General features: G+C 41.4%; 5 protein-coding genes and 1 pseudogene across 5 annotated transcripts; all 6 read right to left on the bottom strand.

Moving 5' to 3' along the window:
- Positions 1–3,122: 3,122 nt before the first annotated feature.
- Positions 3,123–4,061, bottom strand: LOC103128021 (olfactory receptor 2AE1-like). Its single transcript, XM_007538903.1, has one exon. It carries the CDS (start codon positions 4,059–4,061, stop codon positions 3,123–3,125), a length of 939 nt encoding a protein of 312 aa, XP_007538965.1.
- An 8,317-nt stretch (positions 4,062–12,378) lies between these two features.
- LOC103128022 (olfactory receptor 2AE1-like) lies at positions 12,379–13,314 on the bottom strand. Its single transcript, XM_007538905.1, has one exon. The coding sequence runs from the start codon at positions 13,312–13,314 to the stop codon at positions 12,379–12,381; it is 936 nt and encodes a 311-aa protein (XP_007538967.1).
- Positions 13,315–21,029: 7,715 nt separating this feature from the next.
- Positions 21,030–21,959, bottom strand: LOC132533000 (olfactory receptor 2AE1-like). Its single transcript, XM_060172312.1, has one exon. The coding sequence runs from the start codon at positions 21,957–21,959 to the stop codon at positions 21,030–21,032; it is 930 nt and encodes a 309-aa protein (XP_060028295.1).
- Positions 21,960–27,294: 5,335 nt separating this feature from the next.
- On the bottom strand, positions 27,295–28,230 carry LOC132533001 (olfactory receptor 2AE1-like). The gene has a single exon (XM_060172313.1). It carries the CDS (start codon positions 28,228–28,230, stop codon positions 27,295–27,297), a length of 936 nt encoding a protein of 311 aa, XP_060028296.1.
- Positions 28,231–44,064: 15,834 nt separating this feature from the next.
- LOC103128024 (olfactory receptor 2AE1-like) lies at positions 44,065–45,000 on the bottom strand. The gene has a single exon (XM_007538907.2). The coding sequence runs from the start codon at positions 44,998–45,000 to the stop codon at positions 44,065–44,067; it is 936 nt and encodes a 311-aa protein (XP_007538969.2).
- A 16,347-nt stretch (positions 45,001–61,347) lies between these two features.
- Positions 61,348–62,283, bottom strand: LOC103128025 (olfactory receptor 2AE1-like; annotated as a pseudogene).
- Positions 62,284–72,089: the final 9,806 nt, after the last annotated feature.

The raw sequence follows: 72,089 nt of genomic DNA on the forward strand, positions 1-72,089 counted from the left end.
GAGAGGAAAGACTGAGGACCAGAGCACTGTTCAGAACTGGCATAAAATGATGCTGGAGATTGAAGCTTTGGTCTTTGGGGCCTCAGGTATGTAAGTTGTTGCTTTAACAGGCAAAGTTGTCTTCCTGCCCTAAAACTTACATTCTCTTCATCATACACAACTTCTGTGCTACTGTTACCTCCTGAGCTTAGTCGACCTCATTTTATCATCTTCACTCTATTGAAATCACTACTATAGATGTCACCAATTGCCTATATATTGCTGTAAGAAATTACACATTTCCAGGTCACTCAAGTCTTTCACAGAGTTAGCTATGCTTTCCTCTAGGAGTTTGTTGTTGTTGTTGTTGTTTTGGAGGGGTTTTTTTCAAGGTATTTTCTGGTTATGGTGACCATTGCCCCAAGTCCAATAACCTGTTATCCTAGTCTTCTTTATTTGACTCTTGCCCTTCACCTCTGTTTCTTAGTGTTGTATCTACTCAAGTTTAGTCAGAACTCATCCCATTTTCATCCATTTCCCTCTATGTAATCACTTATGGCTTTAAAAAAATACTTACATTTCTATTCCTATGCTTCCTTTAATTTCAGGATTTATGTGCTATATTTTAATTCCACATTTCTACTTGTTTTCCAAATAGATGAATCAACAGTACCCCAAATGTAGTTGTCTCTTTACTGTTCTCATCACAGTAATTAGTAGCAAATATTACTTGATTTCTGGGTCCAAAACCTTGGCACCATTTGCAACACCTTTTCACAGTTCACATTCTGTTGACCTTACACTTAAAATACCTCGAAACATGGCTGCATGAGCACCACCACCACCATGATATTTTTACTCAGGCACTTTGCTTGACCCACCACACAGCAGTTGGAATGAATATTTCATTTCACAACACAGGGAATTTCTTTCCCCTTTCTAATGCCCCTGGGTGACTTACCCTTGACCACCCTGTCCATTTAACCTCATTTCATTCTACCACTTAGTTACTGTGCTGTAGTCACATCAGCACCGCTGATGTTTCTGTAATGTGCACATCTCCACTTGAGCTTGCATATGTGAGTTCTGGACATTGGAACCTTTTGACTTTGGGGGTTTTTTTCTGATCCTTTTTAAAAAATGTAAACTTGTCCTGGGTAAAGGGATTTTATAGCAGTTTGTGCATTCGATTTTTATGTCTGAAGCTTTCAAGCCTCAGGCTCAATTCGTCTAACAAAACTGAGCGATGATCTGGTAAAAACAAACAAACACAAAAGCACTTTGCCCAAACATGCTTCCCTCATGACGGCCCCATCAAAACAGTAGTTCATATCCTCTTTCCACTGCTTCTACTTAAAAATATAGGTAGATCATGACTTTTCTAACAGCCAATATATAATTTGTCTGTTTTTTTTTTATTAAATGTCTCATGAGGGCAGAAGTTTATTCACTACTGTCTCACAAGAAACAACAAAATAGATGAAAGAAATAAGTTCACAATAATTACTTGCTTCATGAACTTTTTGTTAGTGATTTAATAGTCATTTACAAGATCATAATTTCCACCACCAAAGTTCTGTTGTTCTCCAGCACTGCAAGGATAGCCACCATAGTTCTCCCAAGTCTTAGAAACTTCACGTTTATGTGTTTTAGCTCTCTATATTCCACATGTGAGTAAAACTACCTGGTAGCTACACCTTCCTATTGCATTTTCCACAAGTAACCTTGGAGCAGTGTTGGATATAGCTTCTGGTAAGGAAAATAGTAGCTATGGGTGTTCACACATCTTTTTATTGCCTAATATTTTTATGAGGGTCCTTACTTTTATATGTTTCTTTAAAGACATCATGTAAAATTTTGCTCTAACTCTATAAGTGCTTAGTGATATATACTTGCTAGAGAATGAATATTTATGTCTCCCCAAATTCATGTGTTGAAACTCAACTCTGGTGTGATGATATTTGGAGTTGAGACCTATGAGTGGTGATAAAACATGAATAAATCAGCAACTTATAATAGACTCCAGAGAGCTCTCTTACTTTTCAACTGTATGAGAAAGGAGGCTTCTAGAACCAGGAAGAGAAGGACTTGCCTAGACTCTGAATCTGGCAGCATTTGCTCTAGGATATCTCAGCCTCCTAAAAACTGAAAAATAGTGCTTGCTTTTGAAGTTAGAAAGTGGTATTTTTGTATGGCAACCTGGGTGACTAATTAAAGCATATTTCTTAGATACTACAGACAAGTTATAATACTTTAGCCACGGGGGTCGGGCGGTGGCGCAGTGGGTTAAGCGCACATGGCGCAATGCGCAGGGACCGGCGTAAGGATCCTGGTTCGAGCCCCCGGCTCCCTATCTGCAGGGAAGTCGCTTCACAGGCGGTGAAGCAGGTCTGCAAGTGTCTGTCTTTCGCTCCCCCTCTCTCTCTGTCTTCCCCTCCTCTCTCCATTTCTCTCTGTCCTATCCAACAACAAAGCAACGTCAACAATGGCAATAATAACCGCAACGAGGCTGCAACAACTAGGGCAACAAAAAGGGGGGAAAATGGCCTCCAGGAGCGGTGGATTCATGGTGCAGGCACCAAGCCCAGCAATAACCCTGGAGGGAAAAATAAAAATACTTTAGCCACTACATCTAATAATGTGTTAACCAATTTGTTTTTGTATTAGTCAAAGGGCATTGAAGATCCAAACCACTGAATTTCTTTTTTTTTTTTTGTACATTAGTTATTTAATAATGATTGACAAGATTGTGGAATAAGAGAGGTACAATTCCATACAATTCCCACCACTAGAGTTCCATATCTCATCCCCTTCATTGGAGTTTTCCTATTCTTTTTTATTTATAAAATGGAAATATTGACAAAACCATAGAATAAGAGTGGTACAGTTCCACACAATTCTCACCACCAGAACTCTATAGCCAATCCCCTCTATTGATAGCTTTCCTATTCTTTATCCCTCTGGGAGTATGGACCCAGGATCATTATGGAGTACAGAAAGTGGAAGGTCTGGCTTTTGTAATTGCTTTCCCACTGGACATGGGCATTAATAGCAAACCATTGAATTTCTTAGAATACTTTCCAGATCAACTTATGGAGCGTTCCATTATTGATATCCTCCTATATTCAGAGTAACAACTACAGTCACTGAGTCATGCTATCTCGCCCCAACACTCTCCTCACAGCCTTGGCTACATCCTTATTGCGCAGAGTATAAATCAAAGGGTTCATGGTAGGAGTAATGATGCTATAGAATAGAGATCCAACTTTGTCTTGAAATGGAGTGCTCTGGGACCGGGGCCTCATATAAGAGAAGATCAAGGCGCCAAAAAAGAGAGAAACCACAGTGAGGTGAGAGCTACAAGTGGCAAAGGCATTTCTCTTACTCCCAGCAGATTGCATCTGAATGACACTGTGGAGGATGAAGGCATAGGATGTAGAGACCAGCAGGATGGGAGCAAGGACAAGAATGATGCCACTAACATAGACTGCCTTCTCATAGACAGTGATATCTCCACACACCAAATTCAGAACAGCTGGAAACTCACAGTAGAAATGGTGGATTTTTCGAGACCCACAGAAAGGGGAGTGCATCAAGATCACTGTGTGAAGGAAGGAATTTGTGAATCCTCCCAACCATGACATCACAGCCATCATGAGTGTCACTCTTCTGTTCATGAGAATGGTGTAGCGCAGTGGGTTGCAGATGGCCACATAGCGGTCGTAGGACATCAGGGTTAAGAGAACACACTCAGCACCAGCCAGTAACATATACAAGAAGAGCTGGGTTGCACAGCCCACAAAGGAGATGGACTTCCTACCAGACAGGTAGTTGGCGGCCATCTTGGGGATAGTGGTAATGACATACATCAGATCTATGAGGGAGAGCTGGCTGAGGAGAAAGTACATGGGTGTGTGAAGCCTGGAGTCAGCACAGATGAGGAGAATGGTGAGGGAGTTGCCACTCACTGCCACAAGGAAGACCACCATGGTTAAGGAGAAGAGAAAGACATGGATGAGGGAGTCATTAAAGAGCCCTTCAAGGAGGAAGTCAGCCAGAGAGGTCTCATTCCTCTGCCACATCTCTCCTTTCTCAGTGCCTGGAGAAATAGGACATACAGATGAAAAAGCTCTCAGATACCTAAGAGGGAGAAGAAACACTTGGATCTAAAAAAGATTTCTTTTTTTTTTTTCTTTTCAGAATTAGTCCACATGATCAAAGTAATATATTTTAAGGTACATAAAATTTTCATCACAAGCTTGATCTTTTTGAAATATTTGACTGGTTTTCAATTTCAAAGCAAGAGTGTCATCAATTAAGGTAGAGATATGTATATAGGATTATCTAGGTTATTTTACTGATTCACATATATGTAAACATATATTTATACTTTATACACTTAACATATACTTTACATTATAAAAGTCTTTTAAATATTTACAAGTAAGTGTGTACATTTTACTTATTGTCAAAGTCAGAGCAGTGAACCACAAAATGATTTACAAAAATGCACACCAGTTAATACTGGAGAAATTTTTGTTCATTTGTTGTTTATTTGTTAAACCAGAGCACAGCTCAGCTCTGGTTGATGGCAGTGCTAAAGACTGAAGCTAGAGTCACAGAGCCTCAGACATGAGAATTGTTTGCATAACCATTATGCTATCTCCCCAGACCACACTGGACAGATTTGTCATGTTCCATTATAGGGACCAGTGTGGCAGTAAGCCTATCACTCTTGTGTCTGATGCCAAAACCATGATTAAGGCCCGTGATGCATTCTGTCAGGGAAGGATGGTGTATATAACATACATTACATTAAGAAAAGGCTAAAACTATGGGTATAAACTATAGCCCCATAAAATCAGACTGAAACCATTCAGTCCTGGTTGCCTCTATTTGGGGTGTGACTACTTGAAGAATCTAGTACTCTTGGTGAAATTAACCATAAACACCTGGCCCCATAGTTCAAAAACAAAAGTAGATCTAGTGGACAGGGAAAGCCAACTGCAGGTGCAGCTGTGCTGCACACCTGTGACATGAGTCAACAGACCCACATCCAGATGTGTTAGCTACAGTCTCCCTTCTCTCCTCTAAGTCTACCTGAGGTTCTCTCCTGTGACCCACCCAGTTGGAAACTTTGCAGAATAGTAATTTTAGGAATTTCATCCACCCAGCCAACTGACACAAGAAAAAGTCATGTAAGTTCATTCCACATCAGGTCAGCACAGGGATTCACTTGCCTGGCCCTGATTCATCACTTAAAGACAACAGAGCCATGCTTCTCCCTAGCATGATATAACTGTGTTACACTAACCCTCTTCTCAGATGAGGACAGGAATTACTTTTCTGGTTTTGTGTGATGTTCATTCTTCTCTAAACTGATTCAGACTCCCCACTTGTATCCTGTAAATTCAAACAAAAATTGTTCTGTATAAATATATGTCAAATGATCATTAAAAAGAAAAGAGGAAAAGCTCATTTCTGGGAGTCAGGCAGTAGCTCAACAGGTTAAGCGCAGGTGGTACAAAGCACAAGAACTGGCATAAGGATCCCGGTTCGAGCCCCCGGCTCCCCAGCTGCAGGGGAGTCGATTCACAAGCAGTAAAGCAGGTCTGCAGGTGTCTAGCTTTCTCTCCCCCTCTCTGTCTTTCCCTCCTCTCTCCATTTCTCTCTGTCCTATCCAACAACAATGACAATGATAATAACTACAACAAAGGCAACAAAAGGGAATAAATAAATAAATAAATATTTTGTAAAAAAGAAAAGAAAAGCTCATTTCTACATTTATTGAATGAATCGTCCTACCCACTGGTAACAGGTCAAAAAGTGAGAGGTGGATGTTGGTCAGCTGCTTATCAGCCATACCTGCTCATGTACAATGAACTCACCACACAGAACCATGGCAGCTCTCTGTCCTTCATGCAGTGACTCTCTGTGAGAGTTAATCTCCTTTGTCTTTATTTTAACTAAAGTGCGTACAAGTGTTTGAGTCATATAAGAAGAGTTAATGTCAACCACATATAGGGAATTTATATCTTCTTGTGGGAAAAGGGTGGTCTGTTGTATATCGTGGTGGGTGATGCTAAAATATTTTCACTGTACATGAGGAGATTGTGTCATTAGGTAGAAGGATTACTCGATGCTGTCTTTATTGAATGATGAAGTGAGATAAAGAAGGGGTAGGTGTGTCAGTATTACAATGCCACTACACTTACCCACTTGGATATATGCATGTTTCATTTAGACCTGAGAGTTTTCACATATTGGATCATGTGATCAAAATAGAAATACATTAAATCATGAGAATGATCATCAGCCCTTTATCCAATCTGTGCATGAGGGCTTTATATCATCATGAAGCCCTACAGAAAAAATATATATCTGTAATAATGGCCAGACATGTTCATCCAGTGGAGCACATGGTTCACCACGCTCATGGATTATTACCCCTGGACCACATGGGAGCCTTGTGCACAGGATTAGGGGGAAAGCCATGAATGTTGTAACAACACTATGGTGTCTCTCTTTCTCTCCTTACTCCTGTCTTCCTCTCTATCAGAAACTAAATGAAAAAAGTACACCCCATGCATGAAGCATCTATGAGCTAACAATAAAATGAATAATAACTTAAATGATCAGCAGGATATCCACTTTATGCCTCCTTGTGGTTTTCCTTCTAAATCAAGTCCAAACTCTCATCCTTTCTGAATTATCTGCTGATTTCTTTGAAGCACTAGAATTGATCCTTCAAAGTACAAAATGATCAGTAATCAGGAAATTTATTTACTGCCCTTTCCCTATTTATCTATGGGTTTCATCTTTTTTACGCTTTTTCAAAAAAAAATATTTTGGGATTAATGATTTACAGTCAATAGTAAATACAGTTGTTGGTATTTGTGTAAAATTTCTCAGTTTTCTGCAAAACACTCTATTCCCCAGTCTAGGTCCTCCTCCACCATACATATTTTTGACTCTTAACCACACATTGTTCAAATGCTACTTGTGGTTAACTGAGAGCCAACTTATGTTGGGTCCTCATGATCACTCAGACATTCAGATAGCTACACAATTAACCTTACCTAAAGACTCAAACAGTAGGGACTGGGCGATGGTGCACCCAGTTAAGTGCAAATATCACCATGTGAAAGGACCCAGGTACAAGCCCCAGCTCCCCACCTGCAGGGAGGGCTCTTCTGCAGGCGTCTATTCTTCTCTCCTCCTCTCTATCTCCCCTGTCTGTCAATTTCTCTCTGTCCTGTTAAATAAAAATAGAAAGAAAAAAATAAGGAAAAATGGCCACTGGGAGGAGTGGATTTGTAGTACAGGCACCAAGCCCCAGCAATAACCCTGGTGGGAAAAAAAAAATCAAATACTTCTCTTTTTATCCTCAGTGTTTTTGTCCTCTGAAGAGTTATAACGTTATTTTTCTATCATGTAATCCAATTCTCTTGCTCTCTTACATCAGTTTCCTAAGAATTTCAAGCACTGACTTCTACCCCTAAAATAGCATTTTATTTTTTTTATTGCTTTCTCAGAAGAATTTTCTTCTATACAGAAAAATGATAGACACTCAGTGAATAAAGAGAGAATAAGATGATGGTGCTAGAAGAGGCTCTCATTTCTGATAAACGTTTCCTGGATCACACACACCCACAATCCTTACCTGGGGTCTCCTCTGCAGAGATGTGTGGGCAGATGAAGCAAAGAGTGAAAAAGGAGGGCAGGCTGGTCCACACTGGCTCACACAGTGAAACTGATCCTCGAAGGAACCTTTCCTGTTGTGCTCACCAGACTTCAGCTTTAACCCTGGACCTCCACTTACTGGTGGGATGGCAGAGAGGATGTGACTCTGCAGCGTCACTGTTTACACTAACTGCATGTGACAGCGGCGCCAGGAACAAGCGTTGTGTGTGTGAGTGAGTCTGTGGAGACCCGCAACCAGTGCTCAGAGTTGGAACTCCATCAGCACAAAACAGGGGAGATTAAGATTAAGTCACAACTCTCTAATCTCTACTATGTAAAACTTCAATTCATGCATGTGCTTCCTTTGGATAAACATGTATCTCCATTACCTGCCATCCCAAAATGGCATTGTGATTAGAGTAAAAGGATTTTCATGAATGTTACCCAATTAAACTATTCTCAGTAACAATGTACATATCAATAAGACCAGTTTAAAAACGTTTTTAGAATATTCAGTATTTGGATTATCCAATACTTTAGGCTCTTAGCCTTCCCCTATTTAGTAAAGTAAGAAACTAGATTGTGCATTGATACTTTTAGATATGTCCCTCCCTGATTGCATGGAGGCTTTCCCAGCAGAAGGCAGGGCATAGAATGAAGAGACTTGCTCTGACAGGAACCATCATGAGAGGAGAGTAGCACCATCTGGGAGAAATGAAACAGCCGCTGTACTGGAATTCTGTGGTGTCAGCTCTTACAAGTTGAGACTCTGAGTATAGGGCATCAGGTATCCCAACCTCAGGGATATAAGTTGAGTCTCTTCTGCAAGGCAGCAACCAAGATGCCAATTAGACCTGCTGTGCACACAAAATAAGCCTTCCCCAAGGATTTTCTTGGACTCTGTTTGCAGGGGTCAGAGATGCCTGTGTTTGGAGCACAGTGGCTGTGAAGTTGACAAGGAAGTCTCTTCTCCAAGGGCCAATTAGCTATGGAAAGGAACAACTCTTAGAATCCCTGGCTACTCTCTCATCTTGGATCCCACATGTGCTACCCCATTGCACCAGACCTTTTGAGAAAACTACTGAGTCAGATCTAGTCTCTGTGCCCACACAGCCCTCTAGAGGATTCCCCCAGGTACGATGTCTTAGAAAGAAATGGAGTGAAGCTATCAACACACAAATATTCCCACCCTCACTGGTGATCATACTCCAGTCTCATACTAAATGAATGCAATTAGTGAAAATGTATGAAAGCATAAATATATTTCTGACACATAGCTAAAGGAAGAATGACTTTTCTGAATATACCTAGTTAATTCCTTCTTCATTCTCACAATCTGGTCTTCTAGTCCCTTCTTTTTTTAAATTTAAAAATATTAAAAATCAACAAGATCATAGGATAAGATGGGTATAATTCCACATAATTCCTACTACCAGAGTTCTGTATCCCATCCCATCCCTCGAAAGCTTTCCTATTCTTTACCTCTCTGAGAGCATGGACCAGGATCATTATGGGGTGCAGAAGGCTTCTGTAATTGCTTCTCCACTGAACACAGGTATTGGCGGGTGGATCCGTACTCCCAGTCTGTTTCTGTCTTTCCCTAATGGGGCAGGACTCCAGAGAGGTGGGATTCCAGGGTACATTGGTGAAGTCATCTGCCCGGGGAAGTCAGATTGGCATCATGTTAGCATCTGCTACCATGTCTGAAAAAGCATTAAGATATAAAGATGAACAAATCATTTAATAATCGGGAATTTAAATACAAGAATGCAGCAGATGAGATTTGGGGTCTCCATTTTGTATAAATCTAGTAGCTCTATTTTAGGTATATTCCAAGGGGCCCATGACTTTACTAGCTTTTGCCTGAGCCTAACAGCTAACATGCAGATGGACCCAAGGCATTGTCTGGGGACATGGTGTCAAAGTGGAGCTAGGACTAGAAAGCTGGATTAGGAAAGAGAGTAGCTCTCAGATATAGGAAAAGTATATAAATATTGTTATCTGTAAACCCCATCGATTTGAACTGGGGCCTATATTCAGCGCAGGAGCCTGTGTAACCTCTGCATCCCTGTAGGTCTGAGCTCGCATTCTGTGGTCATATCTAGGAACATTCTAGGCTGCACCCATTGCCGGACCCAACTTCCTCAAGTAGTAGAGGATTTTGGTTCAACGTCCTTCAGATAATGGGGCAGTTCCTACCATGGTTGGTCCACATTGAGGGCAAGGTACTGTCAAGACCCACAAAGGGGTCCATTATGTTGTTCCTGATGGAGATGGCCAGTGACTGTGGAGAGAGGGGTCTGTTAGAGGGCTAGACCCAGCATGTCTGTGTGCTTCTAGTCCCTTCTAAGCAGATGTGGAGCCATTCTTTATTGTTCTATCTCAGTTCAGATACTAAGTCACCTTCATGAATTATATTTATATTGTTACTTATTTTCTGAGAATATTCAATGTGTCATCACTTTTCTTTTAACTCACTGTTTTTACCTGCCATGTATCTTCAAGCAAATATAATATCTATGTAATAGACATTTAAATATTTTATTTCATCAATTTCCTTAACAAATATTTTTTACTTTATTTTTTATTGGTGGATATGTAATGGTTATGCTATGTCCTAACATTACATTGGGTATTACATGTACAGTGGTTTACAAAAAGCAGTGTCCTGGGCCAGGCGTTGACGCACCCTGGTCCCCACCTGCATGGGGAAAGCTTCATGAGTGGTGAAGCAGTGTTGCAGGTGTCCCTCTGTCTCTCTCTATCTCCCCCTCCCTCCTCAATTTCTCTCTGTCTCTATCCAATAATAAGTAAATAAATAAAACAAAAGCAGTGTCCTTATCCTATGGGGTTTACTGGTAAGTTCGTAAGTAAACAAATCTCATCTTGCGTGAAGTATGTGTATTCTTCAGTTATCTTCAGATGGAGGTTGTATAAAATAAACCTGAACTATCTTCATGAAGGAAAGGGATCACAGTGATAACTGGGCTAAAGTTACCTCCAGTGTATAACATCCTGACAGGAGTAAAGTGGTAACATATTGTTGTCTTTACTTGCAAATGGGAAACTTCATGGCAGTGGAGTGCTGCTCTTTGTCTCTTTATATCTCTCTATGTCTCTCACCTATCAAGAGGAAAGAAAAGGGGAAAAAAGTGACCCCAGAGAGGAGTGGAGTCAGGCAGACACTGCACTCCAGCAATAGCCCAGATGGGGAAAAAAAAACAAAAAAACAATGAAGGTGATGGCAAGATTCAAGCAAAGGATACTAGAGAGACGGGGCCAGTGAATGTGGGGTGATTGTCATAGTGACCAGAAAATCTCTTGAAAAAATGTTCTCCCAGGAGAATGGCATAACCAACTCTGACAGAGATTTGGGTTAACTTGAACTTCACATTATCAGTGATATTCATATTGGTGATTTCAGTAGAGTGATGATGATAAACTTCAAGGACTAAGCTCAGGAGATAAAGGTAACACAGAACTTGTATATGGTGGGGAGAATGTAAATTTCAGGGCAGGAAGACAGCTCAGCATATTAGAGCAACTATTTGCAGGCATGAGATCCCATAGGCCACAGGTGCAACCCCCTGTGCCGATTTATACCAGAGTTGAAGAGTGATCTTGCCCTCACTCACTCCATTCTTTCTCTGTCGTTCTACATTGATACTTTAGAAAATGGAGGTTTCACAAGGGCAGAGATTACTGTCTTTTGTTTCCTGAGAGACCCTAACCATGCAGTTCAGCATGTGATCATAGTTGGAACTCAATAAGCCTTTGATAGGCAGAAAAACTATGGTTAGAGTTTGAGGGCAGGGGTAAATAACATAATGATTATGCAAAGAGATTTTCATGCCTGAGGCTCCAAAGTCCCATATTCAATCCCCTGTACCACCGTAAGACAGGGCTGAACAGTGCTCTGATTAAAAAAATAATAAAATAAATAAATTTTAAAAATTAAAGAACTTGATGCATGTTTAATATTATATGTATGTACAAATATTTTATTTCTTTTCTTTCTGAAGTTTTACATGCTGTGACTGAAGGAGATTATAGTATTTTTATAGTCACTCATCCATTCAAAACATTCTTATTCAGTTACATTTATTATCCCTTCTAATTGTAAGCAGTACATTCCAACTTTAGAACCCATAAATAACCTTAGAAAGAATGATATATAGCTTCAGTTAATAGAATAATAATACCCAGTATCCATATATCTTTATATCCTTTTATATTTTCTAAGTTCCTCTGCTTTGTTGTGACTTGGTAACTGTGGGGGGTGATGATGTAGGAGCTTTGAAAGTTAACTAGGACATGACTCACTTCTTACACTGGATCAGATACCCATCTCATAACCAGGAAGTGGGCTGCACTAGATTCTGAATCTGTTACCACTCTGTTCTAGTACTTCCCAACCTCACAACCAGAGTGAAATATTGCTTGATTTTGAAGTCATCAGATAGACTATATTTTATTATGCCCCCATGAATAATGAAAATACTCTATAGTGCTCAGAAAAAAATAAACTGCGTTACAACAATGTAGACATGTTAAGCACCGTTAGCCACTATGTATAAGAATGTGCTAGCCAATTAGGTTTTTGCGTTAGGCAACGAGTTATCAACTATTAGAAGCCTTGAAATTTTTAGAAGGATACCCAAATGAGCATGACTATTGTCCCAATTTACCCTTAGAGCAAAGCAACCATATGTACAGTCATTGAGTTCTGACTTTCCCCAGCACTCTTCTTACAGCCTTGGCTACATCCTTATTCCGGAGAGTGTAGATCAGAGGATTCAAGGTGGGAGTAATGATAGTGTAGAACACAGAACCAACTTTATCCTGCAGTGGAGTGTGCTGGGATCGGGGCCTCATGTATGAGAAAATTGAGGCACCATAAAAGAGAGAAACCACAGTGAGGTGAGAGCTGCATGTGGCAAAGGCATTTCTCTTACTCCCAGCAGATCGCATCTGAATGACATTGCAGAGGATGAAGGCGTAGGATGCAGAGACCAGCAGAATGGGAAGGACAATAAAAGAGACTGTGCTGATATAAAAAGTCTTTTCATAGACAGTGACATCTCCACATACTATCTTTAAGACAGCTGGAAACTCACAGTAAAAGTGCTGGATTTTTCGAGACCCACAGAAAGGAAAGTGCATCAAGATTAAGGTGTGAGTGACAGAGTTTACAGATCCTCCCAACCATGCCATGGCAACCATCATGAGTGTCACTCTCCTGTTCATGAGAATGGTGTAGCGCAGTGGGTTGCAGATGGCCACATAGCGGTCATAGGACATCAGAGTTAAGAGAACACACTCAGCACCAGCCAGAAACACATAGAAGAAGTGCTGGGTAGCACAGCCCACAAAGGAGATGGACTTCCTACCAGACAGGTAGTTGGCAGCCATCTTGGGGATGGTGGTACACATATACATCAGATCCAGGAGAGAGAGCTGGCTGAGCAGGAAGTACATGGGTGTGTGAAGCCTAGGGTCAGCACAGATGAGGAGAATGGTGAGGGAGTTGCCACTCACCCCAACCAGGAAGACCACCATGGTCAAAGAGAACAGAAACGCATGGGTTGGAGAGTCATCAAAGATCCCTTCAAGGATAAAATCAGCCAGACAGGTTTCATTCATAAGCCACATCTCCATCCTTGGGGAACAGGAAGAAGACATTAGAAAGTAACCTAGGAATAAAAACAGTTGAATCTAAGAAGGATTATATGAATTTTCCTTCTCTAATCTTTAACATTAGCAAAACAATAGATTTTAATGAAAACCTAGTTCCTTTTCATGAACTTTATCTTATTATTTATTTAACTGATTGACAAATAATGCAAGTGTCATAGTAAGGAATGAACATCTATGTAATTCATATATGTTTATTTCTATAAACACACACAAATATATACTTGCTGTTTGCATACTCTAATGTGTAGTAAATATTAAATTTAAATTAGTTTCATTTAATTTTAAATGTAGACATTTTTACTTCTTACAAGAGTCAGAGAAATGACCCACAGTGATTATACATGAGTATACACTAGTGAATTCTATAGACATTTGCCTGGTACAGCTGGAAAAGGAAGAAAAAACAGTCTATGAAAGTCCATTATCTTTGTGACTGGTGTTAGAATTTATTTTTTTTACTGCAAGCAGGGTTATCCCTGGAGCTTGGTGGTGGTACTATGAATATACCACTCTCAGGGGCCTTTTTCCTTTTTCCTTTCAATATTGTTTGGTAGGATAGAGAGAAATTGAGATGTGAGAGGGTGGTAGAGAGAGCTAGGGAAAGGTAAGATAAGACAGCTGCAGAACTGCTTCACCATTTATGGAACGCCCCGCTACAAATGCGAATTGGGTTAATCAAAGCCAAGTCCTGTTACTTGGTAATGTGTGCACTCAACCAAATGTACCATGGCCTAGCCCTGATGCTGGAATTTGAAGTTCATGGCATAGAAAGTCAGAAAGGATGATGGAGAATGAAATGTACTTGAAATTAGAGCAACAACCATAAACAATACTCACAATTATACATGAAAACAGATGGATCCAATTTGCTCCAGAAGTGGTAGTCTGGTTCCATTGTAGAATCTGGGCTATTCCTTAATGAGATTAAACACACAACACACACACACACACACACACACACACACACACACCTTAGTCTGGGAAGCTAAAGAAGACTATGGGGAAAAGAAGGAAATGGAACCTGGCTTTGCTTCATAACATGAAGTGAGTCAGCCACGAGCAGCCAGATCGTAAGCTACAAAAATAGCTGTTTCCCTTCTCTTCCTAAATCTTCCCCAACTCTCTCCTGTGATCCATCCAGACCAGAAACCCTGTCTAATGATAATTCTGAGACTGTAGTTCATCTCATCAATTGACACACTACAATGTAGTCAAATTCATCCTTGTCACATGAGCACAGAAACTCATATCCTTAGTCATACTTAATGACAGCATGGTCATACTGCATGCCACACATCACAAACACGCATTAGCCCTTTTCCTTTTCTGGTGTTTAGGTGATGCTCTAATGTCTGTTCCTAATTTAGACTGGTGTTTAGGAGATAAACCAGGACCCCAATGTCCCCTCATCCTGTCCCCACCCTCTACATCCCCAGAGTCCCTTGTTGTGGTGCAATACACCACTCCCAGTCCAAGTTTCACTGTATGTTTCCCCTGACTGTTCTTAGCTCTGTAGTTCCACCTATAAGTGAGATCATTGTTCTTCAGTTCTAATTATAGAACACAAAGGTGGCCTAATTCATCTAGGAGGAGATTTAGTTTCGTCCCAAGATGGTATAGAGATTTGTATTCTCTTGGAGAAAGATGGTGCATTATGTGTATATCTGTTGGTTGTAATTACATAGTGTGATGTAATTCTCACATGCTTTCCATTGCACATGAGGAGCTTGTCTCATGCTTGCGGGAGGATGACTTGATGTTGCTTCTAGTGGAAGATGAAGCATGCAGTCCAAGGGCTGGTGCAGTGGATCAAGCACTGCACTCTCCTGTGTGGGGTCCAGAGTTCTCTCCCTGGCATCACACATGCCAGAGTGACGCCATAGCTATTTTCCTCTCACATTCTCTCTATCATTGATAAACACATAAATCTGTTTCAAAAACATTCTAAAAGGAAGTTGGAAGTGAGGAAATGGGAAGTGTATGTATGCTGAGTGGACAATTGCAGGCCCCCACAATTATGCCGTTGGGAGCATGTTTATGTGGGGATTAAACCTGAGTTATTAACTTTTGGGTCAGGCTGAACAAAGTGGAATAACGACTTTTACAGCAAAATGATCTATCAGTCTCTTATCCAATTCTCATATGAATAATGATGGTATTTATCATAATGATGACACTATTATAAAGTTATCAGAAAAAAAATTGGTCAATGTAACTTACTTACCTTTAGGAGCACACAATCTGCCCTGTGCAGGAAGCACCAGGCACAGCACTAGGGGAAGTTCCATAAAAGGTGGAGCAGTGCTGTGGTGTCTCCTTACCTCACATCTCTGTCTTCCCAGCCACCTCCTCTCTAGTGTGAAATTATCAAAAAAAAAAAAAAAAGAAAGAAAGAAAGAAAAAAGTATAGTGAGAGCAATGGAATGGTGTGTGCTTGAAGCATCACTAGATAGGAATAATGATAATAATAATAAGAGTATAATAATCTAAAATAATATGCTGATCATCCCTGTGCTCTCTGTAGTTTTCTCATAAAATATAGCTCAAGATCGTATCCACTCCAAATTATCTGCTGTTAAAAGTAAAATACTGGAAAATCAATCGATCCTTCAAAGTAGATATTACTGCTAATCATGAGGTCAGAGCAACTACCCTTTCTCTACTCAAGCAGGAACATACTTTATCTTTCTAATTGTGTAAATTTTTGGATCATCTGATTCATTCCTCTTCCTCTCTTACACCATATGCTAATAATTTTCAAGCTCTGACTCTAACCCTGAAATAGCTTTTTTTCTGCCTGCTTAGAAAACCTTCCTTCTGCACAGACCAAGTGGCAGCCTCTCACCTGAGGAACAACAGAATAATTGATGATGCTAGAAGGTGCCCTCATTTCTCATAAAGGTTCCTGGATCACTCACACCCACCATTTCCTTACCTGGAATCTCCTCTACAGAGACATGTGGGCAGATGAAGCAAAGAGTGAAAAGGAGGACAGGCTGGGTCCACACTGACTCACACATTGACACCGATGATTGAAACCAAAGAAGCCTTTGCTGAGTCATCCCCAGACTTCAGCTCTAACCTTGTGGGATGGCAGAGAGGATGTGTTCTTGCACAGTCACTGTTTATACTAACTGCATGTGATAGCAGAAGCAGCACTGTGTGTGTGAGTCTGTGGAGCTCTGCCACCAATGCTCAGAGTTGGAACTCCATCAGCACAAAACAGGGGGATTAAGATAACAACTTCTTAATATCTACTCAGTAAAACTTCAACTCATACATGTGCTTCCTTTGGATAAACATGTGTCTCCATCACCTGCCATCCCAAAATGACAATAATATTATAGAGTAAAAGAAATTTCTTGAGTGTTACCCAGTTAGGAGACTATTCTCAACAACAATTTACATAACACTAAAACCAGATTAAAAATAGGTGCAGGATATTTAATATTTGGATTATCCAATACTTTCTGCTCTTAGTTTTCCCCTATTTAATAAAATGAAGAATTGTATTATCCATTGGTGCTTTTAGATAAGTCCCTCCCTGACTGCATGGAGGCTTTCCCAGCAGAAAGTAGGGCTTAGACTGAGACTTGCTCTGACAGGAACCATCATGAGAGGAAAGTAGCACCATCTGTGAGAAATAAAACAGCTTCTGTACTGGAATTCTGTGGTGTCAGCTCTTACAAGTTGACACACTGAGTATTTGGCATCAGATATCCCAACCTCAAGCATATAACCTGAGACTTTTCTGTAAGGCAGTTACCAAGATGCCAATTGGACCCACTGTATACACAAAATAAGCCCCAAGGATTTTCTTGGACTCTGTTTGCGGTGGTCAAGAGAGCACAGTGGCTGTGAAGTTCACATGGAAATCTCTTCTCCAAGGGCCAATTAGCTATGAAAGGAACAACTCTTAGAATCCCTGGCAACTCTCTCATCTTGAATCTCACATGTGCTACCCCATTGCAACAGATCTTTATTTTATTGGTGATTTAATAATGATCAACAAGATTGTGGGATAAGATTTCCATCACCAGAGTTCTATATCTCATCCCCTTCATTGGAAGCTTCCATATTCTTAGGGAAAAATTTTTTTGTTTACTTGTTTTTTGTTTTTGTTTTTGTTTTTTACCAGAGAACTGACTAGCTCTGGTTTATTGTGGTGCAGGGGATTGAGCCTGGGACTTTGGAGCCTCAGGCATGAGAGTCTGTTTGCATAACCATTATGCTTTCTACCCCTGCAAAGCTTCCCTATTTTCTATCCTTCTGGGAATATGGTCTAAAGATCTTTTGGGGTACACTCAAAACTTTTGAGAAAAGTATAAAGTCAGATCTAGTCTCTGTTCCCACATAGGCCTCTAGATTCCCCTGGTGCCATGTCTTAGAAAGAAATGGAGTGAAGCTAGTCAACACACAAATATTCCCACCCTCACTGGTGATCATACTCCAGTTACATAGACTATGTCACTGTAATTAGTAAAATATGTGAAAACATAAATATATTTCTGACACATAGCTAAAGGAAGACTATTTCTTTTCTGAATATACCTAGATAATTCCTTCTTCATTCAGGAGCAGCTAGTAACAGTCCGGTAGTTGGCCAGTTGAGGCGCCATCTCTGGTCTGAGATTTATCAAGGAAAAGACTGCTGATGGTAGAAGACCCCCTAAGGAGCACCAATTGCAACTGTGAGTCTCCATTGCTGCTGTCCCTTGGAGGCTCAAACAGCAGTGGGGAGGCCCTGTACTGACATCTGGGGGCAGATAACTGACAGGGAAACTCAGGAGAAGACCTACACTGCTAGTGGTCTGGAGGTGGGACTGAATAGTGGGAGCCTTTCCAAGTTGTTCTTCTGATGCATTGAGAGACACAGTGAATAACTGCCTCAGAACCCACTGAATACAAACAGTATTTGTTTAGAAATTCACAGGGTCAAGGACTGCTGCCTGGGTTGGCTGACTGCTGGCATAGCATTGAATTGGGCCTGGGGCTTTGGACCCTCATGATGTGCAAGTCTCTTTGCATAACCATTGTGTTATTTCTCCCCCACCCTTTTTTATATCTTGATCAGAAGTGAGTGATTAAGCTCAAAAAAAAGCCTACTTAAAGTTTAAAAGTCCTCAGGCTCCCATAGCCTGCAGGGAAGAACAAAAAAGGGATTAACAGCCACTGTGCATCACTTTAGGAGTTGAGATAACATTGAAACAACTGTTAATTTCCACAACTGGAAATCTTACTACTCTTAGACACAAGTCAATCCAGACAAAGGTTATTAGTGGATTGAAAAGTACTGAGAGAGCGACCTCATAACAAACCATATACAATGGTTCAAGAAGAAATGAAGCAAGAAAAAAAAAGCCCAGGTAAATGCCCCCTAAAGGCAGAAGCCCATAAGAATGAGGACAACATCTAAACACTAATTGAGGCATTAATCATAGGAGTGAGCAAAGCTTTTGAAAGTAATATCAGAAATGAGAAAACAACAAATGAGGTTCTGAAAGAAAACACTATTTATCCTGAGGTAATTAGAGAGCTGAAAGCTAAAATAGCTGAGCTAAGAGCACAGCTAGCTTAACAAGCTAATACAATATCAGAACACAGTAACAAAATAGTTGATCTACAGAAAACAACAGAGAGGAGAGAAAACAGAATAAATAAGGCAGAAAACAGAATTATCAAGATCAAAGATGAATTAGAGAAAATCAAGAAAGAAGGAATATATCTCAAAAAGAGATTAAGAGATACTGAAAACAACAACAGAGACATATGGGATGACTTGAGAAGAAGTAATATACACATTATTAGCTCTCGTGGGGTAAGTGTCACAGACCACCCAAGACCAGTTCAGTCAAATTTGAGGGTCTTTATTAAGCTGGCTGGTGACTACACTCAACAGCTAAAAGTGCTGCTCAGAGTGCAGTCCCAAGTTCAGTGTAGCACAACCATTTATAGGGGTAAGTGCAGAAAGTAAGGTAGGTTACAGAAGCCCAACATGTGGTGGTTAAAGCTGTCTGTTACTGCAGTCAGGACAACCCATTATGGAAACAATCAAAGTTCTACTTCTTGTTGGCAAGTAAAGCACAGGTTCAGGTCAAGATAGAGTCAGTTATGCTAAGGAAGTGGGGACCCTGTCACAGCTTATCAGAAGAAGAGAGGAGGGGAAGAAAGCATTCTTCAGAACATAATAGCTGAGAACTTCTCTAGTCTAGTCAACATAAAAGACATAAAGGTTCAAGAAGCCCAGAAGGTCCCAAACAGAATTAACCCAGACTTAAAGACACCAGGACACATCATATTTAGAATGAAAAGGAATGAGGATAAAGAAAGGATCCTGAAGGCTTCAAGAGAAAACCAAAAGTCACTTACAGAAGAAAGTAAGATTAGTAAAATATTTAGATTAGTAAGATTAGATAAGATTAGATAACCATAAGATTAGTAGCATATTTCTTCACACAAACACTACAGGCCAGAAGAGAATGGCAAGAAATCTAGAGAGTGCTCAATGAGAAGTATTTTCAAGCAAGACTACTGTATCCTGCTAGGCTGTCATTCAGACTACATGGTGGCATAAAAACCTTCTCTGACAAGCAGATATTGAGCCATTCTTTATTGTTCTTTCTCAATTCAGGTACTAAGTCACCTTCGTGAATTATATTGTTACTTATTTTCTGAGAATATTCAACATTTCATCACTTTTCTTTTAACTCACTATTTTTACCTGCCATGCATCTTCAAGGCAAACATAATATATGTCTAATTAATGGACATTTAAATATTTTAATTCATCAATTCCTTGACAAATATTTAATGGTTATGCTATGTCCTAACACTACATTGGATATTGCATGTTGAGTGGTTTACAAAAAGCAGTGTCCTTATCATACGGGATTTACTGGTAAGTACATAAGTAAACAAATCTCATCTTGGGTGAAGACTTTGTATTCTTCAATTCTCTTCAAATGCAGGTTGTATAAAATAAACCCTAAACTATCTTCTTGAAGGGAAGGGACCACAGTTATGACTGGGCTAAGTGATCTCCAATTGGCAGGATCCAGTCATTTGAATAATGTCAGTGCCTCCTCACTCCATCTTTCATCTTGGTTTGAGTCTCTGTGCTACTGTGACTCTTTCAAGTACTCTGATGGGAGTCGGGCTGTAGCGCAGCGGGTTAAGCGCAGGTGACGCAATGCACAAGGACCGGCATAAGGATCCCGGTTCAAACCCCGGCTCCCCACCTGCAGGGGAGTCGCTTCACAGGCGGTGAAGCAGGTCTGCAGGTGTCTATCTTTCTCTCCCCCTCTCTGTCTTCCCCTCCTCTCTCCATTTCTCTCTGTCCTATCCAACAACAACAACAATAATAATAACTACAACAATAAAACAACAAGGGCAACAAAAGGGAATAAATAAATAAAATAAATATTTTTAAAAAAAATTTTTATAGTACTCTGACATGGAAGGGACACATAGACTTGGAAATACAGTGTCCAGCTTGTGACCTTAAATCTATTACTCCATCCAATCCACTTTGGTAAACTCCAGAAAGAAACTCTGTTCACCAAAGGTTTAGTGTAGTGGTCCCTCTGGAGCAGTCACTGTGAGCTGTGGTCAGGAACAAATGGAAGCCTTTCCCAGCAGAGGTGTTCGTCTCTTGCCAACAGTATTTACAGTCATTGAGTGCTGACTCTCCCCAGTGCTCTCCTCACAGCTTTAGCTACGTCCTTATTCCGGAGAGTGTAGATCAGAGGATTCAGGGTGGGAGTAATGATAGTATAGAACACAGAACCAACTTTGTCCTGCAGTGGAGTGTGCTGGGATATGGGCCTCATATAGGAGAAGATGAAGGCACCAAAAAAGAGAAAAACCACAGTGAGGTGAGAGCTACAAGTGGCAAAGGCATTTCTCTTAGCAGATCGCATCTGAATTACACTGTGGAGGATGAAGGCATAGGATGCAGAGATCAGCAGAATGGGAAGGATAGTAAAAGAGACTGTGCTGATATAAAAAGTCTTTTCATAGACAGTGACATCTCCACATACTATCTTTAAGACAGCTGGAAACTCACAGTAAAAGTGCTGGATTTTTCGAGACCCACAGAAAGGAAAGTGCATCAAGATTAAGGTGTGAGTGACAGAGTTTACAGATCCTCCCAACCATGCCATGGCAACCATCATGAGTGTCACTCTCCTGTTCATGAGAATGGTGTAGCGCAGTGGGTTGCAGATGGCCACATAGCGGTCATAGGACATCAGAGTTAAGAGAACACACTCAGCACCAGCCAGAAACACATAGAAGAAGTGCTGGGTAGCACAGCCCACAAAGGAGATGGACTTCCTACCAGACAGGTAGTTGGCAGCCATCTTGGGGATGGTGGTACACATATACATCAGATCCAGGAGAGAGAGCTGGCTGAGCAGGAAGTACATGGGTGTGTGAAGCCTAGGGTCAGCACAGATGAGGAGAATGGTGAGGGAGTTGCCACTCACCCCAACCAGGAAGACCACCATGGTCAAAGAGAACAGAAACGCATGGGTTGGAGAGTCATCAAAGATCCCTTCAAGGATAAAATCAGCCAGACAGGTTTCATTCATAAGCCACATCTCCATCCTTGGGGAACAGGAAGAAGACATTAGAAAGTAACCTAGGAATAAAAACAATTGAATCTAAGAAGGATTATATGAATTGTACTTTTCTAATATTTTTTTCATATTTATTTCCCTTTTGTTGCCCTTGTTTTTATTGTTGTAGTTATTATGAACGTTGTTGTTATTGATGTCGTCGTTGTTAGATAGGACAGAGAGAAATGGAGAGAGGAGGGAATATAGAGAGGGGGAGAGAAAGATAGACACCTGCAGACCTGTTTCACCGCCTGTGAAACAACTCCCCTGCAGGTGGGGAGCCGGGGCTCAAACCGGGATCCTTACACTGGTCCTTGCACTTTGTGGCATGTGCCCTTAACCCAATGTACACCCAACTCCCCTCTTTTCTAATCTTTAACATGAGCAAAACAATAGATTTTAAAGAAAATCTAGTTCCTTTTCATGAACTTTATCTTATTATTTATTTAACTGATTGACAAATAATACAAGGATCCTAGTAAGAATGAATATCTATGTAATTCATATATGTTTATTTCTGTAAAAACACAGACAAATATATACTTGCTGTTTACTTACTCTAATGCATAATAAATATTAAATTTAAATTAGTTTCATTTAATTTTAAATGTAGACAGTATTACTTCTTATAAGACAGAAATGACTCACAGTGATTTTGCATGTGTATGCACTAGTGGATTCTTTTTTTGTAAAATTTTTTATATTAATTAAATAGTGATTTGTATGACTACAATTTAATAGGTGTGTACATAAGCACCATTCCCATCACCAAAAGATTGTGTCCCACCCCACCCACCCACCCACTCACCCCCACCCCCGCACTAGTGGATTCTACAGATATTTGCCTCTTACAGTTGTAAAAGCCAGGAAAAAAGACTCTATGTAAGTCTTTGAGACTGATGCTAGAATTTTTTTTTTTTTACTGTAAGCAGGATTATCCCTGAGGCTTGGTGTTGCTACTACTAAGAATACATCACTCTCAGGGGCCATTTTTTCTTTTTTCCTTCTATTTTGTTTGATAGAATAGATAAATATTGAAATGGGGGTTAGAGAGTTATAGAGAGAGATAAGATAGCTGCAGACCTCCCTAAATGCTTGTGAAGCTCCATGTTACAGGTGAGGATTGAGGTAATCAAACCAGAGTCCTATTACTTGATAATGTATGCACTCAACTAAATTAGCCCTGGCCAAGCATTTTGATCCTAGAGTTTGAAGTTCATGAGGCAGAAAGTCAGGAAGAGGTGATGGAAATAATGTGTAATAGAGGTTAGAGTAACAACCATAAGCGGTACACACAGGAATGCTTGAAACCAGATGTATTATCCAGTTTGCTCAGGAACTGGTAGAGTTGTTCCATTGCAGAATCTGGGTTACACACACACACACACACACACACACACACACACACACACACACACACATACACACACACACACACACACACACACACACACCCTTAGTCTGGGGAAGCAAAAGAGGAACTTTGGGAAAGGAGAGAGATGGACCTAGCTATGCTTCACACCATGAGGTGAGTCAGCCAAGAGCAGCCAGATGGTAAGCTACAAAAACAGCTGTTTCCCTTCTCTTCCTAAATCTTCCCCAACTCTCTCCTTTGATCCATCCAGACCAGAAACCCTGTCAAATGATAATTCTGAGACTGTAGTTCATCTCATCAAGTGACACACTACAAGACACTCAAATTCACTCCTTGTCACACAAGCACAGAGACTCACATCTATAGAGGCTCATACTTAACCTCAGTCACATCACAACCAAACTTCAGCATAACTGGAGAGAACTATGGCACACGTCACAAATGCACATTAGCCCTTTCCCTAGTCTGGTGTTTAGATGATTTTCTCTTTTCTCTAAATTGACTGTGACTCCCGTGCAGCCCCCACTGCCCCGGAGTCACATAACCTGGAGCCAGAACAAAAATATTGCTCCCCATGTGCATGCAAAATGCTCATCTACAAACAAGGAAGAAAGGACAAGCTCATCATCACTGCCTCTGCAGATTGCCCGTCCTGTCCACTGCCGGCCAGTGTGTGGGTGTCAGTCAGCTCTTTGTCAAGTTCACGCACAGTGGACTCGGGATCACAGGGCCAGGGCTGCTCTCTTTCTTCCACCCAGTCATCCTCATTTCAAATAAGCTATATACTAACAACAGTTGATCTCACTGTTCTTCATTTTTGTAATTATTCTTTTATTGGCATGTGAATGGACTATAACACACAGGCACAGCCTTTCCTGTCCCCTTGTCTAGGAGTCATACCAGGACCCCAATGTCCCCTCATCCTGTCCCCACCCTCTACATCCCCAGAGTCCCTTGTTGTGGTGCAATACACCACTCCCAGTCCAAGTTTCACTGTATGTTTCCCCTGACTGTTCTTAGCTCTGTAGTTCCACCTATAAGTGAGATCATTGTTCTTCAGTTCTAACTACAGAACACAAAAGGTGGCCTAATTCATCTAGGAGGAGATTTAGTTTCGCCCCAAGATGGTATAGAGATTTGTATCCTCTTGGAGAAAGATGGTGCATTGTGTGTATATCTGTTGGTTGTAATTACATAGTGCGATGTAATTCTCACATGCTTTCCATTGCACATGAGGAGCTTGTCTCATGCTTGCGGGAGGATGACTTGATGTTGCTTCTAGTGGAAGATGAAGCATGCAGTCCAAGGGCTGGTACAGTGGATCAAGCACTGCACTCTCCTGTGTGGGGTCCAGAGTTCTCTCCCTGGCATCACACATGCCAGAGTGACGCCATAGCTATTTTCCTCTCACATTCTCTCTCTCATTAATAAATACATAAATCTTTTTAATATTCTACTTTTTAAAAAGGACAACTAATTTTTTAATATAGGTCAAACATAATCAAGGCAATTTAAATAAATCAATAAAAAAAAGCTTAGAGAAGGTATATAACTTCCTTGTTTATAAATATCTATAGATGTCTTGTTTCAATGAATATATATTTAAATGTGGTTTATACATTGAACAAATACTTATAGACATGTTTCTTTTTAAATATTTATTTATTATCTTTATGGCATAAAGACAGAAATCTAGAGGGTAGGGGGAGATAGATAGATGGATAGATAGATAGATAGATAGATAGATAGATAGATAGATAGATAGATAGGAACCTACAGCAATGCTTCACCATTAGCAAAGCTTTCCCCCAGCAGGTGGAGACTGGTGGTGGGGCTCAAACCCAGGTCCTTGCACACTGTAACATATGCGCTCAAACAGTTGTGCCACCACCCTCCCCTGGCATGTTTCCATATGTGTAAAAACAAGTCTGAAAGTTGAGACAAAAAAATGACCCAACAGAAAAATACTTTTGATAATGGTTTATTATTATCCTACTGACCCTGGAGATAAGACTTTATGTCAATGAATTAGATTGTGCATTGATAGTTTTAGATAAGTTCCTTACTAACTGTATGGAGGCTTTCCCAGCAGAAAGCAGGGCATAGAATGAAGAGACTTACGCTGACAGGAACCATCATAAGAGGAGAGTAGCACCATCTGGGAGAAATGAAACAGCTGCTGTACTGGAAGTTCTGTGGTGTCAGCTCTTACAAGTTGAGACTCTGAGTATTTGGCATCAGGTATCCCAACCTCAAGGATATAACTTGAGTCTCTTCTGTAAGACAGCAACCAAAATGCCAATTAGACCAGCTGTGCACACAAAATAAGCCTTCCCCAAGGATTTTCTTGGACTTTGCTTGCAGGGGTCAGAGAGCACAGTGACTGTGAAATTCACATGGAAATCTCTTCTCCAAGGGCCAATTATCTACAAAAAGGAACAACTCTTGGTTGTATTTGGTGGGGAGAATGTAAATTTCAGGGGAGAAAGACAGCTTAGGATATTAGAGCAACTACTTGCAGGCATGAGATTCCAGAGACCACAGGTACAATCCCCTGGACTGATTATGCTAAAATTGAGGAGTGAATTTGCCCTCTCACATTTATTTTCTCCGTCATAATAAATAAAAATTTAGAAAATGGGGGTTTCACAAGGGCAGAGATCACTGCATCTTGTTTACTAAGAGACCTTACATTTCAGTTTGCATGTGATCTTAGTTGGCACTTAATAAGAATTTGATAAGCCCCACCTCTCTAGAGTGCTGCTCCACTAGGGAAAGATAGAAATAGGCTGGGGGCATGGATCAATCTGCAAATGCCTATGTCCAGCGAAGAAGGAATTACAGAAGCCAGACCTCCCACCTTCTGCACCCCATACAGTTCTTTGGTCCACACTCCCAGAGGGATAAAGAATAGGGAAGCTTCAGATGGGGATAGAGAGCATAATGGTTATGCAAAGAGATTTTCATGCCTGAAGCTCCAAAGTCCCAGGTTCAATCCCCCACACCACCATAAACCAGAGCTGAGCAGTGCTCAGGTAAAAAAGAAAAAAAATAGGGAAGCTTCTAATGTAGGGAAAGGGATACAAACTCTGGTGGTAGGGATTCTATGGAATTGTACCCTTCTAATGCCACTATCTTGTCAAGCATTATTAAATCACTAATTAAAAAAAAAGAAAAAAGAATTTGATAAGTAGAATTATATGCATGCTTTAATTTTTAATCTGTGCACATAAGAATGTCAGAAGATTTACATGCTATGATTCAAGGAGCTTATCGCATCTCTATAGTCACCCATCCACTCAAAACATTCTTCTTCAATTACATTTAATTGCCCTTCTGCTAACAGTAAGCAGCACGTCCCAACTTCTCAATCCATAAGTAACCTTGGCAAGATTGTTGTACCGCTTCTGTTAATAAAATAACAATGGCCACTATTCATACATCTTTATGTTCCTTTATATTTCCTGAGTTCTTCTGACTTGTTATGTCTTGGTGGGTGAAGGGACTTTGGAAGGACATGAGCAAATCAGTGACCTCAAGACTCATTGTTCCACCACTGGAGCAGAGACCCATCTCAGAACCAGGAAGGGGGCTGCACCAGACTCTGACTCTGTTACCACTTTGCTCTAGGACTTCCCAGCCTCACAAGCAGAGAGAAATATTGCTTGCTTTTGAAGCCATCAGATTTACTGTTTTGGTTACAATCCCTGGATGAATAATGAAAATACTCTATGGTGCTCAGATACAGTGAAGCAAGTTGCAATAATATGGATCTGTTAAGCACCATTAACTACTCACTATGTATAAGAAGGTGCTAGCCAATTACGGTTTGCATTAGGCAGTGAATATCAAAGATCTGAACCCTTGAAATTTTTATAGAGATGCCCAAATCAACTTGGGAGTTGTCCCTTTCTCTTAGAAACAGAGCAACCACATTTGTGGTCACTGAGTGCTGCCTCTCCCCAGCACTCTTCTCACAGCCTTGGCTATGTCCTTATTCCGGAGAGTGTAGATCAGAGGATTCAGGGTGGGAGTAATGATAGTATAGAACACAGAACCAACTTTGTCCTGCAGTGGAGTGCGCTGGGACCTGGGCCTCATGTATGAGAAGATCAAGGCACCAAACCAGAGAGAAACCACAGTGAGGTGAGAGCTACAAGTGGCAAAGGCGTTCCTCTTACTCCCAGCAGACCGCATCTGAATGACACTACGAATGATGAAGGTGTAAGACGTAGAGACCAGCAGAATGGGAAAGATGATAAAGCAAACTGTGCTGATATAAACAGTCTTTTCATAGAGAGTGACATCTCCACAGGCTAGCTTTAACACAGCTGGAAACTCACAGTAAAAGTGCCGGATTTTTCGAGACCCACAGAAAGGAAAGTGCATCAAGATCATGGTGTGAATGAAGGACTTTATGAATCCCCCCAACCATGATATGACAGCCATCATGAGTGTCACTCTCCTGTTCATGAGAATGGTGTAGCGCAGTGGGTTGCAGATGGCCACATAGCGGTCATAGGACATCAGAGTTAAGAGAACACACTCAGTGGCAGCCAGAAACATATAGAAGAAGTGCTGTATAGCACAGCCCACAAAGGAGATGGACTTCCTGCCAGACAGGTAGTTGGCAGCCATCTTGGGGATGGTGGTAGAGACGTACATCAGATCCAGGAGAGAGAGCTGACTGAGCAGGAAGTACATAGGTGTGTGAAGCCTAGGGTCAGCACAGATGAGGAGAATGGTGAGGGAGTTGCCACTCACTGCCACCAGGAAGACCACCATGGTCAAGGAGAACAGAAATGCGTGGGTTGGAGAGTCATCAAAGATCCCTTCAAGGATGAAGTCAAGCAGCGAGGTCCCATTCCTCTGCCACATCTCCCCTTTCTCCATCTCTGGGGAAACAGGAAGTAGCGGTTAAAAAGCTACCTAAGAATAAAAACACTTGAATCTAAGAAGGATTACTACGAAATTCCTTTTCTAATCTTCAGCATGAGCAACATAATGCATTTTAAAGAATACCTAAAATTTCTTTTCATGGACATGATCTTATATATTTAACAGATAGACAAAAAATAAGTCTCCTCAGTTATGTGTTGATTATCTATGTACATAAATATGTTTATTTGTATAAATATATACATAAACATATACTTGTCTTTTCATACACCAAAGTATAGTAAACATTAACTATAAATTAGTTTCACTGGGGGCTGGGCATTGGCGCACCAGGTTAAGCACACATAGTAAAAAGCACAGGGATTAGCACAGGATCCTGGTTCAAGCCCCTGGTCCCCACATGCATGAGGGTCAGTTCACATGTGGTGATACCTGTCTATAGGTGATTTTTCTCTCCTTTTTCCTATCTTCCCTTCCTCTCTCAATTTCTCTCTGTCCCAATAAAAAATGGGGGAAATGGCCACCAGGAGCAATGCCAACACCAAGCCCCAGCAATAACCCAGGAGGCAAAAAATAAAAGAAATAAAAATAAATTAGTTTCATTTAATCTTAAATGTAGACTACTTCTTTACTTTTTATGAAAGTCAGAAATGATCCACAGTGATTTTCGTATGTGTGCAAGAATGGATTCAACAGATATTTGCCTTCTACAGTAGTAAAAGCTAGTAATGCAGTCTATGTAAGTCCATTACTTTTCACTGATGTTAGAATTCTTTTTTCAACCAGGGTTATCCCTGAGGTTTGTGCTTGTACTATGACTCCACCCACCTAGGGGCTATTGATCCCTTTTGTGTGTGTGTGTGTGTGTGTGTGTGTGTGTGTGTGTGTGTGTGTGTGTGTGCACGCGCGCATGCTCGTGTGTGCTCTGCTACTAATGATTTTATTGATCAGTTCTACCTTTCTAGTACATTTTTATGTATATTATATGTCATCTGCAAATAGCAAACACTTCTATCCTTTTTTTCCACCTTAAGTTACTTTATCTTTTTTTATCTCTCCACCCCTCCATTTCTGTTTGTTTGATAGGACAGAGAGAAAATGCCATGGTAGGGGGAGGTAGTAAGAGTGAGAGAAAAAAAAAAAAGAGTGAGAGAAACACAGCTGCAGATCTCCTTCACTGATTGTGAAGCCCCCCCCGCCCCCATGCAGGTACGAAGCAGTGGCTCCAACTAGAGGCCTGGTATGTAGTAGCACGTACACTCACCCACATGTAACACCACCTCCTGATGCTAGAATTTGAAGTTAATAGGACAGACAGTCAGGAAGGGATGCTAGATATAATGTGTAATAGAGGGTAGAGTAACAACCATAAGCAGTACACACAAGGAAGCTTGAAACCATATGTATCTAGTTTGATCATAATTTGGTAGTGTGGTTGCATTGTAGAATCTGGGTTATTTCTTAATGTGAGTAAACTAACACACACACACACACACCCTTAGTCTGGGGAAGCAAAAGAGGAACTGTGGGAAAGGAGAGAGATGGACCTAGCTATGCTTCACACCATGAGGTGAGTCAGCCAAGAGCAGCCAGATGGTAAGCTACAAAAACAGCTGTTTCCCTTCTCTTCCTAAATCTTCCCCAACTCTCTCCTTTGATCCATCCAGACCAGAAACCCTGTCAAATGATAATTCTGAGACTGTAGTTCATCTCATCAAGTGACACACTACAAGACACTCAAATTCACCCTTTGTCACACAAGCACAGAGACTCATATCTATAGAGGCTCATACTTAACCTCAGTCACATCACAACCAAATTTCGGCATAACTGGAGAGAACTATGGCACACGTCACAAATGCACATTAGCCCTTTCCCTAGTCTGGTGTTTAGGTGATTTTCTCTTTTCTCTAAATTGACTGTGACTCCCGTGCAGCCCCCACTGCCCCAGAGTCACATAACCTGGAGCCAGAACAAAAATATTGCTCCCCATGTGCATGCAAAATGCTCATCTACAAACAAGGAAGAAAGGACAAGCTCATCATCACTGCCTCTGCAGATTGCCCGTCCTGTCCACTGCCGGCCAGTGTGTGGGTGTCAGTCAGCTCTTTGTCAAGTTCACGCACAGTGGACTCGGGATCACAGGGCCAGGGCTGCTCTCTTTCTTCCACCCAGTCATCCTCATTTCAAATAAGCTATATACTAACAACAGTTGATCTCACTGTTCTTCATTTTTGTAATTATTCTTTTATTGGTATGTGAATGGACTATAACACACAGGCACAGCCTTTCCTGTCCCCTTGTCTAGGAGTCATACCAGGACCCCAATGTCCCCTCATCCTGTCCCCACCCTCTACATCCCCAGAGTCCCTTGTTGTGGTGCAATACACCACTTCCAGTCCAAGTTTCACTGTATGTTTCCCCTGACTGTTCTTAGCTCTGTAGTTCCACCTATAAGTGAGATCATTGTTCTTCAGTCCTAACTACAGAACACAAAAGGTGGCCTAATTCATCTAGGAGGAGATTTAGTTTCGCCCCAAGATGGTATAGAGATTTGTATCCTCTTGGAGAAAGATGGTGCATTGTGTGTATATCTGTTGGTTGTAATTACATAGTGTGATGTAATTCTCACATGCTTTCCATTGCACATGAGGAGCTTGTCTCATGCTTGCGGGAGGATGACTTGATGTTGCTTCTAGTGGAAGATGAAGCATGCAGTCCAAGGGCTGGTGCAGTGGATCAAGCACTGCACTCTCCTGTGTGGGGTCCAGAGTTCTCTCCCTGGCATCACACATGCCAGAGTGACGCTATAGCTATTTTCCTCTCATATTCTCTCTATCATTGATAAACACATAAATCTGTTTCAAAAACATTCTAAAAGGAAGTTGGAAGTGAGGAAATGGGAAGTGTATGTATGCTGAGTGGACAATTGCAGGCCCCCACCCTTATGCCGTTGGGAGCATGTTTATGTGGGGATTAAAACTTTTGGATCAGGCTGAACAAAGTGAATTACAACATTTAATCACCAAAATGATCTATCAGCCTCTATCCAATTCTCATAGGAATAATGATGAGACTTTTTCAGTCATTATGAAGTTCAACAGGAGGAGAAAAAAAAAAAAGCACAACAGTGATCAACATAACTAAGTCACTGTTGGAGTACACACTCCGCCCTGTGCAGGAAGCACCAGGCACAGCACTAGGGGAAGCTCCATAAAAGGTGGAGCAGTGCTGTGGTGTCTCCTTACCTCACATGTCTGTCTTCCCAGCCACCTGCCTCTCTAGTGTGAAATTATCCCAAAAAAATAGTATAGTGAGAGCAGTGGAATGGTGTGTGCTTGAAGCATCATTGGCTAGGAATAGTGATAATAAGAGTAATAATAACCTGCTGGCCATCCCTATGTTCTTTGTGGTTTTTCTCTTGAAAATATAGTTCAGGATCTCATCCATTCCAAATTACCTGCTGACTGTTAGAAGTAAAACACTAGCAAAGCCATCAATCCTTCAAAGTAGAATATTGCCACTAATCATGAGGTCAGAACAACTACCCTCTTTCTACTCAGGCAGGCACAGACTTTATCTTTTTATCTTTGCCTCATATTAATATTTCAAACTCACATTATAAACTGAGAGCCCAATTTTGCCAGTTCCCCCAGCCACTCAGCTAGCATGCAGCTAGCTACAGAAATAACTTTGCTTAAAGATCCAAACATGGGAGTCGGGCTGTAGCGCAGTGGGTTAAGCGCAGGTGGCGCTAAGCACAAGGACCCGCATAAGCATCCTGGTTCAAGCCCTGGCTCCCCACCTGCAGGGGTGTCGCTTCACAAGCGGTGAAGCAGGTCTGCAGGTGTCTGTCTTTCTCTCCTCCTCTCTGTCTTCCCCTCCTCTCTCCATTTCTCTCTGTCCTATCCAACAAAAATGACAACAATAATAACTACAACAATAAAAACAACAAGGGCAACAAAAGGGAATAAATAAATAAATAAAAAATAAAAAAAATATTTTAAAAAAAAAGATCCAAACATTTGTCGTTTGTGTCATTTGCTGTAGAGTTACAGTGTACATTTCTGAATCAACTGATTCACTCCTCTTCCTCTCTTATACCACATGCTCATAATTCTCAGGCTCTGACTGTAACCCTGAAAGAGCTTTTTCTCTGCCTGCTTAGAAAACCTTCCTTCTGCACAGACCAAGTGGCAGCCTCTCACCTGAAGGACAACAGAATAACTGATGATGCTAGAAGGTGCCCTCATTTCTCATAAAGGTTCCTGGATCACTCACACCCACCATTTCCTTACTTGGCATCTCCTCTGCAGAGACATGTGGGCAGATGAAGCAAAGAGTGAAAAGGAGGACAGGCTGGGTCCACACTGACTCACACATTGACACCGATGATTGAAACCAAAGAAGCCTTTGCTGAGTCATCCCCAGACTTCAGCTCTAACCCTGGACCTCTACTCACTGGGGGGATGGCAGAGAGGATGTGATCCCGCACCGTCACTGTTTACACTAACTGCATGTGACAGCACCGCCAGGAGCACCAGTGTGAGTGTGTGTGTGTGTGTGTGTGTGTGTGTTAGTGTGTGTGTGTGTGTGTCTGTGGGGTTCTGCCACTGGTGCTCAGAGTTGGAACTCCATCAGTACAAAACAGGGAAGTTAAGATCAAGTAACAGCTCTCTAATCTCTGCTCAGTAAAACTTCAACTCATACATGTGCGTCCTTTGGATAAACATGTATCTCCATCACCTGCCATCCCAAAATGGCAATGTGACTTATAGTAAAAAGAATGTCACAAATGTTACCCAATGTAGGAGACTATTCTCAGTACCAATTTACATATCGACAAAACCACATTTAAAATATTGCAGAATTTTCAATATTTGGATTATTCAGTGATCTATGCTCATAGTTTTCCCCTACTTAATAAAGAGGAAAATTAGATTGTGCATGGGTTCTTTTAGGTAAGTTCCTTACTAGTTGCATGGAGTCTTTCTCAGCAGAAGGCAGGGCATAGAATGAAGAGACTTGCTCTGACAGGAACCATCATGAGAGGAGAGTAGCACCATCTGGGAGAAATGAAACAGCCGCTGTATTGGAATTCTGTGGTGTCAGCTCTTACAAGCTGACACACTGAGTATATGGCATCAGGTATCCCAACCTCAGGATATAAGTTGAGTCTCTTCTGCAAGGCAGCAACCAAGATGCCAATTAGATCTGCTGTGCACACAAAATAAGCCTTCCCCAAGGATTTTCTTGGACTCCGTTTGCAGAGGTCAGAGATGCCTGTGTTTGGAGCACAGTGGCTGTGAAGTTGACAAGGAAGTCTCTTCTCCAAGGGCCAATTAGCTATGGAAAGGAACAACTCTTAGAATCCCTGGCTACTCTCTCATCTTGGATCCCACATGTGCTACCCCATTGCACCAGACCTTTTGAGAAAACTACTGAGTCAGATCTAGTCTCTGTGCCCACATAGGCCTCTAGAGTATTCCCCCAGGTGCAATGTCTTAGAAAGAAATGGAGTGAAGCTAGTCAACACACAAATATTCCCACCCTCACTGGTGATAACAACAATCTCTTAAGTATATTTGAAATATATGAAAACATAAATACATTACTGATACATAACTAAAAGTAGAATATGACTTATTCTATGTCCTAACATTACATTGGGTATTACATGTAGAGTGATTTACAAAAATCAGTGACCTTATCTTATGGGGTTTACTGGTAAGTTCATAAGTAAACAAATCTTGTCTTGGGTGAAGAATGTGTATTTTTCAATTCTCTTTAAATGCAAGTTGTATAAAATAAACCCTAAACTATCTTCTTGAGGGGAAGGGATCACAGTGATGACTGGGCTAAAGTGACCTACACTTGGCAGAATCTAGTCATTTGAACAGTGTCAGTACCTTTTCACTCCATCTGTCATAAGTTTGAGTCTCTGTGCTACTGTCACTCTTTCAAGTACTTTGACATGGAGGGGACACATAGACTTGGAAATACAATGTCCATCTTGTGACCTGAAATCCATTTCTCCATCCCATCCACTTTGGTAAACTCCAGAAAGGAACTCTGTTCAGCAGAGGTCTAGTGTGGTGGTTCTTTATATATATAATTTTTACTTATAAAAAGGAAACACTGACAAAAACCATAGGATAAGAGGGGTACAGCTCCACACAATTCCCACCTCCAGAACTTCATATCCCATACCCTCTCCTGATAGCTTTCCTATTCTTTATCCCTCTGGGAGCATGGATGAAGGAACATTATGGGGTGCAGAAGGTAGAAGGTCTGGATTCTGTAATTGCTTCCCTGCTGAATGTGGGCATTGACAGATCAATCCATACTCCCAGCCTGTCTCTCTCTTTCCCTAGTGGAGTGGGAATCTGAGGAAGCGGAGTTTCAACACTGGTGGGGTTGTCTGTCCAAGGATGTCCCATTGGCATCACGGTAGCATCTGGAAGCTGGTGGCTGAAAAAAGAGCTCACATATTAAGCCAAACAAATTGTTGACTAATCATGAATCTAAAGGCTGAATAGTGTAGATGAAGATTTGAGGGTCTCCGTTTTATAGATAGTAGGCCTATTTTAGTTATATTCCAAAGGGTCCATGACTATACTAATGTTTTTTTTTTCTTCTGAGCCTGACATCTGATATGCAGGTGGACCCAAGTTATTTTCTGGGGAAGATGATGTCATGGCTGGAAAATGGACTGGAAAGCTGGATCAGGGAAGAAAGTAGCTCCCGAATATAGGAAAAGTGTATAAATATTGTTGACTGTAAACCCCATCGATTTGATCTGATCTTGGGCCCATATACAGCTTAGGAGCCTATGTGACCTCTGTATCTCTGTAGATCTGAACTCACTTTCAGTGGTCATCACTAGGAATGTTTCAAGCTGCCCCAATTTCAGGGCCCAACTTCTTCGGGTGGAACATAAAGTATTGTGTTCAGCCTCTGGAGGGAGGCTGGAACATTCTCTACTGTTGTTGATCCATGTTGAGGGCAAGGTCCTATGGGGGCCCACAAAAGGGTCTGTTGTGTTGTTCCTGGTAGAGATGACCAGTAACAATGAAGAGAGGAATTTATTCAAGGTCTAGGCCCAGCTTGTCTGTTTTGGACTCTCAGGACTGCCCGACTAGGGCCCCAGCTGATGGGCTGACCTGATAGTGACCAAAGAGTCATCGTTAAACTATGCCAGTCTCTTGCCCTTATTCAGCTTTTGCAGTCCTTGCTTTGACAAGGTTAGCTTTGCAGTGACTGAGGGAAGTGTAATAGGAAATAGGTGAGAAGGGTATCTAAGTCTAAGGAGACACTATTTCATTATGAACTTTATGGTGTCTTTTTAGGTCTTTCTACTTGCTTGCTGTGGTGGTTCTTCTGGAAACAGTCACTGTGAGCTGTGGTCAGGAAAAAATGGTGTCCATCTCTTGCCACCTTCCCAGGATGTTTACAGAGAGAAGATACCATGGCACTTGAATTTGGAATACGGTATTACCATAATAATAAAGTGGCAGGGAAGGGATGGGATACGGAGTTCTGGTGGTGGGAATTATGTGGAGTTGTTCCCCTCTTATCCTATGGTTTTGTCAATGTTTCCTTTTTATAAATAAAAAAATAAAGTAATAATAATAATAATAATAAAGTGGCTTTCAGGCTGACTTTAACAAAATTGTGCAGAGTGTATTAAAGAGAATGTAGTATAAATCCTTACAAAGTTATAATACTGGTGATTTTACTCTGTTAGAGTAAAACTGGGAGATGATGTATTTGAAGTTTACAGAGAAGCTAGATCTAGTAATTGAGGAAAGAGAGTGGAGATGAGGAGGCCGGGTGGTGGCGCACCTGGTTGAGTGCACATGTTAAACTACACAAGGTCCCAGGTTCAAGCCCCCAGTCCCCACCTGCAGTAGAAATGCTTTGCAAGTGGTGAAGCAGTGTTGCAGGTGTCTCTCTGTCTTACCCTCTCTATCACTCCCTTCCCTCTTCATTTCTGGCTGTCTCTATCCAGTAAATAAAATAAAGATAATAAAAAAATTAAAAAGATAGAGTGGAGTTGATGGCTGACATGGATGTGTGAGTCCAAAACACAATTCCATTGCATATCTATCTTTATGCTGATATCACACTACCTTTTTTTGATTTGTAGAAAACTGAAAACAAACAAAAGAAACATGTTGGCTATGTCAAGGCCCTTGATTCCATCTGAATTTTTTTTAAATAATTTATTTCTTTATTGGGGAATTAATGCTTTACATTCAACAGTAAATACAATAGTTTGTACATGCATAACATTCCCCAGATTCCCATTTAACAATACAACCCCCACTATGTCATTCATCATCTTTCATGGACCTGTATTCTCCCCACCCACCCACCCACCCCAGAGTCTTTTACTTTGGTGCAATACTCCAATTCCATTTCAGGTTCGACTTGTGTTTTCTTTTCTAATCTTGTTTTTCAACTTCGGCCTGAGAGTGAGATCATCCCATATTCATCCTTCTGTTTATGACTTATTTCACTCAACATGATTTTTTCAAAGTCCATCCAAGATCGGCTGAAAACGGTGAAGTCACCATTTTTTACAGCTGAGTAGTATTCCATTGTGTATATATATTACAATTTGCTCAGCCACTCATCTGTTGTTGGACACCTGGGTTGCTTCCAGGTTTTGGCTATTACAAATTGTGCTGCCAAGAACATATGTGTACACAGATCTTTTTGGATGGATGTGTTGGGTTCCTTAGGATATATCCCTAGGAGAGGAATTGCAGGGTCATAGGGTAGGTCCATTTCTAGCCTTCTGAGAGTTCTCCAGACTGTTCTCCACAGAGGTTGGACCAATTGACATTCCCACTAGCAGTGCAAGAGGGGTCCTTTGACCCCACACCCTCTCCAGCATTTGCTGCTGTTACCTTTTCTGATGTATGACATTCTCATAGGAGTGAAATGGTATCTCGTTGTTGTCTTTATTTGCATTTCTCTGACAATCAGAGACTTGGAGCATTTTTTCATGTGTTTCTCGGCCTTTTGGATCTCTTCTGTGGTGAATATTCTGTCCAAGTCCTCCCCCCATTTTTGGATGGGGTTATTTGTTGTCTTGTTGTTGAGTCTGGTAAGCTCTTTATATATGTTGGTTATTAAACTCTTATCTGATGTATGGCATGTAAAGATCTTCTCCCATTCTGTGAGGGGTCTCTTGGTTTGGGTGGTGGTTTCTTTTGCTGTGAAGAAGCTTTTTAATTTGATGTAGTCCCATAAGTTTATACTTGCCTTAGTCTTCCTTGTAATTGGATTTGTTTCATTGAAAATGTCTTTAAAATTTGTGCGGAAAAAAGTTCTGCCAATATTTTCCTCTAAGTATCTGATAGTTTCTGGTCTAACATCCAAATCCTTGATCCACTTGAAATTTACTTTTGTATTTGGTGAAATACAGTGATTCAGTTTCATTCTTCTGCATGTTTCAACCCATTGTTTCCAACACCATTTGTTGAAGAGACTCTGTTTTCCCCATGTAATAGTCTGGGCCCCTTTGTCAAAGACTAGATGTCCATATGTGTGGGGCCTCATTTCTGGGCTCTCAATTCTATTCCACTGGTCAGTGTGTCTGTTCATGTTCCAGTACCAAGCAGTTTTGATGACAATGGCCCTATAATACAGTTTGAGATCTGGGAGTGTGATGCCTCTGGTTCTGTTCTTTTTTCTCAAGATTGTTTTGGCAATTCTAGGTCTTTTCTGGTTCCAGATAAACATTTGTAGCATTTTTTCTATTCTCCTAAAAAATGTGCTTGGGATCTTGATGGGGAGAATTTTTTTATTTTTAAAATGGAAATATTGACACTACTGTAGTTTAAGAGGGGTACATTCCCACACAGTGCCCACCCCCCAGAGCTCTATGTTCAATCCCCTCCCTTGATAGCTTCCCTATTCTTTATCCTTCTGGGAGTATGGACCCAGTATCATTGTGGGATGCAGAATGTGGAAGGTCTGGCTTGTGTACTTGCTTCTCTGTTGAATATGGGCGTTGGCAGGTTGATCCATACTCCCAGCCTGTCTCACTCTTTCCCTAGTGGGGCAGGGATCTGGGGAGGCAGGGTTCTAAGACACATGGTGGGGTCCTTTGCCCAAAGAAGTCAGGTTGGCATCATGGTATAATCTGGAACCTGGTGGATGAAAAAAAAGTAAAGGCTGGAATATTGCAGATGAAGATTTAGGTTCTCCGTTTGGAAAAAGCTAGTAGGTCTATTTTAGGTATATTCCAAGGGGCCCGTGGCCTTACTAGTTTTTGCTTGAGCCTGACATCTAATATGCAGTTGGAGCCAGGCTACTGTCTGGGGATATGGTATCATAGTTGGGAAAAGGTCTAGAAAGCTGGATCAGGAAAGAGAATAGCTCCTAGATATGGGGAGAGTACATAAATATTGTTAACTGTAAACGCCACCAGTTTGATCTGGCACCCACATTCAGTACAAGAGCCTATATAACCTCTGCATCCCTGTAGGTCTGAGATCAATTCTGTGGTCACAACTAGGAACATTCCAGGCTGCTCTAATTTCGGGACCCATCTTCCTAGGGTAGTAGGTGGAGTATGTTGTCTAATCTCCCTTCAGAGAATGGAATATTCCCTACCATTATTGATCCACATTGAGGGCAAGGTCTTATGGGGGACCACAAAGGGGTCCATTGTGTTGTTCCTGATAGAAATGACCAGTGACAATGGTGAGAGGTATCTGTTAAGGGTCTAGGCCTATAGGGGAGTGGGTGGTAGTGCACAGGGTTAAGCACACATAGTACATCTGAATTTGAAGTATAGTTCTTTCATTCATTTTTATCATCTTACTTGAGGGAAGTGTTGATGGTTTATGACACAACTGCTGACACATGGATATAATTTTTCATCTCCCCAGGAGAAGGAGGTATTTTGCAGATGTCTTAGGTCCTTAGGTCTTAGGTCTTAGGTGAAAAGTCTGGCTTCTGTAATTGCTTCCCCGCTGAACATGGGTGTTGACTGGTTGATCCATACTCCCAGTCTGCCTCTCTCTTTCCCTAGTAGGATGGGTCTCTGGAATTAACCCAACGAGTGCCACCCCAGCATGCTTCACTTCAGACTGTGTCCAGAGACTTCAGGTGTGGAATGACAATCCTACAGCTTCATCACTCAGGTGAGACCTTTCCTTTCATAGTATTCTCTAATTCCATTCCAGGTGGTCCACTCCCCAATAAAGACTTCATCATTCTTAACAGCTGAGTAGTATTCCATTGTGAGTCCACAGTTTTCTTAACCACTCATCTGTTGTTGGACACCTACGTTGATTCCGCTATGAACATAGATGTACATAGATCTCCTTGGATAGTAGTGTTTGTTTCCTTTGGATATAGCCTCAGGAGAGGAATTTCTAGGTCATAAGATAGGTCCATTTCTAGCCTTCTGACAATACTACAGACTGATTTATACAAGAGTTGGACCAACTTGCACCTCCACCAGCAATGTAGAAAGGTCCCTTTACCTCTTCACCCTCTCCAACACTTGTTGTTATTGCCCTTTCTGGTATATAACATTCTCACAAAAGTCATGTGGTATCTTATTGTGGTCTTTACTTACATGTCTCTGATAATTAATGAGTTCTTGCATTTTTTCATATATCTGTTGGCCTTTTGTATTTCTTTTGGTGAAGATTCCTTCTGTACCCCCTCCCAGTTTTTGGATGAGGTCATTGGTTTTTTTGTTGCCAAGTTTGGTGAACTCAATATATTTTGGCCTTTTGAATAATGTATTTCATACAAAGATCTTCTCCCATTCTATAGGAGGTCTGAATGGTGGTTCATTTTGCCATGCAGAAGCTTTTCAGTTTGATGAAGTCTTATTAGTTTATTTAATTGGTTTATTTATTTATATCATTTTGTTATCCTTGCAATTGGATTTGAATCATCTAAGATGCCTGTAAACTAGATGGGAGATTTTTCAATCTGTTTCTTTTCCTTTTTTTCCTCCAAGGTTATTGCTACGGCTCAGTGCCTGCACTATGAATTCACTGCACCTGGTGGCCAATTGTTGTTGTTGTTGTTGGATAGGTCTGATAAATTAAAAGAGATGGGGAAGAAAGAGGGAGAGAAAGACACCTGCAGACCTGCTTCAATGTTTGTGATGTGACACCCCCCCCCCCGCAGGAGGGGTGACGGGGCCTTGAACCAGGATCCTTGAGCTGGTCCTTGCACTTCACACCATGTGTGCTTAACCCGGTGTGCCATCGCTCAGCTCCATCTGTCTCTTTTTAAAGGTCGTTAGAATGATGGTATGTCTTGCATTGAAATTACTAAGAGTATGTGACCTCTTAGTGAGATTAACTCTTCCAATTCTTAATCACAGGATATCATTTCATTCACATTTTAATCTCTTTGGGGGGGATAATGATTTACAAAACAGTAGTTATTGCATGTGTAGTTCCTTACTCCACTCTCCATAGTAGCTTTGGTTAAGACTGTTGGGGACTCTTTTCATTTATTTATCTCTAATTTATCAATAGTTTTTGTTAACTTTTGGTGTGCAAGTCTCTCACTGCCTTGACTCAGTTAATTAGTAAGAATTTCATTTTTTTTATCACTACTAAACTTGAAATGAAATTGGACCCTTACAACACATAGAAAATCAACTAAAATAGATCAGAAATGTATATATCAGGGTCAAAACAATCTCACAGAGAAAACAGAAGTGGGGTTGGGATAGATAACTTAGGGATTATGCAGAGACTCTCTTGCCTGAGGCTCCAAAAATCCCAGGTTCAATCCTCTGAAATAGAGTTGAGCAGTGCCCTAGGGAAAAATACAAAAACAAGCAGAAGTGGAAGCTTAGTGACATTTGACTTTTGGTATTTAGAGAGTACTCTGAATAGAAGCTAATAGGATGGGAAGTGTAAAGACTAGGTATCAACACCAAGATTTTAAACCTATTGAGAGAAATCAAGTCATGTTTGATAAGCAAGTACTGGAATGAGAAAGATTAAAAGGGGCTAGTGTGCTTAGGGTTAACCTTGGTGTTGACATTATAAGTTTTATTTATTTAGTTGAGAAGCAGGTGGAAATGTAGAATTTAAAGTATAATATGTAAAATTTAAAATGAGATAAAAGATAAGAAATTAATATGGAAACATAATGATAACTTAGAAGAAATGAATGAGGGTTCTGACTCATTTGGGAAAACCCAGACATAAGAAGTAAAGATGAGGGGACTGAGTGGTTAAAAACACCTAGTTGTTACCATGTGCAAGGGCCCAGGTTCAAGCCCCCAGTTCCCACCTGCAGGGGGAAGCTTCACAAACTTTGAAGCACTGCTGTAGGTCTCTCTCTTTCGCCCTCTCTCCTCCCTTTCACTTTCTCGCTGCCCTATCAAATAAAATAAAGAAATGAATAAATGTTATAAACAAGTGAAAATGGGACCAGCACATGGCTCACCAAATAGAGCATACACATTGCTATGTCCAAGGACCCAGGTTCAGGCCCCAGGCCACCACAGGGGAGTACTTGCAGAGGGAAGCTTCGTGGGCAGTAGAGTTGTGCTTCAGTATCTTCTCTCTTTGTCTTTTTATGGGTCTCTGTGTCTCTCATCTTCTGTCAAGAGGAAAGAAAAGAAAAAATAGTGACCACAGGGAGCAGTGGAGTCAGGCATACACTGAACTCCAGCAATAACACAGCTGGAAAAAACAGTGAAGGTGATGGCAAGACTCAAGCAAAGGAGACTAGGGAGATGGGGCCAATGAACGTGGGGTGATTGTCATAGTGGCCTGAAAATATCTTGAAAAACATTCTCCCAGGAGAATGGCATAACCAACTCTGACAGAGACTCGGGTAAACTTGAAGTTCATATTATCAGTGACATTCATAATAGTGATTTCAATAGAAGGATGATGATAAACTTCAAGAACTAAGCTCAGAAAAATAAAAGGTCAGGGAGCAATTTCCCTAGATGCACTGTTAAAAAAAAAAAAAAAGGAAAGGACTAAGCTCAAGACATAATGGTATCACAGAACTTGTATATGGTGGGGAGAATGTGAATTTCAGGTCACGAAGACAGCTCAGGATATTAGAGCAAATACTTGCAAGCATGAGATCCCAGAGGCCACAGGCGCAGTTCCCTGTGCTTATTTATACCAGACTTGAAAAGTGATCTAACCCTCTCACACTTCATTCTCTCTGTCATAATGAATAAAAATTTATGGGAGTCAGGCGGTAGCGCAGCGGGTTAAGTGCATGTGGTGCGAAGCGCAAGGACCGGCAGAAGGATCCCAGTTTGAGCCCCCAGCTCCCCAACTGCAGGGGAGTCACTTCACAGGCGGTAAAGCAGGTCTGCAGGTGTCTATCTTTCTCTCCCCTTCTCTGTCTTCCCTGCCTCTCTCCATTTCTCTCTGTCTTATCCAACAATAACATCAATAACAACAAGAATAATAACTACAACAATAAAACAACAAGGGCAACAAAAGGGAATAAATAATAAATAAATAAATGTTTTAGAAAATGGGGTTTCACAAGGGCAGAGATCACTGCATCTTATTTACTAAGAGACACTACCATGCAGTTTAGCATGTGTTCATAGTTGGCACAAAATAAGATTTTAATAAGCCCACCACTCTAGAGGCCAGCCCCACTAGGGAAGGATAGAAACAGGGTAGAGGTATGAATAAATCTGCAAATGCCCATGTTCAGCGGAGAAGCAATTACAGAAGCCAGACCTCCCATCTTCCACACCACATACAGTTCTTTGGTCCATACTCCCAGAGGGATAAAGAATGGGGAAGCTTCAGATGGGGATAGAGAACATAATGGTTAAGCAAAGAGACTTTCATGCCTGAAGCTCCAAAGTCCCAGGTTCAATATCCCACACCACCATAAGCCAGAGCTGAGCAGTACTCAGGTAAAAAAGAAAAAAAAAATAGGGAAGCTTCCAATAGAGGGGATGGAATATGAACTCCGGTGGTAGGGATTGTATGGAATTGTACCCTTCTAATGCCACTATCTTGTCAAGCATTATTAAATCACTAATTTATAAAAAAGAAAGAAAAATTGGTAAGTAGAGTTAGATGCATGTTTTAATTTTTAATCTGTGCACATAAGAATGTCAGAAGATTTAGATGCTGTGATTCAAGGAGCTTCTAGAGTCTCTATAGTCACCCATCCACTCAAAACATTCTTCTTCAATTACATTTAATTGCCCTTCTGCTAACAGTAAGCAGCACGTTCCAACTTCTCAATCCATAAGTAACCTTGGCAAGATTGTTGTACCGCTTCTGTTAATAAAATAACAATGGCCACTATTCATACATCTTTATGTTCCTTTATATTTCCTGAGTTCTTCTGACTTGTTATGTCTTGGTGGGTGAAGGGACTTTGGAAGGACATGAGCAAATCAGTGACCTCAAGACTCATTGTTCCACCACTGGAGCAGAGACCCATCTCAGAACCAGGAAGGGGGCTGCACCAGACTCTGACTCTGTTACCACTTTGCTCTAGGACTTCCCAGCCTCACAAGCAGAGAGAAATATTGCTTGCTTTTGAAGCCATCGGATTTACTGTTTTGGTTACAATCCCTGGATGAATAATGAAAATACTCTATGGTGCTCAGATACAGTGAAGCAAGTTACAATAATATGGATCTGTTAAGCACCATTAACTACTCACTATGTATAAGAAGGTGCTAGCCAATTACGGTTTGCATTAGGCAGTGAATATCAAAGATCTGAACCCTTGAAATTTTTATAGAGATGTCCAAATCAACTTGGGAGTTGTCCCTTTCTCTTAGAAACAGGGCAACCACATTTGTGGTCACTGAGTGCTGCCTCTCCCCAGCACTCTTCTCACAGCCTTGGCTATGTCCTTATTCCGGAGAGTGTAGATCAGAGGATTCAGGGTGGGAGTAATGATAGTATAGAACACAGAACCAACTTTGTCCTGCAGTGGAGTGCGCTGGGACCTGGGCCTCATGTATGAGAAGATCAAGGCACCAAACCAGAGAGAAACCACAGTGAGGTGAGAGCTACAAGTGGCAAAGGCGTTCCTCTTACTCCCAGCAGACCGCATCTGAATGACACTATGAATGATGAAGGTGTAAGACGTAGAGACCAGCAGAATGGGAAAGATGATAAAGCAAACTGTGCTGATATAAACAGTCTTTTCATAGAGAGTGACATCTCCACAGGCTAGCTTTAACACAGCTGGAAACTCACAGTAAAAGTGTCGGATTTTTCGAGACCCACAGAAAGGAAAGTGCATCAAGATCATGGTGTGAATGAAGGACTTTATGAATCCCCCCAACCATGATATGACAGCCATCATGAGTGTCACTCTCCTGTTCATGAGAATGGTGTAGCGCAGTGGGTTGCAGATGGCCACATAGCGGTCATAGGACATCAGAGTTAAGAGAACACACTCAGCTGCACCCAGAGACATATAGAAGAAGTGCTGTATAGCACAGCCCACAAAGGAAATGGACTTCCTGCCAGACAGGTAGTTGGCAGCCATCTTGGGGATGGTGGTACAAATATACATCAGATCCAGGAGAGAGAGCTGACTGAGCAGGAAGTACATAGGTGTGTGAAGCCTGGGGTCAGCACAGATGAGGAGAATGGTGAGGGAGTTGCCACTCACTGCCACCAGGAAGACCACCATGGTCAAGGAGAACAGAAATGCGTGGGTTGGAGAGTCATCAAAGATCCCTTCAAGGATGAAGTCAAGCAGCGAGGTCCCATTCCTCTGCCACATCTCCCCTTTCTCCATCTCTGGGGAAACAGGAAGTAGCGGTTAAAAAGCTACCTAAGAATAAAAACACTTGAATCTAAGAAGGATTACTACAAAATTCCTTTTCTAATCTTCAGCATGAGCAACATAATGCATTTTAAAGAATACCTATAATTTCTTTTCATGGACATGATCTTATATATTTAACAGATAGACAAAAATAAGTCTCCTCAGTTATGTGTTGATTATCTATGTACATAAATGTGTTTATTTGTATAAATATATACATAAACATATACTTGTCTTTTCATACACCAAAGTATAGTAAATATTAACTATAAATTAGTTTCACTGGGGGTTGGGCATTGGCGCACCAGGTTAAGCACACATAGTAAAAAGCACAGGGATTAGCACAGGATCCTGGTTCAAGCCCCTGGTCCCCACATGCATGAGGGTCAGTTCACATGTGGTGATAGCTATCTAAAGGTGATTTTCTCTCCCTTTTCCTATCTTCCCTTCCTCTCTCAATTTCTCTCTGTCCCAATAAAAAATGGGGGAAATGGCCACCAGGAGCAATGCCAACACCAAGCCCCAGCAATAACACAGGAGGCAAAAAATAAAAGAAATAAAAATAAATTAGTTTCATTTAATCTTAAATGTAGACTACTTCTTTACTTTTTATGAAAGTCAGAAATGATCCACAGTGATTTTCGTATGTGTGCAAGAATGGATCCAACAGATATTTGCCTTCTATAGTAGTAAAAGCTAGTAATGCAGTCTATGTAAGTCCATTACTTTTCACTGATGTTAGAATTCTTTTTTCAACCAGGGTTATCCCTGAGGTTTGTGCTTGTACTATGACTCCACCCACCTAGGGGCTATTGATCCCTTTTGTGTGTGTGTGTGTGTGTGCCGGGATAGCCTGAGGGTACTTCTTCCCGATCCGGTGCTCTCTGGGTTGGAGAGAACTCAACTGGAGCTGATCTAGGCTGCTGTGTGGGAGAGGGATCAGGAACGCGTGCTGCACCAACTTCCGCAGGAGATACACTCTGGAACTCTCGGAGCCGGAAAGCAATTTCCAAGTGTCTTTAATCAGAAGAGCAGCTGTTTTTATACTCTCCAAGTAGGGTGGAAACAGGATGTGATATAGAGAGGGTGGAGAGAAAAGTGACTGGTGAAAATCAGAGTGTGACAAGGAGGGGGCGGAACAGTCGAGAATCCTATAACTGAACCACCAATGCCCTGGAGTGCTTTATGTAAAAGTGATTTATGTAAATAGACCAAACCTTTGGATCAGTAAATCCCTATATAGCCATATGGATAAGAAGAAGCCAGGGGGAGATGGCAACTACCCAACATGTGTGTGTGTGTGTGTGTGTGTGTGTGTGTGCTCTGCTACTAATGATTTTATTGATCAGTTCTACCTTTCTAGTACATTTTTATGTATATTATATGTCATCTGCAAATAGCAAACACTTCTATCCTTTTTTTCCACCTTAAGTTACTTTATCTTTTTTTATCTCTCCACCCCTCCATTTCTGTTTGTTTGATAGGACAGAGAGAAAATGCCATGGTAGGGGGACTTAGTAAGAGTGAGAGAAACACAGCTGCAGATCTCCTTCACTGATTGTGAAGCGCCCCCCCCCCCCCATGCAGGTACGCAGCAGTGGCTCCAACTAGAGGCCTGGTATGTAGTAGCACTCATCCGCATGTACCACCACCTCCTGATGCTAGAATTTGAAGTTAATAGGACAGACTGTCAGGAAAGGATGCTAGATATAATGTGTAATAGAGGGTAGAGTAACAACCATAAGCAGTACACACGAGGAAGCTTGAAACAATATGTATCTAGTTTGATCATAATTTGGTAGTGTGGTTGCATTGTAGAATCTGGGTTATTTCTTAATGTGAGTAAACTAACACACACACACACACACACACACACACACCCTTAGTCTGGGGAAGCAAAAGAGGAACTGTGGGAAAGGAGAGAGATGGACCTAGCTATGCTTCACACCATGAGGTGAGTCAGCCAAGAGCAGCCTGATGGTAAGCTACAAAAACAGCTGTTTCCCTTCTCTTCCTAAATCTTCCCCAACTCTCTCCTGTGATCCATCCAGACCAGAAACCCTGTCAAATGATAATTCTGAGACTGTAGTTCATCTCATCAAGTGACACACTACAAGACACTCAAATTCACCCTTTGTCACACAAGCACAGAGACTCACATCTATAGAGGCTCATACTTAACCTCAGTCACATCACAACCAAACTTCGGCATAACTGGAGAGAACTATGGCACACGTCACAAATGCACATTAGCCCTTTCCCTAGTCTGGTGTTTAGGTGATTTTCTCTTTTCTCTAAATTGACTGTGACTCCCGCGCAGCCCCCGCTGCCCCGGAGTCACATAATCTGGAGCCAGAACAAAAATATTGCTCCCCATGTGCATGCAAAATGCTCATCTACAAACAAGGAAGAAAGGACAAGCTCATCATCACTGCCTCTGCAGAATGCCCGTCCTGTCCACTGCCGGCCAGTGTGTGGGTGTCAGTCAGCTCTTTGTCAAGTTCACGCACAGTGGACTCGGGATCACAGGGCCAGGGCTGCTCTCTTTCTTCCACCCAGTCATCCTCATTTCAAATAAGCTATATACTAACAACAGTTGATCTCACTGTTCTTCATTTTTGTAATTATTCTTTTATTGGTATGTGAATGGACTATAACACACAGGCACAGCCTTTCCTGTCCCCTTGTCTGGGAGTCATACCAGGACCCCAATGTCCCCTCATCCTGTCCCCACCCTCTACATCCCCAGAGTCCCTTGTTGTGGTGCAATACACCACTCCCAGTCCAAGTTTCACTGTATGTTTCCCCTGACTGTTCTTAGCTCTGTAGTTCCACCTATAAGTGAGATCATTGTTCTTCAGTTCTAACTACAGAACACAGAAGGTGGCCTAATTCATCTAGGAGGAGATTTAGTTTTGCCCCAAGATGGTATAGAGATTTGTATTCTCTTGGAGAAAGATGGTGCATTGTGTGTATATCTGTTGGTTGTAATTACATAGTGCGATGTAATTCTCACATGCTTTCCATTGCACATGAGGAGCTTGTCTCATGCTTGTGGGAGGATGACTTGATGTTGCTTCTAGTGGAAGATGAAGCATGCAGTCCAGAGTTCTCTCCCTGGCATCACACGTGCCAGAGTGACACTATAGCTATTTTCTTCTCACATTCTCTCTATTATTGATAAACACATAAATCTGTTTCAAAAACATTCTAAAAGGAAGTTGGAAGTGAGGAAATGGGAAGTGTATGTATGCTGAGTGGACAATTGCAGGCCCCCACCCTTATACCGTTGGGAGGATGTTTATGTGGGGATTAGACCTGAGTTATTAACTTTTGGATCAGGCTGAACAAAGTGAATTACAACATTTAATCACCAAAATGATCTATCAGCCTCTATCCAATTCTCATAGGAATAATGATGAGACTTTTTCAGTCATTATGAAGTTCAACAGGAGGAGAAACAAAAAAAAAAGCACAACAGTGATCAACATAACTAAGTCACCTGTTGGAGCACACACTCCGCCCTGTGCAGGAAGCACCAGGCACAGCACTAGGGGAAGCTCCATAAAAGGTGGAGCAGTGCTGTGGTGTCTCCTTACCTCACATGTCTGTCTTTCCAGCCACCTGCCTCTCTAGTGTGAAATTATCCCAAAAAAAATATTATAGTGAGAGCAGTGGAATGGTGTGTGCTTGAAGCATCATTGGCTAGGAACAGTGATAATAAGAGTAATAATAATCTGCTGGCCATCCCTATGTTCTTTGTGGTTTTTCTCTTGAAAATATAGTTCAGGATCTCATCCATTCCAAATTACCTGCTGACTGTTAGAAGTAAAACACTAGCAAAGCCATCAATCCTTCAAAGTAGAATATTGCCACTAATCATGAGGTCAGAACAACTACCCTCTTTCTACTCAGGCAGGCACAGACTTTATCTTTTTATCTTTGCCTCATATTAATATTTCAAACTCACATTATAAACTGAGAGCCCAATTTTGCCAGTTCCCCCAGCCACTCAGCTAGCATGCAGCTAGCTACAGAAATAACTTTGCTTAAAGATCCAAACATGGGAGTCGGGCTGTAGCGCAGTGGGTTAAGCGCAGGTGGCGCTAAGCACAAGGACCCGCATAAGCATCCTGGTTCAAGCCCTGGCTCCCCACCTGCAGGGGTGTCGCTTCACAAGCGGTGAAGCAGGTCTGCAGGTGTCTGTCTTTCTCTCCTCCTCTCTGTCTTCCCCTCCTCTCTCCATTTCTCTCTGTCCTATCCAACAAAAATGACAACAATAATAACTACAACAATAAAAACAACAAGGTCAACAAAAGGGAATAAATAAATAAATAATAAATAAAAAAATATTAAAAAAAAAAGATCCAAACATTTGTCATTTGTGTCATTTGCTGTAGAGTTACAGTGTACATTTCTGAGTCAACTGATTCACTCCTCTTCCTCTCTTATACCACATGCTCATAATTCTCAGGCTCTGACTGTAACCCTGAAAGAGCTTTTTCTCTGCCTGCTTAGAAAACCTTCCTTCTGCACAGACCAAGTGGCAGCCTCTCACCTGAAGGACAACAGAATAACTGATGATGCTAGAAGGTGCCCTCATTTCTCATAAAGGTTCCTGGATCACTCACACCCACCATTTCCTTACTTGGCATCTCCTCTGCAGAGACATGTGGGCAGATGAAGCAAAGAGTGAAAAGGAGGACAGGCTGGGTCCACACTGACTCACACATTGACACCGATGATTGAAACCAAAGAAGCCTTTGCTGAGTCATCCCCAGACTTCAGCTCTAACCCTGGACCTCTACTCACTGGGGGGATGGCAGAGAGGATGTGATCCCGCACCGTCACTGTTTACACTAACTGCATGTGACAGCACTGCCAGGAGCACCAGTGTGAGTGTGTGTGTGTGTGTGTGTGTGTGTGTGTGTGTGTGTGTGTGGAGTTCTGCCACTGGTGCTCAGAGTTGGAACTCCATCAGTACAAAACAGGGAAGTTAAGATCAAGTAACAGCTCTCTAATCTCTGCTCAGTAAAACTTCAACTCATACATGTGCGTCCTTTGGATAAACATGTATCTCCATCACCTGCCATCCCAAAATGGCAATGTGACTTATAGTAAAAAGAATGTCACAAATGTTACCCAATGTAGGAGACTATTCTCAGTACCAATTTACATATCGACAAAACCACATTTAAAATATTGCAGAATTTTCAATATTTGGATTATTCAGTGATCTATGCTCATAGTTTCCCCCTACTTAATAAAGAGGAAAATTAGATTGTGCATGGGTTCTTTTAGGTAAGTTCCTTACTAGTTGCATGGAGTCTTTCTCAGCAGAAGGGAGGGCATAGAATGAAGAGACTTGCTCTGACAGGAACCATCATGAGAGGAGAGTAGCACCATCTGGGAGAAATGAAACAGCCGCTGTACTGGAATTCTGTGGTGTCAGCTCTTACAAGTTGACACACTGAGTATATGGCATCAGGTATCCCAACCTCAAGGATATAAGTTGAGTCTCTTCTGCAAGGCAGCAACCAAGATGCCAATTAGACCTGCTGTGCACACAAAATAAGCCTTCCCCAAGGATTTTCTTGGACTCTGTTTGCAGAGGTCAGAGATGCCTGTGTTTGGAGCACAGTGGCTGTGAAGTTGACAAGGAAGTCTCTTCTCCAAGGGCCAATTAGCTATGGAAAGGAACAACTCTTAGAATCCCTGGCTACTCTCTCATCTTGGATCCCACATGTGCTACCCCATTGCACCAGACCTTTTGAGAAAACTACTGAGTCAGATCTAGTCTCTGTGCCCACATAGGCCTCTAGAGGATTCCCCCAGGTACGATGTCTTAGAAAGAAATGGAGTGAAGCTATCAACACACAAATATTCCCACTCTCACTGGTGATCATACTCCAGTCTCATACTAAATGAATGCAATTAGTGAAAATGTGTGAAAGCATAAATATATTTCTGACACATAGCTAAAGGAAGAATGACTTTTCTGAATATACCTAGTAAATTCCTTCTTCATTCTCACAATCTGGTCTTCCAGTGTCTTCTAAGCATATATGAAGCCATTCTTTATTACTCTATCTCCATTCAGAGACTAAGACTCCTTCGTGAATTTCATTTATATTGCTATTCACTTTCTGAAAATACTCAGCATGTCATCATTTCTTTGACTAACTATCTTTTCTTACCTGCCATGCATCTTCATACCACATATCATACCTAATTAAGGTATACTTAAATATTATAATTCATTAATTTCCTTGACAAATATTTAATGAATATATTAAATCTTAAATATTATATTGGGTATTGCATGTAGAGTATCCTTTCCCCTATAGGATTAACTGATAAATCCATAAGTTAACAACTCTCATGTTAGGTGAAAAATATTCTTTGGTTCTCTTAAACTGCAGGTTGTATAAAATAAACCCTGTGCTATCGTCTTGAAGGGAAGGGATCACAGTGATGACTGGGCTAAAGTGACCTCAATCAGGATCCAGTCAGTCATTTGAACAATGTCAGTGCCTCATTTCCGCTTGCAGCTTGCTTTGAATTTCTTTGCTACTGTCACTCTTTCAAGTATTTGATATGGAAGGGACAGATAGATTTGGAAATACAGTGTGCAGTTTGTAACCTGATATCCATTACTCAATCTCATCCACTTTGGAAAACTCCAGAAAGGAACTCTGTTCAACAGAAGCCTAGTGTAGTGGTCCTTCCGGGAGCAGTAACTGTGAACTGTGGTTAGGAGTAAATGGTAGACTCCCCCCAGCAAAGTGTCCATCTCTTATCACCATCCCAGGATGTTGGACAGGGAGAGAACACCATGGCACATGTGATATTACTGGGATAAAGTGGCTGTGCAGGGCTGACTTTAACAAAACTTAGCAGAGTGCATTAAAGAGAATCTAGTGTCTGTCCTTAGAAAACTACACTGCAGGTGATTTCACTATGGTAGAGTGAAACTGGGAGATGATGTATTTGAGGTTTTCAGAGAATTTATGTTGACAGTAATTGTTGAGGGAAAGAGAGTGGAAATGATGACAGAGATGGATGTGTGAGTCCAAAAAAATTTTTAAAAACTTCCATTCCATTGCATGTCTGTATTTATGCTGGTACCACTCTAGCTTTATTTGTCCTTCTTCTTCTAGCGTTTGCCTAAACTTTTTTTTATTTTTTATTTTCAAAAAGAAACATTGACAAAACCATAAGATAAGAGGGGTATAACACCATACAATTCCCACAATCAGAACTCTGTATCCCACCCTCTCCCCTGATAGCTTTCCTATTCTTTATTCCTCTGGGAGTATGGACCCAGGGTCATTATGGGGTGCAGAAAGTGGAAGGTCTGGCTTCTGTAATTCCTTCCCCGCTAACCATGGGCATTGACAGGTCGATCCATACTCTCAGCTGTCTCTCTATTTTCCCTAGTAGGGCAGGGCTTCAGGAAACATTGGTGGGGGTTGTCTCTCCAGGGAAGTCTGGTTGTCATCATAGTAGCATCTGGAACCTGGTGGCTAAAAAGAGAATTAACATATAAAGCCAAACAAGTTATTGACTAGTCATAAACCTAAAGACTGGAATAATGCCGATGAAGTGTTGGAGGGGGGTCTCCGTTTTGTAGATAGTTAATAGGCGTATTTTAGTTATATTCCAAAGGGCCCATGACTATTTTTTTTTCTTTCCCCAAGCCTGAAATCTGATATGCAGGTGGACCCAAGTTATTGTCTGGGAAAGGATGTCCTGGCTGGAAAAAGGACTAGAAAGCTGGATCAAGGAAGAGAGTAGCTCCCAAATATGGGAAAGGTGTATAAATATTGTTGACTGTAAACCCCATTGATTTGATTTGGTCTGGGGCCCATATTCAGCTTAGGAGCCTATGTGACCTCTGCATCCCTGTAGATCTGTGTCCTAAACTTTAAAACAGAAAACTTTTTATTCCTTTTCAGAATCATTTTGGCTATTTCAAGTCCTTTGGTTTCATATGAATTTGAGGATAGTTTTTTCTTTCATTTTATTATCTTGCTGGAAACTCACAGTGAAAGTGCAATATTTTTTTGAGACCCACAGAAAAGAAAGTGCATCAATATCATAATGTGAGTGAGGGAGTATGTGAATCCTCCCAACCAAGACATGGCAGCCATCATCAGTGTCACCTTTCTGCTCATCAGAACAGTGTAGTCCAGTGGGCTAAAGATGGCCACATAGCAGTCATGTGTACACAAGAACCTTGTGATCCTTCTCCCTTCTGAATCTCCCTGAGATTCCTGTGGCCACCATAGTCAGTAACACAGCAGAATAGGGCCAGGCACTAGTGCACCTAGTAAGTGCACATAGTGATACACACAAGGATTCATGCAAGGATCTAGGTTTGAACTCCCAGCTCCCCACCTGCAGGAGGGAAATTTCACAAGCAGTGAAGCAAGTCTACAACTGTCTACCTTTCTTTCCCCCCATCTCCCTCTCCACTCTCAATTTCTCTCTGTCCTATCCAATAAAATGGGGCGAAATGGCTTCCAGGAGCGGTGGATTTGTAGTGCTTGCACCGAACCCCAGCAATAACCCTAGAAAGGCAAGGTGGGGCAGGGCAGGGCGAGGCAGAATGCTAATTTTGGGAGTATGGCTTATCCTAATCAACTAGCACATAACAAGGCACCAGAATCCCTGCCATGTCATTTTGGCACACAGATAAGCCTCCTAATTTGAAGCTATAATTAATTTCAAAACAAACAGAACAAAGACAACCTTCTCCTTAACACTGTGTAACTATGCTGGATGCAGCAAAGCCACTCTAACCTTCTCCACAAATGAAAAAAATAACTCCTCTCCTTGTCTTTGAATGATGTACGTTTTTCCTCTTAACTGGTTGAGATTCCCCTTTTCATAACCTCTTATCTCAAAAACAAAACTTTTTGTTCCACATGTACATGCAAAATGGTAATATAAAAAGCAGGGAACAAAGGCCCACCACCACAGGCACAGAATGAGCATCCTGTCCATTGCTAACCAGTCTGTGTACGCCAGTAAATGTTCTTTGAGTCACACTGGTTCAGGCACAGTGGGCACAGGGTCACAGAGCCAGGGCTTCCTCTTGTTCCATCACTCATCCTCTTTTTAAATGAAAGATATAATAAACATAATTTACATCATATTTCAGTAGTTTAATCTCAAGATATAGAATACATATATGAATCAGTTAAAAGTCAGGGGGCCAGGCGGTAGCACAGCAGGTTAAGCGCACATGGCGCGAAGCGAAAGACCAGCATAAGAATCCCGGTTCGAGCCCCCGGTTCCCCACCAGCAGGGAGGTCGCTTCATGAGCAGTGAAGCAGGTCTACAGGTGTCTAGCTTTCTCTCCCCCTCTCTGTCTTCCCCTTCTCTCTCCATTTCTCTCTGTCCTATCCAACAATGATGACAGCAATAACAATACTAATAACAACAACAATGGGCAACAAAAGGGAAAAAGCCTCCAGGAGCAGTGGGTTCACTGTGCAGGCATCGAGCCCCAGCAATAACTTTGGAGACAAAAAAAAAAAAAAGTACAGTGAACTTTATGCAAAAATAATGTAAGGGTTTTTCTTATTGAAAAGGATGGATCTGTTTTATATCATCTTCTTGGGAAAAGTTAACATGTTTTTCATTGTATATGAGATTTCATCATATTCGATGCGAGAATAATCTGATACTGTTTTTATGTAAAGAGTAAATTAGAGGGGTCAGATGGTGGCACACTTGGTTGAGCGCACATGTCACAATGCTCAAGGACCTAGGTTCAGGCCTTCAGTCCCCACCTGCAAAGGGAAAGCTTTGAGAGTGTTGAAGCAGTGTTGCAAGTGTCACTCTGTCCCTTCTTCTTCTCTATCACCCCATCCTTTCAGTTTCTAGCAGTCTCTACCCAATAAATAAATAAAGATAATAAAATTTTTTTAAAGAGTGAATTAGCAGCTGGGGAGAGAACAGCATTGATAACATAGCAGGCTTTTCAGGCCTGCGTCCCATGTTCCCAGGTTCAGTTCTGGCATCACCATAAGCCAGAGTTGAGTAGTGCTCTCATTTAAAAAAAAAAAAAAATTAAGGATTTAGTAAAATAAAGAAAGCAGGAGCCAGGTGGTGGCATACCTGGTTAAGTGCATACATTACAGCGAACAACAGCCCAGCTTCAAGACCCTGGTTCCCATTTGCGGGGCGGGGGGGAGTGTGTGAAGCACACTTCATGAGTGGTGAAGCAGGGATGCGGGTGTCTCTCTATCTCTCTATCTCCTTTCCCCTCCCAATTTCTCTCTGACTCTATCCAGAAATAAATAAATAAAATTTTTAAAAAGAAAGTTTAAAAGTAAAATAAAAAATAAAAGCATGTGGATGCCAAGTAAACACACAAACAAATCTCAACACTTATGTTTCTGAAAAAAGATATATAGAGCTGAGAGTTTCCAAATTATGGGTCAAGTTAACAGAACTAGGATTACTGTAACACTTAGTTAGCCAAAGTTATGAATAATCCTATTCAATAACTTTGAATAACTATTCAGTCAGTGCGTGAATACTGACCAGAATGAGAATTTTATATCAAGTTCAACTCAGTGAGTAATAATTCACCTGAAGATGTCAGTGCACATGACTTTTGATTGGTAGTAAATTTCGAAAGTACAAAGGATTTTTATTCCTTTTCACATTTGTTTTGGTGATTTCAAGTTCTTAGATTTCCATCTAGATTTCAGAATAACTTTTTATCTTTTTAAGAGTTCATTGGGATAATGGTAGCCAGTATTGGAATCACCGTGGACATATAATGTCTTCACAGAATCAGATGCTCCAGTCCCTGTTTGCAACACTTCTTCTCATGTTTATTTTTTAATCTCTCTATTGGGGACATAATGATGTATAAGATAGTATTTTGTAGATGTACACAGTGTCTTATCCCTGCCCTTAGGATAGGTGTTTGTTAAGAGTGTGTTGTGACTCTTTTTATTATCTCTCTAATATATTTAAGTAGTTTGTGTAACTTTCTGTGCAGATGGCCGTATGTCATTTTACCCCACAGTCATTTTTTCTCTCCCACTCCAAGGTTTTCAACTGTATTATTCTAGTACTCCTGGAAGACACTTTACTTCCCCCAGATTTTTTGAGAGAGAGAGAGAGACAGAAACAGAGAGAGAGAAAGAGAGAGAGAGCCAGGCAGAGAGGAGAGACATCATTGTATCACACTACTTTTCCTGAAGCTTCCCTTTGTATAGTATTGCATTGTGATAATTTGGGGGTTGAACAAGGTTCTTGATCATGGTAAAGTTTGTGTCCTACTGATTTATTTCCCAGAATCCCCATAAGCCTTTGACAGAGTTAAAATTATACTTTCCTTTTTTAAATTTTTAAAATATTATTTATTTATTATTAGAGACAGAGTGAAATTGATATGGGGGTAAAGAGAGAGAGAGAGAGAGAGGGAGAGAGAGAGCTGAAGCACTACTTCACCAACTCATGAAGCTTTGCCCCTGCAGGTGGCCAGGCACTTGAACCTGGGTCCTTGCACACTGTAATGTGAGCACTTAGCCAGGTGTACTACTGCCTGGCCCCAATATACTTTCCTTTTGGAAGTACTTTTTTTTCTTTTTTTAAACATTTTTTTCCTTTACTGGAGGATTAATGTTTTACAGTCGCCAGTAAATACAGTAGTTTGTACATACATAACATTTCTCAGTTTTCCACATAATAATACAACCCCCAGAGTACTTTTTTTTTCACTGAACTCTCTGGATACTTGACTTGCTTAACTTTCAGTTCATTATTCCTTCTTTTTCTAGTCTCCATTGTTTGAAATTTGTCACACCTTAACATCTTTTAAATGTAAAAATATGTATATTATTGTTGTTTTTTGTTGTCCCCACAGCTGCCTTCATCACAGTTGCCTGTACCACTCCCAACAGCCTTTTTCTTTTTCAGCACAGAGTGGAACTGGAAGGGGAGCATGAGAGGCAGAAAGGGAGAAGGGGGTAGAGAGAGAGACTTGAAGCTCTGCTTCACTACTCATAAAGCATCCGCCCTGCAGGTGGAGAGCAGGGGCTTGAACTCCAGTCCTTGCACATGGTAATGTGTGCACCCAACTACGCAGCCCCCTAATTTCTTTAAGGTTTTTTAAGTTATTTTTATTTATTGGATAGAGACAGCCAGAAAATGAGAGGGAAGAGGGAGGTAGAGGGAGAAAGACAGAGAGACACCTGCAGCCCTGCTTCACCACTTGCGAAGCTTTCCCCCTGCAGGTGGGGACCAGGGGCTCGAACTCGCGTCCTTGTACACTATAACCTGTGCATTAAACCAGGTGCTCCACCACCCAACCCACCTAATTTCTTTTTAAAGATGAGTTTTATTTATTTAAAGATGAATTCATTGGGAGTCAGGCGGTAGTTCAGCAGGTTAAGTGCACGTGGTGCAGAGCACAAGGACCAGAGTAAGGATCCCGGTTCGAGCCCCCGGCTCCCCACCTGCAGGGGAGTCACTTCATAGGAGGTGAAGCAGGTCTGCAGGTGTCTATCTTTCTCTCCCCCTCTTTGTCTTCCCCTCCTCTCTCCATTTCTCTCTGTCCTATCCAACAACAATGACATCAATAATAACTACAACAATAAAAAACAAGGGCAACAATAAGGGAATAAATAAATATTTTGAAAAAGTGAAAATTTTAAAAAAGATGAATTCATTATTTTTATTTATTTAAAGATGACAGCAAGTTTCAAATGGAGAGAATATATATGTTTTACATATGTATATATGAACATACACATCTGTATCTATATTGGGTTGTTGGAAATGTTTTGACACCTTTTTGCATAGAAAACCATGTGTATCTATGTATATGCACTACTCTCATACATGATGTGGGGATTGAACTTGGAGCCTCAGGCAGCCAACTCCTGCGCTCTAGCTTATGGCTGGGGATTGAACCTGAACCTCTGGGCCTCAGGCAGGAGTACTGGGGATTGAACCTGAACCTCTGGGCCTCAGGCAGGAGAGTAATTTGCAGAACCACTATGCTATCTCCCCAGTCCCCTTAACCTCTTAATGTTAGATTTCCACAAGTTTAGTCAGAGCACTTTCTCATTTTTATTATACTCCCAGTAACCCCATAGGGTTTGGAATATATATATTCCTTTTTTGGAAAGAAAACAAAAAAGTTCAGAGGAAAGGAGGAGATACAGAGGGACACACACCCCTGCAACCACTTGTGAAGCTTCCCCACTGCAGTGGAGACCAAGAGTTTGAACCTAAGTCCTTGTGCACTTCTTCTTCTAGCGTTTGCCCTTCTTCCGTAGCCAGTCAGCAGCGTCAGGTTGAGCCTGATGTAAAGTTTCGAGACCTCCTTTGAATCTGGAGAGGTGGCAGTCGTTGACTATGTGGGTCATATAGTCTGTCTGGAGCCGCAGGGGCAGTTTGGGTCGTCTCTGGCTCCCCAGCGATGGAACATAGCGGCGCACCGGCCATGGCCTGTTCGATAGCGATTGAGGAGGGCCCAATCATAACGTGCTAGGTCAAAGCCGGGTTGACGCTTGCAGGGGTCTGTGATGAGGTGTTTGTTTTTTACCTCAGCTGACTGCCAACTCTGTTTCCAAGAGACTGGAACAGAGAAGTTCAGTGTAGGCATAGGGGACCAGATTGGGTGACGAGACGTCAAGCGTTGGACAGGGTGGCGAAGATACCCGCGTATATTGGCAGGTCCGGTCTAGCGTAGACGTGGGAAATGAATTTAGATGATGCCACATCCCGACGAATATCTGGCGGGGCGATGTTGCTAAGAACTGGCAGCCATGGATCCAGGGTGGAACGGATGGTTCCAGAAATTATCCTCATGGAGGAATATAATTTGGAATCGACCAAGTGGACATGGGGGCTAGGGAACCATACTGGGGCACAGTATTCTGCAGTGGAATAGCATAATGCCAGAGATGATGATCGTAGTGTGGAAGCGCTCGTGCCCCATGAGGAGCTGGCCAGTCTTGCGATGATGTTATTCCTCGCGCCCACCTTTGCTGCAGTTTTTATGAGATGTTCGTGAAATGACAGAGTGTGATCGAGAGTAACGCCAAGATAGACTGGCTGGGCTTCATGCCGGATTCTCGTATTGCCAAGCTGCACATTAAGCTCACGCGAGGCCGAGGCACTGTAAAGTGTGCACTCAACCAAGTGTGCCAACACCTGGCCACACTTTTCTTTTCCTTTGGCCTCCAGGGTTATCACTGGGGCTTGGTGCCTGCATTACGAATCCACTGCTCCTGAAGGCCATTTTTTTTCCATTTTTGTTGCCCTTATTATTATTGTTATTGTTATTGTTGGATAGGACAGAGAGAAAATGAGAGAGGAGGAGAGAAAAATAGACACCTGCAGACCTGCTTCACCGCCTGTGAAGCGACCCCCCTGCAGGTAGGGTGCCTGGGACTTGAACTGGGACCCTTACACCCACCTTGCACTTCACACCATATGTATTTAGCCCACTGTGCTACCACCTGGCCCCCTTGTATTTCTGTCTTAATGAGGATTTTGGTTTGTCTTCTTTTTTTTTTTTTCCATCACTGGGGCATCAATTCTCTAGACTTTTCCAGCTAGCAAAGAAAGAGGCAGGTCAAGTGGTGGTGCACCTGGTTAAGTGCACATATTACTATGCATAAAAATCCAGGTTCACAGCCCCAGTCCCCAACTTCAGGGTAAAAGCTTCACAAGTGGTGAAGCAGTGTTGCAGGTGTCTCTCTGTTTCTGTCTCCCTCTATCTTTCTTTCCCTGTCAGTTTCTCTCTGTTCTATCAAATAAAATAAATAATTTAAAGTAAGAGAGGGCAGAGAGAGAGACTGACCCAGGAGATTGTGCAGCAGATAAAGCATTGGACTCTCAAGCATGAAGTCCTGAGTTCAATCCCCACAGCATATGTACCAGAGTGATGTCTGGTTCTCTCTCTCTCTCTCTCTCCCTCTCTCTCTCTCTGTCCCTCTCTCTCTCTCTTTCTTTCTCTCTCCCTCCTTCCCTCCCTCCCTCCCTTCTTCTCCTTTATTTTTTATTATTATTTTATTTTTTATTTATTTATTGGGGGATTAATGTTTTACATTAAACAGTAAATACAAGTTTGTACATGCATAACATTTCTCAGTTTTCCACATAACAATACAACCCCCACTAGGTCCGCTTGTCATCCTTTTTGGACCTGTACTCTCCCCCCCCCCACCCCATAGTCGTTTACTTTGTTGCAATACTCCAACTCTAGTCCTCTCCTCCTTTCTCATTAATAAATAAATAAAATCTTTAAAGAGAGAAAAAGGCACCACAGCACTAAATTTTCTTCCGGTTTGGTATATGCCAGGGTTTAACCTGGTGAGTTGTTTTGCAGGCCTCACAGATTACTTGATTTAAATATATATATTCTGTGGCTGGGGAGACAGCATCAAGGCTCTGTAAAATACTCCCTGCCTGAAGCTGTGAAGTCCCAGGTTCAACCCCCAATACCACCATCATTCCAGAGCTGGGCAGATCTCTGGTCTCTCTCGCTCTGTATCCATGCCTCTCTTTCATTAATCAATCAATAAATGCATAAATAGACGTTATAAAACCATTTATCTTATTTTAATAGAGAACAATACAGAGAGAGAGACCAAAGTACTGCTCAGCTTTGGTTTATGCTGGTGCTCAGGATTAAGTCTGGGAGCTCAGAGCCTCAGGAATGAAAGTTTTTTTGCAGAACCACTATGCTATCTCCCTAGTCACCTAAAAGATTAGTTTTAAATTTAATCTAATTTTATAACTTAAAAATGAAATATTTTACATAGACGGTATGCTTGTGTCACCCCAGAAGTCATGTTTTATAACCTGATTCTAGTTGTAGTGGTTAGAAATGGAAGGCCCAGAGAAGTGATGAGAACATTAACAGGACCACTGACTGCAAGAGCGTCCAGAGAGCTCTCGATTTCCTTCCACCAAGTGAGAAGATAGCTATGAACTAGAAAAGGGGCCTCCCCTGGGTATGGAATCCACCGTCACTTTGCTCTAGGACTTCCTAGCCTCCCAAGCTGGAAACATTGTTTATGAAGCCACCTAGTAGGTGATATCTTTGAAATGACAACATGAGTAGACTTCCAGAATACTCTCTGGTGCTGAGATGCATGAGTCCAAGTCGCAGTACTGGAATGGATGTTAACCACTTTATTTTATTTGCATTACCAAAGAACATCAATGATCTGGATCCTTGAAATATCACATGGATTTACAGCCCATCAGAAGGAGCTTACCCCAGTCTACTGTCACTCGGAGCTACTGTAAGTGCAGTCAGTGAGTGATGCTGTCTCTCCCCAGCACTCTCCTCACAGCCTTGGCCACATCCTTATTCCGCAGAGTGTAGATCAGAGGATTCAGGGAGGGGGTGATGATGCTATAGAACAGAGCACCAACTTTGTCCTGCAGTGGGGTGCGCTGGGACCTGGGCCTCATATATGAGAAGATGCAGGCACCAAACCAGAGGAAAACCACAGTGAGGTGAGAGCTACAAGTGGCAAAGGCATTTCTCTTACTCCCAGCAGATCGCATCTGAATGACACTGTGGAGGATGAAGGCATAGGATGCAGAGACCAGGAGGATAGGGACAAGGAGAAGGAGGATGCTGCTGATGTAAACTGCAGATTCATAAACAGTGACATCTCCACAGACTAACTTCACGACAGCTGGAAGCTCACAGTAGAAGTGGTTGATTTTTCGAGATGCACAGAAAGGGAAGTGCATCAAAATGGGTGTGTGAACTATAGAGTTTGTGAATCCTGCCAACCACGAAATAGCAGCCATCATGAGTGTCACCCTTCTGTTCATGAGGACAGAGTAGCGCAGTGGGTTGCAGATGGCCACATAGCGGTCATAGGACATCAGAGCCAGAAGAGCACACTCAGCACTACCCAGAAGCAAATAAAAGAAGTGCTGGATTGCACAGCCCACAAAGGAGATGGACTTCCTGCCAGAGAGGTAGTTGGCAGCCATCTTGGGGATGGTGGTATTGACATGCATCAGGTCCATGAGGGAGAGCTGGCTGAGCAGGAAGTACATGGGGGTGTGAAGTCTGGGGTCAGCACAGATGAGAAGGATGGTGAGTGTGTTGCTACTCACCCCAACAAAGAAGACCACCATGATGAAAGAGAAGAGAAAGATGTGGGTGGTTGAGTCATCAAAGAGCCCTTCCAAGAAGAAGTCAGATAAATTTGTCTCATTCTACCACATCTCCCCTTTCTCAGTTCCTGGAGAAAAAAAAAAGTGTTTCCAAATGACTGGCATTCATCATACCTAAAAATAAGAACATTTTGATCTAATAAAGATTTTACATTTTTTCCATTTCTAATTAACCAGCATGATTTAAATAATACATATTAGTGGAAAATTTTAAAACAGATAATTATTTATTTAAATAATTATTATTAAATAAATGTCTCTTTATGGCATGATAAATATAAAATTATGAGCTATATAGACTTATTAAATATCAGACTTCTAGAGTTTTGTCAAATTGTGAGAAAGAAGTAGAGGTACATTCATTGATGTCATATTTATACAAATATATGCACATCTGAATATATTTTCATATACTGTGCCCCATCCCAGGACAGACTGCAGTCAGTGTTGGTTGCCCCTGGAACTGAGAGTGTGGCTTTCTTTCAGAAAATGGGGTCATTCTTAGTGAGACTCCACACATTCTCTCTCGCTCTCTCAGTCTCTCTCTGCCTCTGCATCTCTCTCTCTCTCTCTCTTTCTCTCTCTATCTCTATTTATTTCTCTCTCTTTCTCTCTCTGGTATTACTATTTCTAAAGTGATTCAGATACCCCATTCTTACATCTTCTAAATTCAAACAAAAATATTTACTCAGCTAGAAATGGAGCTGCCCTATGACCCTGCAATGGGTGTCAGTCAGCTCTCTCATGATCACACCTGTTCATGCACCGTGAACTTAGGAACAAGTAGCCAGGGCAGCAGGATGGAGGCTGTGTTGGATCAAAAGTGGGGACTTCCACTGAACAAGGTCAGTCTAACCACTGGTGGGAGCAGAAATGAAAACTGAGGAGAACTGGAAGACCATTTCAAAAGCTAAAAATAATCTGAATTGATCACCAGAACATTCATTCTTGTCTCTTTTGTGTTTTTCCTTCTAAATATGTCACTACCTCTCATCCATTTTAGATTACTTAAACTATTGATTTTTTTTTTTTTTGTCTCCAGGGTTATCTCTGAGGCTCGGTGCCTGCACTACAAATCCACTGCTCCTGCAGCCAGTTTTTTTTTTATTAGTCAGGACAAAGATAAATTGTGATAGGAGGGGAAGATAGAGAAGGAGAGAAAAATATAGACACCTGCAGACCTGCTTCACTGCTTGGGGAACCAGAGGCTTGAACTGAGATCCTGGCACTTCCTACACTTCACACTATGTGCACTTAACCTGGTGTGCTACAGCCTGGCTCCCAGTATTGATTCTTTATTAGCAAGAAAAAGACATCTCACCAGTGCATTACTCTGGTACTCTGTGGTCAAGATCAAACTCGGTGCCCCACACTTGCAAGGTCTATGCAATGTTGCCATCTCCTTTTTAAACCAAACAACACCCAATTCACTCTTCCAATATAATTTGACCATTAAAAAGGATGCCAATTTAAATAAATTTAAATCTTCTCTTTTCCTATTAATACAGCCAAGGATTTCACCTTTATTAAATTTTTAATACTGATTTAATGTCAATTTACAAAATTATAAGATAACAGGAATATAATTCCACACCTTTCCCATCACCAGAGCTCTGTGTCCCTATTCCCTTCATTGGGAATAAGGGTCGACTATGATTTCTATTGTATCTATACTTATATCTATTTGCCCATTTTTTTTTCCTCCAGGGTTATTGCTGGGCTCGGTGCCTGCACCATGAATCCACTGCTCCTGGAGGCCATTTTTCTCCCTTTTTGTTGCCCTAGTTGTTGCAGTCTCGTTGCGGTTATTATTGCCATTGTTGACGTTGCTTTGTTGTTGGATAGGACAGAGAGAAATGGAGAGAGGAGGGGAAGACAGAGAGAGAGGGGGAGAGAAAGATAGACACCTGCAGACCTGCTTCACTGCCCGTGAAGCGACTCCCCTTCAGGTGGGGAGCTGGGGGCTCGAACCGGGATCCTTACGCCGGTCCCTGCGCTTTGCGCCACTTGCGCTTAACCCACTGCCCACCGCCCGACCCCGTTTGCCCATTTTTATGGTCCTGCCTTTTCTTGCTTTCTTAGCCACACCTACTGCTTATGAGTGTCCTTCCTTTTCCTCTTCTGTTTCCAGGTCCTGATGGAATTGGAGTCCACAACCCTCTGCTCATCTTCCCCCTAACCTTTATTTCCCTTTGAGGATGTGGACTTCATCTTTTGACTCTCATTTCACACTGTTATTTCAAACTCAACTTGTGAACTAAGAGCCCAACCTCCCTCAGCCTCTCCCTCATCATCCATCCCAGTTAAATATCTACTCATTTCCTTTTCAAGTTAAGGATCTGATCACTTCTCTACCTCTTTTGTTAGTTTTCTCTGTAAATAGCAATAAAAGAAAATCTGTTCTGTCATCTGATTCATGTCTCTTTTCCACCCTCAGTTCACTTCTTACTAATTTCACACTGAGTTGTGACCTTCTAATGAGTTTATTCTCTGCCTTCTTGGGAATCTTTCCTTCTGGATTGAACACACAGTGCCCTCTTGAGTTAAGACGTTAGGAGAGGTTGACAGTTCAAGTCAGTGTCCTAGTTTCTAATAAAGCTTTCCTGTTACACTCAACATTTCCTTACCTGGCATTTTCTCTGCAGAGACATGTGGGCAGAACAAGTACAAAGTGAAAAGGAGGGCAGGCTGGGACCACACCGACTCACACAGTGAAACTGACTCTCCAAAGAAACCAGCCAATAGTTGGAAGGTCAGAGAGGGTGTTGTCCTACACAGTCATTGCTGACACAAACTGCCCTGAGTCACAACATGGCCAGGCACAGCTGTACTTGTGATTCTGTGAAGTCCCTGCAATTGGGGCTCAGTTTTGAACTTCATCAACACACAGCAGGACAGATTAAGTAACAACTGCTTTCATCTCTACTAGTTAGAACTTTATATCATATATAGGCTTCCTCTGATAAATATTCCTGAATTGCCTCTCCATACCAGAATGGCTTGAGGGCTTGAGACATGAGAATTTTCACCAATGCTGCCTCATTAAGAAAGTTCTTTTAGCACCGATTTGATTATCAATGTACTTCAATTAAAAACCTGCACAGGATTTTCTGGTATGGGGTCGCTCAAAGCTCTCCCGCAGGGGCGTGACTGTGCAGAAGACTTTGCTGCTTGAGATGCTGGGGACCCAGGTTGACTCCCATAAATCAGAACTGAGAAGCACTTTGATTTAAAAAGAAATATCATGACCAGTCAATGAAACACTTATAAAATCAGTAAACTTTTGGGGCCAACTGGTGGAGAACCCACTTGTTTGCACATATTATAATGTGTGAGGAAGCTGGTTCAAGCCCTCAACTCCCCATCCAAAGGGGGATGCTTCATGAGCTGTGAAGCTCTCACTCCCCCTCTCAATTTCTCTGTTCTATCAAATGAAATAGAAAGGAAAAAATGGCTACTGAGAGCGGTGGGTTCATAGCAATAACCCTGGTGGCAATAAAAAAATAATTACTCCATTGTCAGACGTTTCCCTAGTTAATAAATAACATTGTACTTCATACACTGGAGTTTTTAAAATCAGCTCCTTCCTTAGTATATAAGTATGTCCTCAGCAGGAAGCACCAAGGACAGACTTGTCCTGACATGAGCCGCCAAGAGAGAAGAGAGCACCATCTTCAAGAAATGACCCAGCCCCTGCCCCAAAAGAACTGTGGCATTTCCTCTCGAAATGGAAAATACTTGGTCTATGGATAGGGACTGCAAACAAGAAACATACCCTGAATGTCCTCTGGAAACTAGTCCTCAATATGTTAATTATATTTTCTGGGTATGTCGGTATGAACATTCCCAAAGGGCTTTGCTTGGAGTTTATTTGTAAGAGTCATGGGAATAACATATTTGGGTGATTATAGCTCTAAAGATAACAAGGTAATACTTTCTCCAGTGACTAATTAACTGTAGTAAGAAACAATTCCTAGACTTTCTGGGTAGTTTTTATCTTGGAAACCAGGTCTCTGACTCCATTCTATCCAACCCTTTTTCTTTTTTTTAATTTCTTTATGGGGAATTAATGTTCTACATTCGAAGTAAATACAATAGTTTGTACATGCATAACATTTCCCACTTTTCCATATAACAGTACAACCCCCACTAGGTCCTCTGTCATCCTTCTTGGACCTGTAAACTCCACCCCCACCCACCCCAGAGCCTTTTACTTTGGTGCAAGATGCCAATTCCATTTCAGGTTCTACTTCTGTTTTCTTTTCTGATCTTGTTTTTCAACTTCTGCCTGAGAGTGAGATCATCCCATATTCATCCTTCTGTTTCCGACGTACTTCACTTAACATGAATTTTTCAAGGAACATCCAAGATCAGCTGAAAATGGTGAAGTCACCATTTTTCATAGCTGAGTAGTATTCCACTGCTCAGCCACTCATCTGTTGTTGGACACCTGGGTTGCTTCCAGGTTTTGGCTATTACAAATTGTGCTGCCAAGAACATATGTGTACACAGATCTTTTTGGATGGATGTGTTGGGTTCCTTAGGATATATCCCCAGGAGAGGAATTGCAGGATCATAGGATAGGTCCATTTCTAGTCTTCTGAGAGTTCTCCAGACTGTTCTCCAAAGAGGTTGGACCAATTTATATTCCCACCAGCAGTGAAGGAGGTTTCCTTTGACCCCACACCCTCTCCGACATTTGTCACTGTTCTCTTTTCTGATGTATGGCATTCTCACAGGAGTGAAGTGGTATCTCATTGTTGTTTTTATTTGCAATTTTCTGATAATCAAAGACTTGGAGCATTTTTTCATGTGTTTCTCGACCTTTTGGATCTCTTCTCTGGTAAATATTCTGTCCATGACCTCTCCCCATTTTTGGATGGGGTCATTTGTTTTCTTGTGGTTGAGTTTGGCAAGCTCTTTATATATTTTGGTTATTAGCCTCTTGTCTGATGTAAGGCATGTAAAGATCTTCTCCCATTCTGTGAGGGGTCTCTTGGTTTGTGTAGTGGTTTCTTTTGCTGTACAGAAGCTTTTTAATTTGTTGTAGTCCCATATGTTTATGCTTGCCTTAGTCTTCTTTGTAACTGGATTCGTTTCATTGAAGATGTCTTTAAAATTTATGCGGAAAAGAGTTCTGCCAATATTTTCCTCTAAGTATCTGAAAGTTTCTTGTCTAACATCCATGTCCTTGATCCACTTGGAATTTACTTTTGTATTTGGTGAAATATAGTGGTTCAGTTTCATTCTTCTGCATGTTTCAACCCATTGTTTCCAATGCCGTTTGTTGAAGAGGCTCTGCTTTCCCCATTTAATAGTCTGGGCACCTTTGTCAAATATTAGATGTCCATAGGTGTGGGGGCTTACTTCTAGGCTTTCAATTCTATTCCACTGGTCAGTGTGTCTATTCATGTTCCAGTACCAAGCAGTTTTGATGACAACAGCCCTATAATACAATTTGAGATCTGGGAGTGTGATACCTCCGGTTCTGCTCTTTCTTCTCAAGATTGTTTTGGCAATTCTAGGTCTTTTCTGGTTCCAGATAAACATTTGTAGCATTTGTTCTATTCTCCTAAAAAATGTGCTTGGGATCTTGATGGGGATAGCATTAAATTTGTAGATGGCTCTGGGTAGTATATTCATTTTGATTATGTTAATTCTGCCAGCCCATGAACATGGAATATCTTTCCACTTCTTTGTGTCTTTTTTAATTTCCTTGAGTAGTGACTCATAATTTTCAGTATCCAAGTCTTTCACTTCTTTGGTTAGGTTTACTCCTAGGTATTTGATTGTTTTTGTTGCTGTAGTAAAAGGAATTGATTTCTGGATTTCAACTTCTGCTAACTTAGTGTTTGTATAGAGGAATGCCACTGACTTTTGAATGTTAATTTTGTTGCCTGACACCTTACTGTATTGCCTGATGATTTCCAAAAGCTTCTTGCTGGATTCCTTAGGTTTTTCTATGTATAATATCATGGCATCTGCAAGTAGGGAGAGTTTGACTTCTTCTCTTCCAATCTGTATCCCTTTAATTCTTTGTTCCTGCCTGATTGCTACGGCAAGAACTACCAACACTATGTTGAATAGTAATGGTCTTCTTCTTCTAGCGTTTGCCAATAGTAATGGTGATAGTGGGCATCCCTATCTAGTATCTGATCTGGGAGAAAATGTTTCCAGTTTTTCACCATTGAGTATGATGTTGGCTGTAGGTTTACAATATATAGACTCCACTATCTTGAGGAATTTTCCATCTATTTCCATTTTTTGTAGTGTTTTGATCATAAGGGGATGTTGTATTTTGTCAAAGGCTTTTCTGCATCTATTGATATGACCATGTAGTTTTTGGTCTTGCTTTTATTGGTGTGGTGGATCACATTGATTGATTTACATATATTAAACCAACCTTGCATGCCTGGGATAAACCCCACGTAGTGATGATGAAGAATTCTTTTAATATACTGCTGTATCCAGTTGGCTAGAGTTTTGTTCAATACTTTAGCATCTATGTTCATCAGAGATACTGGACTGTAGTTATCTTTTTTGGTTGTGTCCCTGTCTGCTTTGGGTAACAGAGGAACGTTGGCTTCATAGAAGCTGGAAGGGAGTATTCCTGTGTCTTCAATCTTCTGGAAGACTTTTAAAAGTAGAGGTATTAGTTCTTCTTTGAAGGTTTTATACAATTCATTTGTAAAACTATATGGTCCAGGATTATTTTTATTTTTATTTGGGAAGGTTTCATTAGCTGTGATGGGCCTGTTCATGTTATCTAGTTCCTCTTTATTTAATTTTGGAAGTTGGTAGGTATCTAGGAAATCGTCCATTTCTTCCAGCTTATCTAGCTTGTGGCATATAGTTGGCATATAGTTGTTCATAGAAGTCTGACATGATATGTTGAATTTCTGTGGTGTCTTTGGTGATATCTCCTCTGTCATTTATTATCTGATTTATTTCTTCTCCCTTTTTTGTTTTGTGAGTCTGGTTAAAGATTTTTCAATTTTGTTCACTCTTTCAAAGAACCAACATTTATTTTCATTGATCTTTTGTGTGGTTTTCTTATTTTCACTGTTATTTATTTCTTCCCTAACTTTAGTTATTTCTGTCCTTCTGGTTGCTTTAGGGTTCCATTGTTCTTCTTCTAGGTCTTTAAGACGTGCTTCAGGCTATTTATTTGTGCTTTTTCTTGTTTCCTAGTATGTGATTGTATGACCATGAACTTCCCTCTCAGTACTGCCTATCTGTGTCCCAAATACTTTGATAGCTTGTGCCTTCATTTTCATTGAACTCTCAAAACATTTTGATTTCTTCCTTTATTTACTCTTTGACCCAGTCGTGTTGGTATGCTTCTAATTCTGCTTCTAAAACCCCTTCTGTTTCATTGGTTTAATCACCCCTGCTTAACATTGTATTGTATTTACATAAACCACTGTTGGGATGCATTGGATCGACCTTCCCGTGGTGCATCCCGTGAGTACCCATTCATTGGGGAAACTGACGATCCATCCTAGCCGACTGAATCCACATGGATCCCAGTCACTTTCAAAGCCAGCAACAAGCAGCTCCCGACAGCTTTCAAGCTGTTAGTCCTGCTCTTCGAGTCCTCCAACTTAATGTTGAGGGGGCTGTCCTTTGCCAAACGCATTATCTTCGCCCACCCTGTTCAACACTTGACGCCTCGTCATCCAATCTGGTCTCCTACGCCTACACTAAACTTCTCTGTTCCAGACTCTTGGAAACAGAGTTGGCAGTCAGCTGAGGTCAAGAACAAACACCTCATCACAGACCCCTGCAAGTTTCAACCCGGCTTTGACCTAGCACGTTATGATTGGGCCCTCCTCAATCGCTATCGAACAGGCCATGGCCGGTGCGCCGCTATGTTCCATCGCTGGGGAGCCAGACACGACCCGAACTGCCCCTGCGGCTACAGACAGACTATATGACCCACATAGTCAACGACTGCCACCTCTCCAGATTCAAAGGAGGTCTCGAAACTTTACATCAGGCTCAACCTGACGTTGTTGACTGGCTACGGAAGAAGGGCAAACGCTAGAAGAAGAACCACTGTTAACTAAGCACCACCCTCCCTCAAGGGCATTGGATCCCCACTGGTTCATGATGTCTTTTTGCTCTGCCCCCTCTTGTAGTACACCCTGATTTGCACCAATCTCTTTTCGCTCCACCCTCTCTACGTCACATCCTATTTACACCCTACTTGGCAAGTATATATATAAGGACAGGATTGTGAAGTTTAGTTTAGTTTAGTTTAGCTTGGCTTAGATTGTGCTGCATTCCACATGAATAAAGAGATACTGCGTACAGCTCAGCCATGAGTCCCTGGTCATCTGACTCCCACCCGTGAAGCTAGCCCGGCACAGTAGTTGTTAAGTAGTGTACTGTTGAGCTTCCACATTTTGGGACTATCACTAATCATTTGTTAATTGTTAACTGTTATTTTAATCCCACTGTTGTCTGAGAAGATGCTTAGGATGATTTCAGTGCTCTTGAATTTGCTGATGTTGTCTTTGTGGCATAACATATGGTCTGTCCTTGAGAATGACCCATGTGGACTTGAGTAAAATGTGTATTCCATTTTCTTGGCATTAATGACTCTGAAAATGTCCAATAGTTCTAGTTTATCTATCTCTTCATTTAGCTCCCTCATGTCTTCATTGATTTTCTGCCTGGATGGCCTGTCCAGTTGAGAGAGTGGGGTGTTGAAGTCCCTACTATGACTGTGTTGCTGTTAATATATTGCTGTAGCTCTTTCAGTAGATGTTTGATGTATTTACATGGCTTCTCATTGGGTGCATAGATGTTAATAATTGTTAAGTCCTCTTGATTGACTGATCCTCTGAGCATTAAGTAGTGTCCATTCCTATCTTTTTTAATATTATCTATTTTAAAGTCTATTGTGTCAGATATGAGAATAGCTGTTCCTGCCCTTTTTTGTGGGCCATTGGCTTGTATGATGATAGTTTTCCATCCTTTCACTTTGAGTCTGTGTTTGTCTTGTTGATTTAGGTGGGTTTTCTATAGGCAGCATATTGTTGGGTTGTGTTTTCTGATCCATCTTCCTACTCTGTGTCTTTTAATAGGTGATATCAAAGATTGAAGATATTTGAATGCCATTCTTGTAGACTTTTAGAGTATTCTGATATATGGCCTATTTATGGTGGTATGACTGTTTATAGGAGACCTTTCAGAACTTCTTTCAAGGCAGGCTTGGTGATAGTTGATTCTTTCAACTGTTGCTTGTCTGATGTTTTTATGCCTCCTTCTAGTCTGATTGACAGTCTATCAGGATACGGTAGTCTTGGTTGAAAGCCATTCCCATTGAGCACTTGATAGATATCTTGCTATTCTCTTCTGGCCTGTTTGGAGAAGTCAGATGCTAATCTTATGGGTTTTCCTCTGTAGGTGACTCTTTGTTTTTCTCCTGCAGCCTTCAAGATCCTTTCTTTATCCTTATTCTTTCCATTCTAAATAGTATGTGTCTTGGTGTCTTTAAATCTGGATTAATTCTGTTTGGGACCCTCTGGGATTCTTGAACCTGTATGTCTTTGATGTTGTCTAGACTAGAGAAGTTCTCAGCTATTATATCCTAAAGAATGCTTTCTTCCCCTCCCTCTCTTTATTCCTCTGGTAAGCCAATAATGTGTATATTATTTCTTCTGAATTTATCCCATAGGTCTCTGTTGTTGTTTTCAGTATCTCTTAATCTATTTTTGAGATCTCTTACTTCTTTTTAGTTGTCTCTAATTCATCCTCGATTTTGCTAATTCTGTCTTCAGCCTCATTGATTCTATTCTCTCTCCCCTCTACTGTTTTCTAGAGTTCATCTATTTTGTTACCCTGTTCTG

This window comes from Erinaceus europaeus, chromosome 15 (assembly GCF_950295315.1).
Source record: "Erinaceus europaeus chromosome 15, mEriEur2.1, whole genome shotgun sequence".
Taxonomy (NCBI): domain Eukaryota; kingdom Metazoa; phylum Chordata; class Mammalia; order Eulipotyphla; family Erinaceidae; genus Erinaceus; species Erinaceus europaeus.

Excerpts from the sequence above, each read along its gene's own strand:
- LOC132533001 (XM_060172313.1), bottom strand. The coding sequence starts at position 28,230 with ATGTGGCAGAGGAATGGGACCTCGCTGCTTGACTTCATCCTTGAAGGG.
- LOC103128022 (XM_007538905.1), bottom strand. The coding sequence starts at position 13,314 with ATGTGGCTTATGAATGAAACCTGTCTGGCTGATTTTATCCTTGAAGGG.
- LOC132533000 (XM_060172312.1), bottom strand. The coding sequence starts at position 21,959 with ATGTGGCTTATGAATGAAACCTGTCTGGCTGATTTTATCCTTGAAGGG.
- LOC103128021 (XM_007538903.1), bottom strand. The coding sequence starts at position 4,061 with ATGTGGCAGAGGAATGAGACCTCTCTGGCTGACTTCCTCCTTGAAGGG.
- LOC103128024 (XM_007538907.2), bottom strand. The coding sequence starts at position 45,000 with ATGTGGCAGAGGAATGGGACCTCGCTGCTTGACTTCATCCTTGAAGGG.